Source organism: Heterodontus francisci, unplaced genomic scaffold (genome assembly GCF_036365525.1).
Source record: "Heterodontus francisci isolate sHetFra1 unplaced genomic scaffold, sHetFra1.hap1 HAP1_SCAFFOLD_99, whole genome shotgun sequence".
In the NCBI taxonomy this organism is placed as follows: domain Eukaryota; kingdom Metazoa; phylum Chordata; class Chondrichthyes; order Heterodontiformes; family Heterodontidae; genus Heterodontus; species Heterodontus francisci.
In genome coordinates, this window is record NW_027141580.1 from 2,242,399 (window position 1) to 2,314,487 (window position 72,089).

A 72,089-nucleotide genomic window follows, 5' to 3' on the forward strand; every position below is an offset into this window, starting at 1 on the left:
GGTAAGCACCTGGAGGTGGTCAGTGGTTTGTGGAGCACAGCCTGGAGTGGCTATGAAGGCCAACACTAGAGTGACAGGATCTTTCACAGGTGCTGCAGAAAAAATTGGTTGTCGGGGCTGTTACACAGTTGGCTCTCTACTTGCGCTTCTGTATTTTTTCCTGCCTACTGCTAAGTCTCTTCGACTCGCCACACTTTAGCCCCGCCTTTATGGCTGCCCGCCAGCTCTGGCGATCGCTGGCAACTGACTCGCACAACTTGTGATCAATGTTACTGGACTTCATGTCGCGTTTGCAGACGTCTTTAAAGCAGAGACATGGACGGCCCGTAGGTCTGATACCAGTGGCGAGTTCGCTGGACAATGTGTCTTTGGGGATCCTGCCATCTTCCATGCGGCTCACATGGCCAAGCCATCTCAAGCGCTGCTGACTCAGTAGTGTGTATAAGCTGGGGATATTGACCGCCTCGAGGACTTCTGTGTTGGAGATGCGGTCCTGCCACCTGATGCCAACGATTCTCCGGAGGCAGCGAAGATGGAATGAATTGAGACGTCGCTCTTGGCTGCCATACGTTGTCCAGGCCTCGCTGCCATAGAGCAAGGTACTGAGGACACAGGCTTGATACACTCGGACTTTTGTGTTTCGTGTCAGTGCGCCATTTTCCCACACACTCTTGGCCAGTTTGGACATAGCAGCGGAAGCCTTTCCCATGCACCTATTGATTTCTGCATCGAGAGACAGGTTACTGGTGATAGTTGAGCCTAGGTAGGTGAACACTTGAACCACTTCCAGAGCGTGGTCGCCGATATTGCTGGATGGAGCATTTCTGACGTCCGGTCCAATGATGTTCGTTTTCTTGAGTCTGATGCTGAGGCCAAATTCGTTGCCGGCAGCTTCATACCTGTCGATGAGACTGTGCAGACACTCGTCAGTGTGAGATGTTAATGCAGCATCATCAGCAAAGAGGAGTTCCCTGATGGGGACTTTCCGTACTTTGATCTTCGCTCTTAGTCGGGCAAGGTTGAACAACCTGCCACCTGATCTTGTGTGGAAGAAAATTCCTTCGTCTGAAGACTTGAATGCGTGTGAGAGCAGCAGAAAGAAGAAAATCCCAAACAGTGTAGGTGCGAGAACACAGCCCTGTTTCACGCCACTCAGGTTAGGAAAGAGGTCTGATGAGGCGCCGCTATGCTGAATTGTGCCTTTCATGTTGTCATGGAATGAGGTGATGATACTTAGTCGCTTTGGTGGACACCCAATCTTGTCTAGTAGTCTGAAGAGACCCAGTCTGCTGACGAAGTCAAAGGCTTTGGTGAGATCAATGAAAGCAACGTCGAGGGGCATCTTTTGTTTGTGGCATTTCTCCTGTAGCTGACGAAGGGAGAACAGCATATCAATGATCTATCTCTTTGCTCGAAAGCCACACTGTGCCTCAGGGTAGACACGCTCGGAAAGCTTCTGGAAACTGTTTAAAGCGACTCGAGCGAAGACTTTTCCCACTATGCTAAGGAGGGAGATTCCATGGTAGTTGTTGCAGTCACCGCAGTCACCTTTGTTTTTAGAGAGGGTGATGATATTGGCATTGCGCATGTCCTGTGGTACTGCCCCGTCTTCCCAGGACAGGCAAAGCAGTTCGGAAAGTGCTGACAGTATGGCAACCTTCGCATTCCTGATTATTTCAGGTGTAATGCTGTTCTTCCCAGGGGCTTTTCCGCTGGCTAGAGAATCAATGGCATCATTGAGTTCCGATTTTGTTGGCTGTACGTCCAGCTCATCCATGACTGGCAGAGACTGGGCTGCATTGAGGGCGGTCTCAGTGACAACATTCTCCCTGGAGTACAGTTCTTGGTAGTGCTCAACCCAGCGGTACATTTGCTTGCGTTGGTCAGTGATTGTGTCCTGATTTAGATTTGAGGGGGACGATCTTCTTGATGGTTGGCCGAAAAGCTCTCTTAATGCCATCATACATTCCTCTGATGTTTCTGGTGTCTGAGACCAGCTAAATATGACTGCATAGGTGTTGTCAGTAGTCATTTGTGCAGCGCCTGGCTGTTCATTGTGCAGAGGTTCTTGCTGTTTTATGTGCTACGGATGTTAACTCGCTGGGGGTTTTTTTGTAGTTCAGCAGTGCAATATGCTTAGCGGCTATGACAGGTTCCAGCTCTTCAAAATGTGTTTGAAACCATTCAACATTCCGCTTCGCACGTTTGCCATCGGCGGTTATGGCTGACCCATAATTGGCGTCTCTGATGTGGGCCCACTTGTTCTCTGCATCCCCTGTAGGAGTGTTTTGAAGGAATTTTTCAAGTGAATTTCGAAATTTTTGTAACAGCTGTGGATAAGAAATTCTGCTCGTGTTGATGCGTGGGTGGTCCTTCTGCATGGAGTGATGCAGCTTTTTTTGTTTGATTCTAAAATTGCTGCACACCAGGGAGTGGTCGGAGCCGCAGTCCGCACTGTGGAAGCTGCGTGTGATTTGAACACCTTCTGACGATGAGGTCCAGCTGGTGCCAATGATGTGATCTTGGGTGCCTCCAAGAAACCTGGTAACAGGGTTTAGTGTGAAAGAACGAGTTGGTGGTGCAGAGGTTATGATAGATACACAACACAAGCAGTCTCTGTCCATTCTCATTCATCCTTCCAATGCCATAGCGCCCAAGGCAGGAGGGACATGAGTCATGGCCGGCCCCAACCCTGGCATTAAAGTCCTCCAAAAGGAACAGATATTCGGTTTTGGGGATGCTACTAATGATATTATGGAGTTCCTCATAGAACTGGTCTTTATCTTCAGGTGGGCAGCAAAGATGCTGAGTAGGTGTACTGGACCAGAGGCTGTGAGCAGTCGGATGGACAGTATGCGTCCTGAGCCATTTGAAGGTGGCTCTATCATGCTGAGCAAAGAGTTTCTGATGGCGAAGCCCACTCCATGATGTCTTGGTTCTTCAGGATCCCTGCCCTGCCAGAAGAAGGTGTAGTCGTGATCTGTTAGAGATCCGCTCGCAGGGAGGCGTGTCTCCTGAAGTGCTGCAATGCCCACATTGAGTCTACTGAGCTCGTTGTTAATGATGGCGGTCTTCCGAGAATAGTTGATTTGTGTAAGGTCTTCTGACAGTCCAGGACACATAATTCTGACGTTTCAGCTTGCAAAACGAAGGGCTGGTACCTTCTTTCCTTTTTTCGTGCTGTTTAGTGAGGAGTTGCAATCCGCTTTTAGGGCAATGTCCCTGAGCTCCAAGTACACATTGAAGCAGGTGGACTGTGGCAGGACAGAACCAGTGAGGTGTGATGACCTTTCCCACCGACAAAAGCAACCGGTGGCGCCCACTCTCTACGCCAATTGAGCTGGACTTATATTCCATAACTGCTGCCTTTCGTGTTGTTTCGGTCGCTGTGAGGCGACTGTGGAGTGACCTCTCCATGGTGCATGCCTGGGCGAATGTATGCAAGTTGTGAGTTGCCCAAGCTTGGTATTATCACTGAACTAGTAACCCAGAGACCCAGGGTATTTCTCTGGGGACAAGGGTTCGAATCCCACCACAGCAGAAGGTGGAATTTGAATTCAATTAATAAATCTGGATTTTAAATGTCGTCTAATGATGGCCATGTAACCATTGTCGATTGTTGTAAAAACCCATCTGGTTCACTAATGTCCTTTAGGGAAGGAAATCTGTTGTCATTATTGGTCTGGCCTACATTTGACTCCAGATCCACAGCAATGTGGTAGACTCTTACATGCCCTTGAAATGGCCTAGCAAGCTACTCAGTTCAAGGGCAATTAGGGATGGGCAATAAATGCTGGCCTGGCTGTGATGCCCACATCCCATGAAAAAATGTAAAAAAATTGTTGGGCCTGGGTCATTTTGCTGAGAAACCCCTACCGCAATGTCTTGAGGTTTAGAAATGTGGCCTCCGACAGCGAAAATCGTCTTTTTATTAAGACTAGATTAGATTAGAGATACAGCACTGAAACTTCATTTGTACTAGCTTTGAGTCCATGCCACGGAGTCTCCACCCTGCCACCCACCCCACCCGACCCCACGATTCCGATTGCCTTCAGTTTTGCTAGTGCTTCCTGATGCTGCAATTGCTCAGACGCTACCTTCATGTCAAGGGGAGTAACTCTGACCTCATCTCTTGAATTCAGTTATTCTGTCCAGTCTGGGACTAAGTCTGTAATGAGGAATGCAGTGAAGACGCCTGGTTGGACCAAAGCTGAGCCTCGGCGAGCAGTTTATTGTTTGGTACCTGACACTTTTTTTTTCACTGTCAGTGACACCTTTCATCACTTTGCTAATGATCGAGAGTAGACTGATGGCGTGCTAAATGGCTGTATTGAATTTGTTCTGCTTACTTTGGACAGCGCATACATGGGCAAATTTCATATTTTAGAGTAAATGCCACAGTAGCAGCTGTATTGAAGCAGCTGGACCAGGGGGTAATGCTTGAACTGGAGCAAAAGTCTTCAGTACTACTGGCGGTATGTTGTCGCTTCTGTTAGTCTTTGCCATATCTCGTGTTTTCAGCATTTCATGATTTCACTTGGAATGAATCGAGTTGTTTAAAGACCGACATCTCTGATGCTGGGGAACTTAGGAGGAAGCTGAGATGGAACACCCACTCGGCACTTCTGTCTGAAGATGTTTACAAATTCATCCGCCTTGCCCTTTGCACTGACACGTTGTCTCCGCCAACATTGAGGATGGTACTGCTTATGGAGTCTGTCCCTCTTGTTAGTTGTTTACTTGTGCACCACCATTCCCTGCTGGATGTGGCATGACTTATGGGCTTTGATCTGTTCCGTTTGGTCTTTGATTGTTTATTTTTGTCTATTACTTGTTTCTTGCACTGATTAGCACACATGTGCTGCAGCGTCAGCAGGTTGGCACTCCAACACAAACAGAACTTTGCTATTTACTGACCGTTAAACAGCGTTGACAGCACTGTTATAGTATTCAACTCCACTGCATAACGACTTATTCACACCCTGAGTGCAATTACGTTAACACTTTGTATGTTTTAGTGTTTATCAATTCACTTCCCCAAACTCGGTCCTGCAAATCAATAGATGGATGAGGGGTGAATTATATGATATGTCTATGACATGGGACGAATATTGGACTATTGTGAACTGAATCGTCGACCTTAGTGACTGATTGTGGTTTGACATATAATGTGTTATTCCGATTCAATGTATTTACACATTTAGGCTGGATCAATCACCACCCTTAGCTCAGTGATGTTACACCCTACTCTATGTGTTCTTCTCTTGCGTAGTTTGCAGTGACTGAATGGCCAGCGGTATTTTCAGAGAGAGTATTTTGTGCAGGAGGTTATTCACAGTGGGGAGATTGGACGGCAAGATCTTCATAGGGATGAAATCGGAGTGGTGGCTTCTCACTGGGAAAATATTGTACAGGGCTCTTTTCATATGGGAGCAAATGGACAGTTATGGTGTTTCCAGGGGAGAAATGAACAGTGGGATGCTGACGACGGCGTATTAGACAGGGGTGTTCACATGGAGGAAATTGTTCTGGATGGTGTACACAGTGTGTTAATCGGACCGAGGGATGTTTAGTTAAAGAAAACTGAGTAGGGTTCTGTTCACAAGGAGGAAGTAATACGGTGGTGGGTGCTGTTTACTGGGGCTAAATAGGACAGGTAGAATTGGCAATGAGATAGACCAGTGGATGTACACAGAGAGATGTTGTGCAGGATGTTCTCCACAGCTTGGAATTTGGATAGGGGGTTGTTCCCTTGGGGAATTTGGACAAGGTACTGTTCAGAGGGTGGCTGTTAACGTAAATGAAACTGGATTGGGTTTGTTTACAGTGAGTAAATTGGTTAGGGGTCTGCTGAAAGGGGTGGTATTGCAAGGGGGCTGTTCACTGTGAGGAAAACGCACGTGGGCTTCTCAAAGGGGTGAAATTGGATCGGGGGCTGTTCACAGGATGGAGGCTTGACAGCAGGCTGCTCATAGAGAGGAAATTGGACCACAAGATTATCACTGGGGTGACATTGAACAGGGGACTGTTCCCAGGGGGAAATTGGGCTGGAGGCAGTTCACAGGATGGCCGCTGGGAAGGAGGCTGCTCATAGGGAGGGAAATTGGACGGAGAGATTTTCACAGGGGAGAAGGTGGACTGGGAAATCTTCACTGCTTGGTAATTGAACGGTGGCTGTTCACAGGATGAAATTGGTCAGGCGCTTTTCACATAGGAAAATACAATGTACAGGTGGCTGTTCACAGGAAGAAAATTGGACAGCAGGATTTTCGCAGGGAGGAAATTGTGCAGGAGCCTATTCGCAGGGCAGGAATTGGACAGAGGGTTATCTGCAGGTGGGAAATTGGACAGGGCGTTCTTGAAAGGGAGGAAATTGGACATGATGCTGTTCACAGGCAGCACATTGTAAAGGAAAATGTGCTCAAGGAGCAAGTAAGACAGCTGTTTGTACATAGCTGTGAAATTGGACAAAAGGCTGCACAGAGGGAGGGATTTGGGCACGAAGTTGTTTCCAGGAAAGCGGGGAAATTGGACAGGAGGCTGTTCACAGATAGGAAATTGGAGAGCAGGCTGTTCACGGGGAAAATTCAACCGGTCCTGTCCACAGAAATGCCATCAGACTGGGGCTGATCACAGGGAGGGAATTGGATGGAAGGGGTGGGGTGGGGGGGGGGGGGTGATGCACATTTTGGGGACATTGGATTAAGGAAGCTTTCCATAACACCATAGAAAAAGTTCAGCACAGAAGGAGAGCGTGCAGCCCATCGTGTTTTCGCAGGCTGAATAAACTGACCACCCAGACTAATCCCACTTTGCACGACCTGGTTCATAGCCCTGCAGTTACGGTACCTCAGGCATATGTCCTGGTATCTTTTAAAAGAATTGAAAGTCTCTGCCTCCACTGCAATTCCTGCCAGCGAATTCCAGATACCCACCACTCTTTGGGTGAACAAGCTTCCCCTCATGTCCCCACTCATTATTCTAACAATCACGTTAACTCTGTGCCCCCCGTAACTGACCAGGGAAAACAAGCCCTTCCTGTGCACTCTATCTCGGTCCGTCATAATTTTGTACACCTCAATCAAGCCACACCTCAGCCTCCTCAGTTCCAGGGAAAACAACCCTAGCCTATCCAATCTTTCTCATGGCTGCAACCTTCAAGCCCTGGCAATATTATTGGACATCTCCTCTGTGCTCTCTCCAGAGACATTATGTCCTTTCTGTAATGACCAGAACTGCACGCAATACTCTAGCTGTGGTCGTCCCAACGTTGTATACAGTTCCAGCATCACATCCCTGCTTTGTGCATAAAAGCTCGGCTAATAAAGCAAAACAATCCATATGCCTTCTTCACCACTCTATCCACCTGTCCTGCCACCTTCAGGTACATGTGGACATGCACTCTAAGGTCCCTCACTTCTTCTACCCCTCTCGTGATCCTCCCTTTTTTTGTATACTGCCTCGCTTTTTCTGCCCTCCCAAAATGTAATACCTCGCACTTCTCAGGATTGAATTCCATTTGCCACTATTCCACCCACTCAACCAAAGCACTGAGCCCATGGCCTTCCTCCTGACTATTGACTACACGGCAATTTTTTTGTGATTAGCAAATTTCCCAATCATACCACCCACATTTATGTCCAAATCATTAACATATTCCACAAGCAAGAAGGGACCCAACACTGAGCCCTGTGGAACCACACTGGAAACCGTTTTCCATTCGCAACAACATATCTGTCGACTATTATCCTTTGTTTTCTGTCACTGAGATAATTCAGTATTCAACCTGCCACCTTCCTCTGTATTCCATGGGCTTTCAAATTACTGACCATGCGAGACCTTGTCAAATGTCTTACTAAAATCCATGTAACCACATCCACTGCACCAACTAATGTATCTAGGAGCTTTGCTTTTGTTTTATCTTTGTCCTTTTCCTTGATTATTGTATGATTAACTGTATTATGTTCACTATCTTCATATGGGCACCCTCTGTTACTTCATCCACTTGCCCAGCTTCATGACTGTAGAATAAATCAAGAATTGTACCCCCTCTCGTTGGGCTTGTTACGTGTTAGCTCAAACAAGTTCTATTGAATGCATTTCAAGAATGTTGTCTCCTCTGTGCCCTTCACACTGTTTTGTATCCCAATTGATATTGGGATAGTTGAAATCCTCAACTTCTTTGCCCTAAAGCTTTTTTACACTCAGAAATCTGCCTACATATTTCTTCTTCAATCTTCCTTTCACTATTTGGGTTCTGTAGTAAACTCCCAATAATGTAGCTGCCCCCTTCTTATTTCTGAGCTGCACCTGTATGACCTCGTTTGATGAATCATTTAGCACTTAATTCCTCCTCAAAACTGTTATTGATTCCTTAACTAACAATGCTGCAACAACTCCTTTTTTATCTCCCTGACGAGCACGCCCGAAAACTCTATATCCAGGGATGTTGAGCTACCATTCCTGCGCCTCTTTAAGCCAAGTTTGTGTTAAAGCAACGAATCGTCTTGCCATGTTATATCTGTGTCATCAGCCATCGGCTTTATTTACTATACTCCATGAATTTACATTAATACCCTTTGACACTGCCAAATTCCTGCTTTGCACACTTTTTAACCTTCTGCCTTTCAGATCCCACTCGCAAATTTTGCTAATTTTCTGCGGCCTGTTCCCTGCCCCTCAATTGTCCTAACTAATATTGCGCTCATGTCCCCATCCTCCTGCCAATCTAGTTTAAACCATCCCCAACAACACTCGCAAACCTTATTGCAAGGATATTTGTCCCATTCCTGTTCATATGCAGACAGTCTGGCTTGTAGAGTCCCCACCTTCCCCAGTACCGGTCCCAATGCCCCACAAATCTGAAGTCCCCCCTCCCACACTATTTTTCCAGCCAGGCATTCATCTGGTGTATTTTCATATTGCTGTGCTCACTAGCACATGGCCTTGGGAGTAATTCGAAGTTTATTACCCTTGAGGTCCTGCATGCTAATCCGTAACCAAACTCCCTAAACTCAGCCTGCAGGTCCCTATCCCTCTTACTTACTATATCGTTCATACAAATGTTGACCACAACCTCCGGCTGTGCATCTTCCACCTACGGAATGTTCTGTCGCCACGAGGTGATCTACTTGTCCGTTGCTCCGGGGAGGCAACATACAATCCTGGAATCATGTCTGCTATCCCAAAAACGCCTGTCTGTTCCTCTAAATATAGTATCCCCGATCACTATTGCTCCCCTGTCGTTTTACCTCACTCCCTGCGCAGCTCAGTCACTCAGGATGTTCTGATTGTGACTCCCACTGCACTCTAAAGAGGATCCCTGCTTCCCATCGGGATTCAGAACTGAATACTGGTTAGAAAGTGGGATACCCTCCGGGGACTCCAGCACTGAAATTCTTCTCTTTCTGACAGCTACGCAGTTCCTCTCTGACTGTGTGTTTTACGTACCGTGTCAACTACCTGCTAAAACACGCTTTCCACGAAGTTCTCCGACTCGCAGATGTGCCGCAGTGACATCTGCCGCAACTCGAACTCCAAAGCCCGAAGCTCAAGTTTCATGCAGTCGGAAAGACTTCCAGCAAATGAGTTTTTTCAAGGATACATGGTGCGTCCACGACTTCCCACATACCACAGGAGTACATTCCACTCGGCCGAGCTTCCCTGCCATTATTAATGTTCATAATCAATTATATTACTTCAGAATCAATTGTGGCTACCGCAATAAGTTTAACAACTGATCGGTTTTTGCAACCGGCTTTATCCCTTGCACCATGGAGGATGAAAAGGCACAAAAGAAAGAGACAAAAGATCACCCCATGCCCCCACCCCCACCACATGACAGCGAATTCGCACCCCCCCCACCCCCCCCACCCCCCCCCCACACACAATTCACAGACTTACTCAGTGTAAACAGCACAATTCGAGCTCATACTCAAAGATCAATTATAGGTAGCTATGCTAGGTCTTTATTTAAACACTAACTTTTTCTTTACTCTGGTATTACTCTGGTTTCCTGGTATTAAACTGGACAGGGAGATATTTACAGGGTGAAAATTGGAAAGGCGTCTGTTCAGAGGTGGAAAATTGAACAGGAGGCAGCTTACAGGGGAGAAATTGCAAAGAGGGATTTTCACCTGCCGAGAAATTGGACACGCTGTTGTTCAAAAGGGGAAATTGGACAGGGGCTGCTCACATTGGGGACTTTGGATGGGGGATTTTCACAGGGGGAAGTTGGACGGGGGTTTTTCACAGGTTGGGCTGTCTGCAGGGATGAAATAGTCGGGGGATGATAGCAGGCAGATAATTGAACAGCATGCGAGTCACAGGGAGGAAATTGTACAGGGGACTAATTCGATTAGGGGCTTTCTGCAGGCTGGTAATTTAACAGGGGATGTTAACAGCGATAAATTTAGATGCGGGATGTTCGCAGAGGGGGAAATGTACAGGAGGCTGTTAACAGTGTGGAATTAGATGGAAGCTTTTTCCAGACAGAAAGTTCGATTGGGGTTGCTTACAGTCGGGGATGCAATCGGGATTATTGCTCACGTGATGGTGGGCTGGAGGTGCGAGATAACTGCGGGATGGTGTGGGACTTGCAGACTGGTGCGTGTACAGTGATGTGCTGGGGAGAAAAGCCGAACACAGGGAATAAATGGAGAGGGACCACATTGAATGCTAGCAGAGGAAGAGACAGAGATGCAAGGCAAGTCAGAGAAAGACACAGAGGGAGCAGAGAACGAGAGAGTGGAGAAAGAAAGAGAGCGAGCAGAGGAAGTAAAGGCAGTAACTGAAAGAGGCAGGGAGACAGAGAGAGACAGAGAGTCAGAGAAAGACAGAGAGAGACAGCAGAGAGAGAGAGAGAGAGATGTTAAGAAGGAGAAGGAGAGCAGATAAAAAATAGAAAGCAGAGGAAGACGCCGAGAGAGCCAGAATAAAACAGAGAGAGAGAGAGAGAGAGAGAAAGAAAGGCGCAAAGACAGAGAGACATTAAATATGTGACACCCACGGTCCCATATTCTCAGCAATCCCTTCAATGAATAACGAATTCCCTCCATTAGTTCAACCACTTAGGAAATAACCTGGGCCGGGAACAGTGAGGGGGCAGTAAAGGATTCGAGCTGGACTTGAGAAAGTGAGAGATTCAGACAGAACCTTCTCTCTCTCTCTCTCTCTCTCCCTCAGAGGGTTGCACTACCAGGAGTCCCAAACATATTCACACGCACATAAGCACTAACCATCCTAAATTTCACCTCCATTACCTGAGCAATGTAGGCACAGCTTAGAAGTAAATGAACATCATGGGGCAGGATGTCAGAAATGCTCCATCCATCAATATTGGCGACCACGCTCTGGAAGTGGTTCAAGAGTTCACCTACCTAGGCTCAACTATCACCAGTAACCTGTCTCTAGATGCAGAAATCAACAAGCGCATGGGTAAGGCTTCCACTGCTATGTCTAGACTGGCCAAGAGAGTGTGGGAAAATGGCGCACTGACACGGAACACAAAAGTCCGAGTGTATCAGGCCTGTGTCCTCAGTACCTTGCTCTACGGCAGCGAGGCCTGGACAACGTATGCCAGCCAAGAGCGACGTCTCAATTCATTCCATCTTCGCTGCCTTCGGAGAATACTTGGCATCAGGTGGCAGGACTATATCTCCAACACAGAGGTCCTTGAAGCGGCCAACACCCCCAGCTTATACACACTACTGAGTCAGCGGCGCTTGAGATGGCTTGGCCATGTGAGCCGCATGGAAGATGGCAGGATCCCCAAAGACACATTGTACAGCGAGCTCGCCACTGGTATCAGACCCACCGGCCGTCCATGTCTCCGTTATAAAGACGTCTGCAAACGCGACATGAAATCGTGTGACATTGATCACAAGTCGTGGGAGTCAGTTGCCAGCATTCGCCAGAGCTGGCGGGCAGCCATAAAGACAGGGCTAAATTGTGGCGAGTCGAAGAGACTTAGTAGTTGGCAGGAAAAAAGACAGAGGCGCAAGGGGAGAGCCAACTGTGCAACAGCCCCAACAAACAAATTTCTCTGCAGCACCTGTGGAAGAGCCTGTCACTCCAGAATTGGCCTTTATAGCCACTCCAGGCGCTGCTTCACAAACCACTGACCACCTCCAGGCGCGTATCCATTGTCTCTCGAGATAAGGAGGCCCAAAAGAAAAAAAAAGAAAGAAGTAGGCACAGCTTAGAAGTACACTCGCACTGACCTACTCTCCACCTTTCCCACTTGGGCAATGAAACAGCAGTTAAAAGTGCACAAAGACAAATGAATGGGTATTGCCTGTTCTATCCTTAATATACTCCAGGACCGCCAGTTTAAATTTCAAGTTGCATGCTGACTGCTTCCTCCACCTGTAGGTGTTCTCCCCAGATTTGGGACAGACCAAGGTGAGTCTTTGTGTGGTCAGGAAATGCGTAGTGGAGGAACATCCTGACACGTGCTATGTCACAAAATGCTCCTTCCTGCGCTCTCACTTTCCCCATTCTCAGTCCTCTTTCGGCACTTAGCGCAAACGCAACCAAGGCTGATCGTTCACGGGGAGCATCAAACACCTGCACAGGCACATTATCCAGCACCCACCCGTCGTCAGCAACTGCTATGTTTAGTTTAGTTTAGTTTAGAGATACAGCACTGAAACAGGCCCTTCGGCCCACCAAGTCTGTGCCGACCATCAACCACCCATTTATACTAATCCTACACTAATCCCATATTCCTACCATATCCCCACCTGTCCCTATATTTCCCTACCACCTACCTGCACTAGGGGCAATTTATAATGGCCAATTTACCTATCAACCTGCAAGTCCTTTGTCTTGTGGGAGGTAACCGGAGCACCCGGAGGCAACCCACGCAGACACAGGGAGAACTTTCAAACTCGACACAGGCATGACCCAGAATCGAACCCGGGCCGGTGGAGCTGTGAGGCTGCAGTGCTAACCACTGCGCCACTGTGCCGCCCAGTGAACCAGCTGCTGGTGTTTCCTCCTTTTGGTGGCACCGAGCAGTCTTTATATGGTGTGTGTGTGTGTGTGTCTGTGTGCATGTATATGTGTGTACGCACACGAGTGCATGCGCCTCGAGGCTTCATGCAACGTTACTCTGTCCCTCTATGTGTCCCTTTGAATCTCCCTCCCTCAGTCAGAAGGTGCGTAATCAGCAATCTCATGTACATTTTTCTAAAACGGAACCAATCTGGTGCCTCCTCACAAATGCACATCACTATGCTATGGGCAAACAGTTGACAGACCTCTTAGTAAACTGTTACATGCCTTAGCAGTTGCATTAATAAATACACACATTTGCAATCTTCTCTCAGTTGGATTGTGTCAGACACACGCATCAAAACACTATGTGGTACTGCCTTTATCCCCATCTATGATTGAACTGATGACAATCAGACGGATCTCAAAATGAATAGTTATCTTGTCAGTGAAAAGCTCCAACCAATCGTTACCAATAAATGCTGATGCCTTCCAACCTGCAAACGCACGTACGTTGTGCATTAACCAGTCAAATACTGCTTGAGACCGCGCTACTTTGTGATACAATGTAGTATTGCAGACTCTTGACCATACAAAACAACAATACCTTTCTGTCAATTCTTTTGTAAATATTTATTAATGCAGGGTGTTCCCTGACAATTCCCGGGAGAAGAGTTTACGATTAATAGCGATAGACTGCATACAGAGAGACTTTTGCAGGAATTTCCCTGACAGTTCCTGGGTGGAGAGTGTGTGATTAACAGTTACAGACTATCTCCAGAGAGATCAGGGCTAGTTCTTTTCCAATAGTTCTTCTCATGGACCTCTCTATGCCCACTGAACCCGGGTGAGAACACTACTCCAAGCAAGGGATTTCAGGAGAGAAAGATTTCATCTGATTTTCTTGTCAGTGCAGTCTTTTTCGTGGGAGAGGTCGTTGCATGTCCAATAGAAAGTATCAACTGAGTGATATCAGTCCAAGATTTTGGGAAAAATATAAGGATAACTGATGAAAGATTTGTGTATGTCATAAAAAGCAAACTTGTCGAGCTGTGCCCTTAAGGGAGAGGCCTGGCCTACATTTATCTTCAGTTACCCACTGACTCTTATTGTTCTCTCAGTTAATTAGGTATGGATATTTATAATGGACTCGCCATGACTTTGCTTTGTTTTAGTACTGTGGCAATGGAAGAAACCGGATTCGAGGGATTCAACAATTGAGTACCAGGATAGATGGACACAGACTTTGGAGGTGACGACAACTTCACGAACATGGGAGAGGAGAGGGTGGATGGTGATGGGATGGCTGTTTTCAAGTGCAATGAGAGTAATATGAGGGAGGCTGGGTAACTACTGCAAATTTGAAAGAGAACGGGTACGATTCGGAAGAGAGGGAGTAGTCAACAATATAAGCAGAGCCGAGTCACAATCACTCGCCCTGGTTCCCCAATTCCTATCCAAACCCCTCAGCCAAGCTTGCTCAGATGCAACTTAAACCCAACCAACAGCAAGGTCTCTCTCTCTCTATATATATATAGATATAGAACATAGAACATAGAACAGTACAGCACAGAACAGGCCCTTCGGCCCACGATGTTGTGCCGAACCTTTAACCTACTCTAATATATATATATATATATATATTCCATCTTCTGAAGACTGGAAAGCATGGGAAAGTAGCAATGAGAAGAAGATCCCAAACAGTGTAGCTGCGAGAACACAGCTCTGTTTCATGCCACTCAGGATAGGAAAGCGGTCTGATGAGGGACCACTATTGCTGAATTGTGCCTTTCATATTGTCATGGAATGAGGTGATGATACTTAGTAGCTTTGGTGGGCAGCCGATCTTTGCTAGTTGTCTGAAGAGACCACGTCTGTCGACGGGGTCAAAGGCTTTGGTGAGATCTATGAAAGCAACGTAGAGGGGAATCTGTTGTTCCTGGCATTTCTCCTGTATCTGGCGAAGGAAGAGCAGCATGTCAATGGTGGATCTCTCCGCTCGAAAGCCACGCTGTGACTCAGGGTAGGCACGGTCAGCCAGCTTCTGAAGTCTGTTTAAAGCAACTCGAGCGAAGACTTTCCCCACTATGCTGAGCAGGGAGATTCCATGGTAGTTGCTGCGTATCTATCTATCTATCTATCTATACATAAGAGAGAGAGAGAGAGAGAGAGAGAGAGAGAGAGGCTGAGGGACAGAGAAAGATGCAGTGAATGAGCAGGGGAATGCATGGGAAAGGGGCTCAATAAGATGTTTCCAAAAATATTAAAAAATCATAATTCCAACTGGTGCTAGATATTACCCATCATCTGAAACATTTTTAGATTATACAAACGCACTTAGCTATTTCTGAGCATCTGCAGCATTTTCAGTTCAGCAAGAAGAAACACATATCTTTCAGAGCACATGTGGGAAGCTGTGTATTGAACCAATGAAGTTGAAGGAGGGGCTACGGCTGCTGATTCCCACCATCCCCTGAAGAGGGCGCGAACGCTCTTCTCCGGCTACTCCTGGTCGTCCAAAAGTTACCTCTTTACTGTCACCTTTGTTGTGTGTTATCACATGCATGAAACATCACCCACGCGGCCCCATCCCGTCAACGTTTTTCCAGTCATCCAGCTGTCAGTCACCTCTGGTCTGCTGCTGCACGACATTTTGATACCTGTGGCACCCCAAAGGCATATATTTAGTGCCATGCAACTGTCGGTCACTGTTAGTCTGTTGGGGGAAAATATTACATTCATGGAATGGAAACACTGGGTCTCTCATCTTGGTTACTATCAGTCATTTTGTTTATGTATTAATCGAATAATTGTTGTAACTGGATATTTCATTATGCTCTTGACCTGCTCTCTGAACTTGGATTGAGTTGCCCCATAAATAAATGTGTTTGTGCAACAACTTAAATTCAGCAGCATATATCCGCCTCGTTGAAATATATATTGAGAATTGTTGTAATTCCTTGGACTGATGCAAGTAATTTTATAATATAAGAAATGTATAACATACACCAACCACAGAAGTAAGAAGCTGCCAGATATGGTGAAGAGTAAAATCACAGACCTTCTTCTGTTCTCCATCTCTGGGTCACTGCGATTCTCTCCCTTTCTCTGACCCCTCAGTCCCTTACGGACCCGACTGGCCACTAAAATGTGCCTGACTGTCAGAGCGTTGAGCAACAGAATTAAAGTGAATGGCAGCAATGGGCTTAAAACTTTATCAAACCAGTCAAATCCCTGCCATCCCAGCGAAATATAATAGCTTTTCTTCATCGGACAGAACGAAGGCACGTTGTCAATTATCTCTCCAGGTTCAACTGAAAAGTAGTAGGGGACGTTTTTTGAGCAGAGAAGTATGCAAGTTGTTGCCAGAACCACTGCTGCAGTTTTCTCAGTGCAATATTTTGTTTTCAGTTTCTGGCAACAAATGGCCACAAATCGATCAAATGTGAAAGTGACGGTGAACCAGACAGAACAGTCTCTGGCTGCACGGAACAGGGCAAATACAACACTACACACAGGGAAGATGTCCAAAAAAGATCCCGAGAAGTAATAACGATTGATCCGCCACAGTATGACATCAGTTATAATGACCAATAGATCAGCCATTGCCATGGCCACCAGGTAGCGAGTGCTGCAGGTGCAGAGGCCGCACTTTCCGCGGGACAAGATCACAATCCCCAGTAGATTAACTTTAAGAGAGAGAATGAAAGAGTCGTGAAATTACCGATCAAAAATTATCCTTATCTGAACCAGACTGTAAGTGCTCGATTTTACCACCAAGAACAGATGGGTCTAGAACTGCTGAAAGGGTAAAATTAAAAAATCTCATCACTGCGCCCAACCCTCCTCCAATCTGCCCACCTCTGGGATTAAAAGTGTTGTGACAGAGGAGGGCAGGTAACTCTTCCCAGGAGGGGATGGGAAGGGTAATGATGTTATTATGCCTGGAAGTCTCTGGTTTGGTCTGGGTGAAGGGTTATACCTGCCGTAGACGTGTCCCCATTACAAGACACCCAGGACTGGTGATGGCGATCAGAGCCCCATCTGCGATCAAACCCTGGCAGGGGTTGGACCACCACCCCACATATTGGATGCACCTGTTAACTAACCTCTCACGAATCAAATCTCATGGAGTTCTGGATTATCCCCAAGCGCAGGCCCACACCGAAAATCGGGCAATACCCGGGATCAGACACCCCTCCCAGGATCGGACTTTACGCCATATTAGACACATCCCGATCTCCCATGATTGTACCCTGCATGGACTGGAACTTCTTAGGATTGAAAAAAAAACACAGAATCAGATGCCACTGTAAGATCGGAAAACCCACGTGGATTGGACACCCTAATGTCGGATATTCCTGGAATTGTTTCTCCATCGTGTCCTGGATCAGACACCCTTAACCCCTCTCCATCCACGGAGACAGAGCATGCTCTAGTACAGGAGAGCCCTCACTGGGGTTCGGGATTGAACATTCACCCTTCCACTTCCCCTCACTCTCCCCAGACTCAGACCACTCTCCAGGGTATTAGACTCCTCCCTAGGGTTAGGGATGAGACACAAACCCTCCCCCTCTCCCTGCCGGGAATCAAACCATGCTGCACAATTGGAGCTCCCTGCCCAAGGTCTGGAATCGACAGCCAGCGATAGGAGCAGTCATCACTCTCTCTCTGTTTAGAGACAGAGTTAAGGCAGCTCTGGTATCAGAGATCCCCCAATATACAAGGGTAAACATTTGGAGTGCCCAGTTCCAAAGCCTGCGCCAGAGCTCTACCTGCGCAACTGGAATTCAAGTCGGCTGACTTCAGGTAGGGGAAAGTGTTAAGGATAAAAGAGGCTGTCGGTAGAGTGAAACTCCGAAACTGCTCTCCTCACTTAAGTCAGTAACCACTGTAAATAAGCAAACATAAATTTTAGTTCAACCACAAAATACTGAAACATCTGACAATCTATTAATATAGGAGAATGGTGAAAACACTCTGCAGGTCTGGCAGCGTCAGTGGTGAGAGAAACATAATTAATGTGTCAAGCTGATAGGCTTTTATCCGATTTTTAGAGACAGTTTGAAACAATTATAGAGGCAGACAAAAGTGGGGTTTGGAAGGAGAAAAAACAGAAATCAAGGGTGAACGGCTTTGATCAGGTCGAGGAGAGGAGAGATTCAGTGACAAAAAGGATGATGGTGTAAGGCGAATGGGATAATGTATGAAACAAAATAAGTGTCCAGATGAGGTGTAAATGCTGGCAGCAGAATGACAGAGCAGGAATGGATCATGGAAACTCTGGCAAAGAGAAGAAGGCTGCCGTGGTCCTGAAACGTAATGAAAATGCTGGTTAGGCCCGAGAAGTGGAGAGCAGCCTGCAAGCAGTGTAACAACTGGGGTTCAAATCCCAAGCACCAACCTACACCCAACCCCCACACCCCCTCCTCCCCTACCCGCACTTCCTTTACTCTGTTTTAGCCATTCTCCATGACTAGCACATGCCATCAGAACAAAACCGAGCCGTGCTTGCAATTTGAAGATTTGAATCTTAGTGTTGAGTACGACAGGCAATGAACTATCTAATCGAAAAAAATGGTGATATTCCCCGTTGAGCTCGCGTACAAAACTGTAGGAAGTCGGGGATAGAGGGGTCAATGTGGTAATTTGATGTAGAACTAAAGTGACAAGTGACCTGAACCTCAGTGTCACGCTTGCAGACTGAACGGAGGTGTTCAAAAAGTAGATCACCCAGTCTGTGTTTGCTCATTTCCCAACGAACAGGAGATTCCATCGTGAGCACAGAATACAGTTACTTAATTTTATGAACTTTTACAGCTTGAAGGAGTCTTTGGGGCCTTGGACAGTGCAAAGGAAGGCGGTAAAACGGCAGGTGATACATCCAAAGTGCTTGCTTGGATCGCTGCTCTTGGAAAGCGAGTGGATGTTAGGGGTAATTGAGGGGAGGGCCAGGGTTGCACAATGAGCGGAAGGAAGGGAGAGGAGCTGAATATGTGGTCAGCAGAGGTCGTAGCTGGATGTGGCAGAACCGTTGGAGGGTGTGGCATTGAATTGGGAATCTGGTGTGCTGGAACTTGAGGATTCATGCAACATTATTACGTTTCTTGCAGGAAGGGGCAGAGGGATGACAGTACCACAGAAAATGGGATGCAAACGTCCAGAGTGGAGGCAAGTCCTCGGCTGAGAAATAATGAAGGCATTCCAGAAGCACTGGTGTGTAAGGTAGCATCGCCAGAACTGATGGAACGGTGGTGGACAAACTGGAAAAATGGGACAGGCTGTTTTCAGGAAGCGGAGTGGTTGCTGCAGGAGACAGTGGGGTTGTAGTAGATATTGGTGCACAGTCAGTCCCCTGAAATGGACTTAGGGAAGTCGAAGAAGGGAACTGTCTGAGACATAACATATGAAGATGACGGAGGGCTGGAAATGAGAAGCATAATTGGTTAAATTTTCCAGTTCAAAGTAAAAGAAAGGAAAGGCAGACGCACAGTCATCAAATTATCGAAAGCAATATGTGAAGGAGGGGACCAAGGTAGGATTGGAACAAAGAAATATCCACATATCATACATAAATGCCGCGTAGCAAGGAGGAAGACAGGCTCCCATATGGACACTATTTGAGTGTGGAATATCTGACTTTTAACACCCGAAGCGTCAGGATCAGGAACCTGCGAGAATTTTCATTCCCAGCCCAGAGACAGTGAGATGGAAAGAGGTTCAGGGGGAATGGCGAGTTAATGAAATTAAACACAACAATTCCAAATGGGCTCCTCGGAATGTACCACCAGGAGATGGTGGAGGGAAACGGGCCGAGAAATGGCCGCACGGCGTCATTCAGGCAAGATCCCATCCACTGTGATTTCAAGGGCAGCTCTGATTAACTTTACTTTGGACTAGAAATGAGCAGACTGGCATAAACAGGAATGTAAATATAATCCTGGAGTGCTACTCCGAGCTCAGAGAGAAGATTGTCTCGTGTGTAACCGGACAGAATGGGGCAGAATGAACCCGTGGATGAGGATTTAGAGCCTGAAGTATGATGGGAGACCTCCAAGGGGAGTGTTACGGAAGAGTTATTTTTTTCTCCTCTATATGGAGCAGTGTGCCAATAAGATTCCATGAAAAAAATGTCCCTTTAGGACCGAGAGAAGTGTTAGATTTCAGAAAACAGTGTGCCACAGCTGTATATGTTACCTAGACCACAGCAGGAGAGTGAGAAAGTCACAATGTATAATTTTTCAATTTGACTGTATAAAAACAGCTAAAACCAGTTTAGAATGACACAAGTGAAGCGTCAATACTGACGAAAAGAGCTGTCCATTCCTCTCAGCAAAATTTCGACAGAAAAGCTACAGGCCGTGTAAATTGCCTAATGCTGGAAATGGCAAAATTATTTTTCTTCAAAGATTGACACTCTCTTGACTTATTGTGTTTTATGCAATTCGCAGTAAAGTTTTACCCAAAAGAATGCAGATTTTTAATAAAAATAATTAAGTAAACCTAATGCTGTGCTCATCGTTGAAAGATCTGTGTGACGCCTGCTGCAGCCGAAGTCTCTGAATGCCTATCGATTGAAGGACTGTTTCATCAAATCCGTGTGGAGGCCTCGAGTGGTTTTTGATTATTTTGTATACTAAGATACCTCACCCATCGGGAACATAACCCACAAAAACTAATAACCCAGTTATTTATGTATTGTTGAGCAACAGCTACTGTTTACAATATCATTTTTAAAATAAACCGGTTATCCACTGATGTCGGAGCGCATGTGGGTGAATGGGGTTGGTGTAAACTAAGAAGTGATAAGGTCTTTAGACATAGGTTTGTCGTAATACTGTTTTAAGATTTAGCTTTTAATAAATTTGTTGCTGTCAAAAGATACCTAGCTTGGTCTTTCTTTTTTTTTCTTCTGGGGGTTACTAAACTGTTTAAATGTGGCTGTTTTCCAGTTTGGTGGGAAAACTTAAGATAATATGCTGCGACCTGTGGAATCATAAGACTGAATTTACAGTGCATTGCTTCCGCCTGCGTCGAAACAGCAGGAACTAAAATTTCAAATATCACTGAATAAATTCAACAAAAACCTTCAGGACAACTAAGGTATAAAGTGAGGAGATATTTGCTGATGTGATCAAAAAGGATAATACTTCTGGTTCAGATGGATTGAGCCCACACATGCTAAAAATATAGGGATGATTTACCAGAGGCAGTATTACCTGCTCATTTATAATCGTCAGATTAGGGAATTGTGCCAGAGTAATGACAACTATCTACAGTGAATTTGCATTTAAAATGGAAGATTGGACAAGTCTAAAGTAACTGAAGAACAGTTCGCAGATGTCTGTACGGGGAAAGACACTGGAACCCTAATTCAAGAATGTAATAGAGAAACATCTAGAGATACAAAATAAAATAGACAGTAGTCAGCACATGTCAAAAATATCGTACCTGACTAATCTTATCGAATTTTTTAATATTATCTGCAACAGTACTTAAGAATAATGCAGGATATGTGACATACATTGATTTTATAAAGACCTTCGATAAGGTTCCATACAACAGACTTAAACCGAATCTCACAGCGAGTGGAGTCAGGCGACAAGCAGCAGAATTGACAGCAAGCTGGCTCAAAAAGTAGAAAACAGTGAGCGGTGTGAAGGAATTTACTCAAATTAGCGGAAAGTGGGAAGTGGTGTTCAACAAGGATCACCTTTTACATAAATGATATGGACTCGGGAATAAGAAGCACAATTTCCAAAGCTGCAGACGAATCCAAATTGAGAGTACAGTTAATATAGTAGATGGATGCAACAAAATGCCTCAATACAATGCTGCATCTGAAAATGAATCAACTTGTGCAATGGGCAATTAAGTGGGAAACTAATGTCAATGTAGCTAGCACTAGTGGCTGTTTTTTTTTCCCAGAAGACAAGATGCCCAAGTATTCTTTTGAATATAGGAGTCTGAATGTGTTGGGGGAGGGGGTGCAAATGGGTTCAGGACTAGATTAAAAAATATATATTTAAAGTAGCAATACAGGTTGACAGAATCATAAAACTTGAAAATAAAACAGTCGAAGGTATTTCTGGAAGAATGTAAAAATAAACGCAGAGCTGATCTTAAAATAATGAGGAACGTTGTTTATACAACTTTAAGCGGACTGTGTACAATTCGGGTCTCCACATTACAAAATGGGCATTGAGGAACTGGAGAAGATGCAGTTACTTTAACCAGATTAATTCCAGAACTGAGAAAAGTGTACTATTTATTTTATCATTAACTGTTTACTTATCTTATTATTTGCTGTCCTCGGGCTGTTCTCCGTATTATGAAAACCCGATATGCATGATCCTCAGTTTTTTTCTTTCATTCATTCATGAGATGTAGGCGTCACTGGCTAGGCCAGCAGTTATTGCCCATCCCTAATTGTCCTTGAGAAGGTGGTGGTGAGCTACCTTGATAAACCTTTGCAGTCCATGTGGGGCAGGTACACCGGCAGTGTTGTTCGGAAGGGTTACACATGATTTTGATCGAGTGTATCATTGGAACAATCAGTCACTGTAGATCTGTACAGATCACAATTATCCAATCTGATTTTTTTTAAATCATTGCTTCAGGGGACTGAACTCTCCAGTTACAAGTGTCTCTCCTCGTTGGAATACAACTCAGTGAGCTAAGGGCAGAGATTGGTAGAGGTTAAATGGTCAAAGACTGTGAATCATTGATAGTACATGATCATTTAAAGCTTAATTAGCTACATAAATTCAGTAACCACGGCCCTAAATGCATCCTGCGTAATAGCAAGATATTAAAATTCAGCACTCATGACCCACAGATTCTCAGGACGTTGTAGGGGTAAGGACATTAATCAGCACTCAAAGACATAACCTGTTTATGGTAAATTAAGGAACGTCATTATGCAGAGTATATGAATATAGTAACAACGCTGCCTTGCTGTTTAACTGAGATTATAAAGCAAACATTTGTTTCTGTAAGAGAATTTCAATAGTATACCGAAAAATAGCAATACATTTCAATGCATATCCTTGTTACTCCATATCAGCCAAAAAGAAAACATTCACGTTGCAATTATATTATTAAAACACCAAGATCGTTTCCTGGAATGGAGAGTTCAGTGCACTGAAGCAATGATTTCAAAATAAAACCATGTTGGACAATTGTGCTCTGTACAAAGCTACAGTGACAGATACTGCCAATGATGCGTGGACAGTTAAATGAGGTTTTCTATTCCAGTCACTGGCACACACTTAGTACAATTCCACAGTGACAGATATTCCCAGAAATAAATGATCACTGGGCTCAGGTGTTGTACTCCTGTTAGTGACACACACTCAGTACAATTTTACATAGGCAGATACACTCAATAATACATAGCCAATGGAGTCAGGTGTTCCACTTCAGTTAGTACCCCACATTCACTAAGATTCTGCAGTGAAAGTGTTCTCCCAGTAATACATCATCTCTCAATGCAAATGCATCGGAACAGATAATCCCACTAATACCTTGCCTCAAAGATATAACTGCACTAAGATGTTATTCACTAATCCACGATACTACACGACGTACAGTCACTTCATAATTCACAAAGCCTATGAGTTACAAAAAATGTTTTATTTTAAGATGAGGAAAGAGAGTAAAATCACAGAGATAATTCATCAGATTTCTCATGAAGAACTACTATCACCGATCTGTACAATGGGGACCACTTGATCACCATGTAACATTATTAGTCAAAGAGTAAAACAAATTCAAGGGTTATTATCACTTACCAGGAACGCCAATGATGGCAAGTAACAGGTAATATATCTTCTCTATATGGTACACTGTTTCGCGCATTCTCTGTGAAGTGATCTGCCCCTCTCTGCTGTTGGCAATCTTTCTGCATTAAACTCTAAGGCAATGCATTCCACGAGCCTGCAATTTATACCCTATGGGATCACCCCAGGAATACACAGCTTGCAACACAGTTCAAACTTGCTTTTGAATTTGAACAAACAGATTACAACATCGAGCTCAGTCCATGTCATGAGACAATAGGGAGAGGGACGTGGGAGAGGATGGGCTGGGCGTTGTTGGGGGGTGGTGCCGTGGAGGCGGTGGCGTAGTGCCACTGTCAATGGACTAGTATTCTACAGACCTAGTCTAATACTCTGTGGCCATGTGTTCGAATACCACTTCGGCAGATAGTCAAATTTGAATTCAATGGATAACTCCAGAAATGACAACTAGTTTAATGGTGACAATGGCAACAATTTCAATTGTTGAAATGAAAACATAGGTTTCATTAATGTCTTTTAGTGAAGGAATTTGTATAGGTTACTTGTGAATACAGAGCCAGGGAATTATGATTGACTCTTAAAAATGATCGAGCGGGCCACTCAGTTGGATCAAAGTTTCTACAAAAGCTGCCAAGATGAATAAAACTGAACAGACCACCCAATATTCATCCTGCCACTAGAAATGTCAATGGCAAACCCAGCCGTCCGACCGTGCAATGTCTTCATTACTAGTAACTAGAGGCTTGCACCGGAATTGGGGGAGCTGTCCTCGAGATTACCAAAACAACATCCTGGCAGAAACACACTCACGGATACGGATCTTGCAGACAATTTATTGTTATTATTCAATCATGGGATGTGGGCATCGCTGACTAGGAAAACATTTATTTTCCATTCCGAATTGCGCTTATGAAGGCGGTGGTGAGCCGCCTTCTTGAACCGCTGCAGTCCTTAGGTATACACATACAGTGCTATTAGGATGCGAGTTCCACGATTTTGACCCAGCGACCGTGAAAGAACGCCTATATAGTTGCAAGTCACGATGTTGTTCCTTGGAAGGGAACTTGCAGGTGGTGGCGTTCCCATGCATTTGCCGCCCTTGTGGTAAAGGTCGCGGGCTTGGAATGTGCTGTCTAAGGAGTCTTGCTGCATTGCTGCACTGCATCTTGCGGATGGCACACACTGCTGCCACTGTGCTTCGGTGATGGAGGGAGTGGATTATTTGTGGATGCGGTGCTAATCAAGCTGGCTACTTTGTCCTAGATGGTGTTGACCTTTCTCAAGTGTTCTTGGTGCTTTATCCATCCAGGCAATAGAGGTTATTCCATCAGAGTCATGGCTTGTGCCTTTTAAATCTCGGGCAGGCTTTAGGGAGTCAGGAGCTGAGTTACTCACCACAGGATTCATAGCCTCTGACCTGCTGTTGTAGCCACGGTATTTACATGGTTACTCCAGTTCCGTTTCAGGTGGATGGTAACCCTGATAATGTTGATAGTGGGGGATCCAGCGATCTTAATGTCAGCGAATGTCAAGGGGTGATGTTTCGGTTCTCTCTTGTTGGAAATGGTTATTGACTGGCGCTTTTGTGGCGTCCATGTCACTTGACACTTATCAGCTCAAGCCGAGATATTGTCCCGGCCTTGCTGCATTTCTAAATGGACAGCTTCAGTACCTGAAGACACGAATGGTGATGAATATTGCAATAATCAGGGAACATCCCCACTTGTGACCTTTTGATTGAAGGAAGATCATTGATGAAGCAGCTGAACATGGTTGGGCCTCAGACACTACCAAGAGAACTCCTGCAGTGCTGTCTGGAGCTGAGAAGATTGACCTCCAACAACCACAACCATCTTTCTTTGTGCTTAAACAACTTCAACCACAGCAACGTTTTACCAGGATTCCCATTGACTCCAGTTTTGCGAGGTCCTTTTTATGCCATATCCGGTCAAATACTGTCTTGCCGTCAAGGGCAGTGACTCACACCTTACCTCTTGATTTCAGCTCCTTTATGCATGTGTTGTGAATGAAGCGGGAGTAACGTCCTGTCAATTCAGTTCCATTACCCCAAAGGTCACAGCATATCATTAAATTTTCACACCTACCGGAAATTGGACAGCTTAAGCTTTTATTGACACCCAGAATAAAACACACCAAACCAGGTATCTTCGAACAACTATAAATTGACTGTTCATTACTACACTACATCTTTTTTTTATTATTTATTCATTTATGGGATGTGGGCGTCGCTGGCCAGGCCAGCATTTATTGCCTATCCCTAATTGCCCTTGAAAAGGTGGTCGTGAGTTGCCTTCCTGAAGCGCTGCAGTCCATTTAGGGTAGGTATACCCACAGTGCTGTTTGGAAGGGTGTTCCAGGAATTTGGCCCAGCGACAGTGAATGAACAGCGATATAGTTCCAAGTCAGGATGGTGTGTGACTTGGAGGGGAACTTGTAGGTGATGGTGTTCCCATGCCTTTGCTGCCCTTATCCTTCCAGCTGGTAGAGGTCGCGGGTTTGGAAGGTGCTGTCTAAGGAGACTTGGTGCATTGCTGCAGTGCATCTTGTAGATGATACACACTTCTGCCACTGTGCGTCGGTGGTGGAGGGAGTGAATGTTTGTAGATCGGGTGCCAATCAAGCGGGCTCCTTTGTCGAGCTTCTTGAGTGTTGTTGGAGCTGCACCTATCCAGGAAAGTGGAGAGTATTCCATCACGTTCCTGACTTGTGCCTTGTATTTGGTGGACAGGCATTGGGAAGTGAGGAGGTGAGTTAATCGCCTCTGGATTCTTAGCCTCTGACCTGCTCTTGCAGCCACGGTATTTATATCACTTCTCCAGTTCAGTTTCTGGTCAATGGTAGCCCCTAGGATGTTGATTGTGGGGGATTCAGCGATGGTAATGCCATTGAATGTCAGAGGGAGATTGTTAGATTCTCTCTTGTTGGAGATGGTCATTGCCTGGCACTTGCGTGGCGCGAATGTTACTTGCCACTAATCAGCCCAGGACTGGATATTGTCCAGATAGATATTGCATTTCTACACGGAGAGCTTAAGTGTCTGATGAGTCACGAATGGTTCTGAACATTGTGCAATCATCAGCGAACATCCCCACTTCTAACCTTATGAATGAAGGAAGGTCATTGATGAAGCAGCTGAAGATGGTTGGGCCGAGGTCACTACCCTGATGAACTCCTACAGTGATGCCCTGGAGCTCAGATTATTGACCTCCAACAACCACAACCATCTTCCTCTGCGCTAGGTATGACTCCAGCCAGCGGAGGGTTTTCCCCTGATTCCCATTGACTTTAGCTTTGCTAGGGTTCCTTGATGCCGTACTGGGTCATAAGTTACCTTGATGTCAAGGGCAGTCACTCTCACCTCACCTCTTGAGTTCAGCTCTTTTGTCCATGTTTGAACCAAGGCTGTAATGAGGTCAGGAGCTGAGTGGCCCTGGCGGGACCCAAACTGAGCGCCACTGCTAAGCAAGTGCCACTTGATGGCACTGTTGATGACACCTTCCATCACTTTACTGATGATTGAGTGTAGGCTGATGGGGTGGTAATTGGCCGGGTTGGACTTGTCCTGCTTTATGTGTACAGGACATACCTGGGCAATTTTCCACATTGCAGGGTAGATTCTAGTGTTGCAGCTGCACTGGAACAGCTTGGCTAGGGGTGCGGCAAGTACTGGAGCACAGGTCTTCATTACTATTGCCGGAATATTGTCAGGACCCATTGCTTTTGCAGTATCCAGTTCCCTCCGCCGTTTCTTACTATCACACGGAGTGAATCGAATTGGCTGAAGTCTGGCATCTGTGATGCTGGGGTCTTCAGGAGGAGGCCAAGATGGATCATCAACTCGGCACTTCTGGCTGAAGATTGTTGCAAAAGCTTCAGCCTTATCTTTCGCACTGATGTGCTGGGCTCCCCCGTCATTGAGGATGGGGGTATTTGTGGAGCTACCTTCTCCAGTTGGTTGTTTCATTGTCCACCACCATTCACGGATGGATGTGGTAGGACTGCAGAGCTTAGATCTCATCCGTTGGTTATGGAATCGCTTAGCTCTGTCTATCGCATGCTGCTTATGCTGTTTGGCACGCAGGTAGTCATGTGTTGTAGCTTAACCAGGTTGACACCACATATTGAGGTATGCCTGGTGCTGCTCCTGGCATGCCTTCCTGCACTCTTCATTGAACCAGGGTTTGTCCTCTGACTTGATGGTAATGGTAGAGTGGGGGATATGCCAGACCATGAGGTGATTGACCATGATTGTGGTTGAGTACAATTCTGCTGCTGATGATGGCCCACAGCGACTCATAGATGCCCAGTTTTGCATTGCTAGATCAGTTCGAAATATGTCCCATTTTGCATGGTGGCAGTGCCACACAACACGAAAGACGGTATCCTCAATGTGAAGGCGGGACTTCGGCTCCACAAGGACTGTGTGGTGGTCATTCCTACCAAAACTGTCCTGGACAGATGCATCTGCGGCAGGCAGATTGATGAGGACGAGTTCAAGTATGTTTTCCCCTCTTGTTGGTTCCCTCACCACCTGCCACAAACCCAGTCTGGCAGATATTTTATTCTATTTTATTTTTAGATACAGCACTGAAACAGGCCCTTCGGTCAACCAAGTCTGTGCCGACCATCAACCACCCATTTATGCTAATCCTACATTAATCCCATATTCCTACCACATCTCCACCTTCCCTCAATTCCCCTACCACCTACCTATATTCGGGGCAATTTATAATGGCCAATTTACCTATCAACCTGCAAGTCTTTTGCTGTGGGATGAAACCGGAGCACCGGATGAAAACCCATGCAGTCACAGGGAGAACTTGCAAACTCCTTTAGCAGTTTGTCCTTTCGGACTCGGCCAGCTCGGTCAGTAGTGGTGCGACTGAGCCACTGTTGGGGATAGGCATTGAAGAGCCCCACCAGAGTACATTTGTGCCCTTGCCACCATCAGTGGTTCCTCCAAATGCTGTTCAACATGGAGGGGTACTGACTCAGCAAGTGAGGGAGGGCAGTAGGTGGTAATCAGCAGGAGGTTTCCTTGCCCATGTTTGATCTGATGCCATGAGACTTCATGGGGTCCAGATTTTATGTTGAGGACTCCCAGGGCAACTCCCTCCCTACTGTAAACCTCTGTGCCACCACCTCTGGTGGGTCTGTCCTGCCGGTGGGACCAGCTATACCCGGGGATGGTGATAGCAGTGTCTGGGACTTTGTAAGGTATGATTCCGTGTGTATGACTATGTCAGGCTGTTGCTAGACGAGTTTGCGGGACATCTCTCCCAACTTTGACACAAGTCCCCAGATGTTAGTAAGGAGGAATTTGCAGGGTCGACAGGGCTGGGTTCGCCATTGCCGTTTCCGGTGCCTCGGTCGATGCCGGGTGGTCCGTCTGGTTTCCTTCCTTTTTACTTACTTCATAGCGGTTAGATACAACTGACTGGCTTGCTAGGCCATTTCAGAGGGCATGTAAGAGTTAACCACATTGCTGTGGGTCTGGAGTCACATGTAGGCCAGACCAGGTTAGGACATCAGACTTCCTTCCCAAAAGGACATTAGTGAACCAGATGGGTTATTACAACAATCGACACTGGTTTCTTGGCCATCACTAGACTAGCTGTTAATGCCAGATTTATTAATTGAATTCAAATTCCACCTTCTTCTGTGGAGGGATTTGAACCCATGTCCCCTGATCAATACCCTGTGTCTCTGGGTTACTCGTCCAGTGACTGTTACTAGCTCAGTATCTTAAATAATACTGAGATAAATATATGTCTGAAAGGACATTATAACTTTTTATTCCCCACAAGGCTCATGCCTACATACATACATGCAAAAAAAAAACAATGGTTAGCCGGTTTTACAAACATTTTTTAAAAATCAGAGCTACTTTCTAGGAGCAAAAATACAACTGGGTTGTAAGTGATGGTGGGTTTGATGGTTTGGTGACGTTCACGGTCTTATCTGCTGCAGAGTCAAATAGTCAGAAGCCTCTAGAATACTCCAGGCAAGTTTGATGAACAGTTTGTAATGGATTGGTGTTCATGGTACCTCGGCTGCAGTAGGCGTCACAACGAACAATAAACAAGGAGTATAACAGCAGGTCTATTTAGATTTTGAATTAGCGGTATATCAGCAGAAATTGTACTGAGATTACAGAAATACCAGAAAAACAAAAGGAAACAGGGTATCACTCCAGAGGTGGAGACTGCATAGAAGTAGGAGTAAAAAGGAAAAAAAAATGCAAGTTTGCCTTTCCAGGTGTCTTTTCCTCATCAGGTGGAACACAGCCTGTACGCCAAACTCGAATTTCTGTTGAGTGTGGCAAATGCTTCCTTCCTTCAAGGAGCACGCTTCGCTTGGCTGCCAGTTCCAACCAATTCTTGCCAGTCTTTACACCCAGTCAAGCTGACATAATGCTGCAGATTACGTCTATTTCTAGGTTTTGCATAGAAAACAGGCTTGGAGCTCGCACACGTTGCACTATTGTTCACAAAAGCGTGTAAGGACAATACCAAGAACTGCAGGCCAGGCAACTTAACTTCAGTGTTGGGAAAGCTTTCAGAGAGATAATAGGGGAGGTAATTAATAGTTGATTGGCCAAATGTGGATTAATTATGGAAAACTGTAATGAATTTTTTCAGCACAAATCCAGTCTTACAAAGAATTAGGCATTGCTGGATTTGGTTTTGAGGAAAGAGGTGGTTAAAGTGAGTCACGGGTCAGTAGCAGAACATTTTCAGTGACTTAGCATCAACTGTTTCAGAAATCTATAAATAAAGGACAAGGAACAATCCAGAGAACAGATAGATATACGGGAGAGGGGCAACTTCAATAGTGTGAGAATGGAGCCGGTAGCATCTAACTAACTTGTATCATTTGAGGAGGTGGCAGAGATGCTTGATGAGTATAATGCAGTTGGCATTCGACAAAGCGCCACAGCACAGCCTTGTTAGGAAAGTTAGATCCGATGGAAGGAAAGGGACAGTAGCAACATTGAAGCAAAATTGTGGGGTTCCTCAGAGATCTGTGTTAGGACCTCTGATTTTCTTGATTAAACGTTAATGGCCAAGATTTAGGAATGCAGGGCATAATTTCAATACTTGCGGATGGCACAAGCCTTGGAAGCATTTTCAACTATGAGGAGGATACAGATAAACCAGAAGAGGGCGTAGACAGTTGGAGAAATGGGGAGGGGACAAATGTCAGATGGAATTGTGACATGATTCGCTTTGGTCAGAAGAACTAGATGAAGCAAATTAAATTGAAAGGGTATAATCTGAAGGGAGTGCAGGAGAACAGCGATGTGGGGATATATGTGCACACAACGTTCAAGATTGCAGGGCAGGTTGAGAAAGGTATAAAGCATACGTAATCCAGGGCTTTATGTATTGGGACATACAGTAAAAGAAGAAAGACGTTCTGATAAAATATTATAAGGTACTCATTTGCCATCACCTGGAGTCTTCCGTTCACATTTTAGAAAGGATGTTAATGCTGGAGAGCTTGCAAAAAACATTCACGGCAATGGTTCCAAGGATGCTGAACTTCTGTGATGTGGATTGAATGGAAAATGTGGGTCTGTTCTCCTTAGAGAATGAAAGATTAGGAGGAGATTTGATACTGGTTTTCCAAATCAAGAGGCGCCAGGAGAAAGTAGATAGGGAGAAGCTGTTCCCATTGAAGCATCCAGAATCAGTGGAGACTGATTGAAGGTGATTGACAAAACAAGAAATATGGACAAGAATTAGAATTAGAACATTACAGCGCAGTACAGGCCCTTCGGCCCTCGATGTTGCGCCGACCTGTGAAACCATCTGACCTACACTATTCCATTTTCATCCATATGTCTATCCAATGATCACTTAAATGCCCTTAAAGTTGGCGAGTCCACTACTGCTGCAGGCAGGGCGTTCCACGCCCCTACTACTCTCTGAGTAAAGAAACTACCTCTGACATCTGTCCTATATCTGTCACCCCTCAACTTAAAGCTATGCCCCTCGTGTTTGCCATCACCATCCGAGGAAAAATACTCTCACTATCCACCCTATCTAACCCTCTGATTATCCTATATGTCTCTATTAAGTCACCTCTCCTCCTCCTTCTCTCCAACGAAAACAACCTCAAGTCCTTCAGCCTTTCCTCGTAAGACCTTACCTCCAGACCAGGTAACATCCTAGTAAATCTCCTCTGCACCCTTTCCATAGCTTCCACATCCTTCCTATAATGCGGTGACCAGAACTGCACGCAATAATCCAGGTACGGTCTCACCAGAGTTTTGTACAGCTGCAGCATGACCTCTGGGCCCGGAAACTCGATCCCCCTACTAATAAAAGCTAACATACCATATGCCTTCTTAACAGCCCTATTAACCTGGGTAGAAACCTTCAGGGATATATGTACCTGGACACCAAGATCTCTCTGTTCATCTACACTACCAAGAATCTTCCCATTAGCCCAGTACTCTGCATTCCTATTACTCCTTCCAAAGTGAATCACCTCACACTTTTCCGCATTAAACTCCATTTGCCATCTCTCAGCCCAGCTCTTCAGCCTATCTATGTCCCTCTGTACCCTACAACATCCTTCGGCACTATCCACAACTCCACCGACCTTAGTGTCATCCGCAAAGTTACTAACCCACCCTTCTACATCCTCTTCCAGGTCATTTATAAAAATGACAAACAGCAGTGGCCCCAAAACAGATCCTTGCGGTACACCATTAGTAACTAAACTCCAGGATGAACATTTGCCATCAACCACCACCACCCTCTGTCTTCTTTCAGCTAGCCAATTTCTGATCCAAAGCTCTAAATCACCTTCAACCCCATACTTCCGTATTTTCTGCAATAGCCTACCGTGGAAAACCTTATCAAACGCCTTACTGAAATCCATATACACCACATCCACTGCTTTACCCTCATTCACCTGTTTGGTCACCTTCTCGAAAAACTCAATAAAGTTTGTGAGACACGACCGACCCTTCACAAAACCGTGCTGACTATCGCTAATGAACTTATTCTTTTCAAGATGATTATAAATCCTGTCTCTTATAACATTTTCCAGCATTTTACCCACAACCGAAGTAAGGCTCACAGGTCTATAATTACCAGGGCTGTCTCTACTCCCCTTCTTGAACAAGGGGACAACATTTGCTATCCTCCAGTCTTCCGGCACTATTCCTGTCGATAATGACGACATAAAGATCAAGGACAAAGGTTCTTCAATCTCTTCCCTAGCTTCCCAGAGAATCCTAGGATATATCCCATCTGGCCCAGGGACTTATCTATTTTCACACTTTCCAAAATGGCTAACACCTCCTCCTTGTGAACCTCAATCCCATCTAGCCTAGTAGCCTGAATCTCAGTATTCTCCTCGACAACATTTTCTTTCTCTACTGTAAATACTGACGCAAAATATTCATTTAACACTTCCCCTACCTCCTCTGATTCCACACACAACTTCTTTTATTGCTGATATACCTAAAGAAAGCCTTAGAGTTTTCCCTGATCTTATCCGCCAATGACTTCTCGTGTCCTCTCCTTGCTCTTCTTATCTCTACCTTTCGATCCTTCCTGGCTAGCTTGTAACTCTCAAGCGGCCTAACTGAGCATTCACATCTCATCCCAACATTAGCCTTCTTCTTCCTCTTGACAAGCGCTTCAACTTCTTTAGTAAACCACGGCTCCCTCGCTCGACAACTTCCTCCCTGCTTGACAGGTACACACTTATCAAGGACACGCAGTAGCTGCTCCTTGAATAAGCTCCACATTTCGATTGTTCCACTCCCCTGCAGTTTCCTTCTCCATCCGACACATCCTAAATCTTGCCTAATCGCATCATAATTTCCTTTCCCCCAGCTATAATTCTTTCCCTGCGGGATGTACCTGTCCCTGCCCATCGCTCAGGTAAACCTAACCGAATTGTGATCACTATCACCAAAGTGCTCACCTACATCTAACTCTACCACCTGGCCAGGTTCATAACCCAGTACCAAATCCAATGTAGCATCGCCCCTGGTTGGCCTGTCTACATACTGTGTCAGAAAACCCTCCTGCACACACTGGACAAAAACTGACCCATCTAAAGTACTCCAACTATAGTATTTCCAGTCGATATTTGGAAAGTTAAAGTCCCCCATAACAACTACCATGTTACTCTCGCTCCTGTCGAGAATCATCTTCGCTATCCTTTCCTCTACATCTCTGGAACTATTCGGAGGTCTATAGAAGCCTCCCAACAGGGTGACCTCTCCTCTCCTGTTTCTAACCTCGGCCCATACTACCTCAGTAGACGAGTCCTCAAATGTCCTTTCTGCCGCTGTAATACTCTCCTTGATTAACAATGCCACACCCCCCCCCCCTTTTACCATCTTCTCTGTTCTTACTGAAACATCTAAATCCCGGAACCTGCAACATCCATTCCTGCCCCTGCTCCACCCATGTCTCCGAAATGGCCACAACATCGAGATCCCAGGTACCAACCCATGCTGCAAGCTCACCCACCTTATTCCGTATGCTCCTGGCGTTGAAGTAGACACACTTTAAACCAAGTTCTTGCTTGCCAGTGCCCTCTTGCGTCCTTGTAACCTTGTCCCTGACCTCACTACTCTCAACATCCTGTACACTGGAACTACAATTTAGGTTCCCATTCCCCTGCTGAATTAGTTTAAAGCCCCCCGAAGAGCACTAGCAATGGACAAAAACTGAACAGCCCGGGCCAAAGCACAAACATGAAAAAAAGCAGTGTGCAGGCACATAGCAAAATAAAAAACAAACAAAAGCAATGAGGGAACAAACTAAAATAAAATAAAAAGAAAAAAGAAAAGAAAATAACTAAAAATAAAAATGCGGGCCCGTCATTAGCTTAAATTATTGAACTCAATGTTCAGTCCAGCAGGCTGTCACTGCCGAATCAGCAAGTGAGTTGCTCTTCCTGGAGATTGTGTTGATATTCATTGGAACACTGCAGCAATCCCAGGACTGAGATGTGGGTATGATAGAGGCGGGTGGCGGGGGGGGGGGGGGGGAGGGGGCGGGTGCTGTTGGGGGTGGTGAAGGAGGATGAGTGTTGAACTGGCAAGCAAACTGAAGCTTTGTTCATGCTTTCGGACTGAGTGGAGGTGTTTCGCAAAGTGGTCACCCACTCTTCCTTTGGTCTCCCCAGTGTACAGGAGACCACATTGTGAGCAGGGAATACAGTATACTAAATGAAAGAAGTACAAGGAAATCGCTTCTGCGCCTGAAAGGGTTGTTTGCGGTCTTGGATATTGAGCAGAGAGGAGGTAAAGGCACTGATTTTACTCATAATGAAATTGCATGGTAAAGTGCTGTGGGAAGGGGACGAGGTTTTGACGGTTATGGAGGAGTGCGCCAGGATGCTACAGAAGGAATGATCCCTTCGGAATGCTGACAGGGGAGGGGAGGGGAAGATGCATTTGGTAGTGGCAGCACGCTAGACATGGCGGTGTATAATTCTTTGGATGTTGAGGCTGGTGGGGTGGAAACTGAGGAAAGGGGGAACCCTATCGCGGTTCTGTGAGGGAGGTGAAAGGTCTAAAAGCACAACCCCAAGCTTCCGTTTGCTTGCCATTTCAACCTTCAACCTCCCCTCCCCCCAACTATTGCTCTCTTGCCCACATATCTGTTCTGGGATTGCTGCAGTGTTCCAGTGAACATCAACGCAAGCTCGAGGAACAGCATTTCATTTATTGGTTAGGCGCGCTTTAGCCTGCCGGACTGAACATTGAGTAGAATAATTTCAGAGCATGACGGACCATCCTTTTTTATTTTTAGTATTTTTTTTAATTGATTCTTTTTTTATTTTAGTTTAATTTGTTTCATCGTTCTTTTTTTCCATGTGTCTGCCCACTGTTTTTTTTCATGTTTGTGCTTTGGGCCAGGGCTGTTCTTTTTTCTGTCCATTAACATCCTCTCTTCACTAACGCTTTGTCTTTAACCACACCATTAACGTGCCATTTGCTTTTGCTCCATAACCTTCTGCTTAGTTATTCTCTGTGACCCTGCCCGAACAACACCATCCCTTTTGTTATCTTTTGCCCCACCCATGCTTTATTTGACAAAAACCTATTACATTTCTAACTTTTGCCATTTCTGATGCAAGGTCACTGACCTGAAACGTTAACCCTGCATCTCTCTGCACAGGTGTTGCCAGATATGCTGGGTTTTTCCAGCATTTCTTGTTTTTATTTCAGATTTCCAGCACCTGTAGTATTTTGCTTTGATGGAGAGGCAAAGAGGTGTGCGGAGGGTCTTCCAGAGATTGATGCCTATGTAAATGAAAGTGCGGCTACCAGAGGTGGGGGATTTCAAATTTTCGATGCACAGGAAGGCCTAAATAAAGGAGCACAGATATCTTGGCGTACTTGTGGGCTGGAGGAGACTACAGAGATAGGAAAGTGCGACTGAATGAAAGGATTTGAAGACAAACATGATAACTTTAAAATCGACCTGTTGCTTGGCTGGGAGACATTGTCGGCCAGCGAAGACAGTGCTGATAGGGGAATGAAACTTGATGCGATTTAAAACACGAACAATTGGCTTACGGACTCCTCAAATATACGGAGACAGCAGCCTGGAATGCATTAGATTAGTCAATTCTAGAGGTTACGAAGGCATAAATGAGGGATTCAGTAGCAATTGAGATGCGACAGAGGAAAATTAGGGCGATTTTATGAAGTTCAAAATACGTTGTCTGAGTGATGGCGCAAAGATGAGTTCAGAAGCTCATCTCCGGGTCTAATGTGATACCAACGTCGCAATGGACAGGCTTAATCTTAGACTGTAGCCAGAGAAAGGAATGGGGTCTTAGCTACAGAACAGGGTTTGGAGCAGGGACAAAAAGAATTGCTTCAGTCTTCCCAATATTTAATTGGAGGACGACCCTGCTCATCCAGTACTGCATGCCTGACATTTTAGCAACATTGTATGAATCGAGAGAAGTGCTGGCGTGACAGACTTGACTGCTGTCAGCATAGAGATTACAACTAATGCTGCGCTTTTAGATGATGTCATTGAGGCAGCATGTAGACAAGAAATAGGAGGGGCACAAGGATAAATCCTTGAGCTCACGAGAGGGAACTGCGTGGGAGCATGAAGAGAAGCTTTTCTCATTTCCTTCCTAATTATACCCCTACACAATTCATGTTGCTAAGTCTTCTGCACTACTGGGCCCTCTATACCTCTCAACAGCTTTTATTTTTCACGTTGTCCTCTTATTTAATACCCTGACATCCAGAGAGGACTGGATTTGTTAGTACCACCCGTTTTACTTGAAGGGAATATATTTTCTATGAAACCTCATTATCTCTTCCTTGAATACCTCAAATTGACCTGACACAGTGCCTTCAAGTAGATGCTTCCAGGGCATTTCACCTAAATCCAATCGCAGCTAAACTAAAATAACATGTCATCAATGAAGCAGGTTTACTCCTGTCTATTTTGTCCCTTTCCATAACTAACCTAAATCTAGCTGAATTATGATGACGTCCATCAAAATGTTCACCAACTGATGCCACCTACACCCGTACAGCTTCATTCCCTGAAAAACAGTCCAAAACAGCACCATCCGCAATCTCCCACCCCCGCTCCCCACCTCTCCTGTCGGTCTTTCTACGTATGGGCTGCAATGTTCCCCGACATGCATGTTAAGAATTATGCACCCTCCGTGACTTTCAACTAATTATATTCCATTTAATATTAGTTTTGTTGAAATCTTTATTATTTTTGCACATCTCATATAACTCCCTCACGTGTGATTGTCCTGTTTTGATCTTCATGATCTTCTGTTTAACACATATGGCCTGATTTGATTATCCTTCTTCCATTTCACCTTTCCTCACAGCTTTAATTGTTTCTTTAATAGATAATATATGTTATTATTACTGCGACTGCCTCCTTTTAAAAATAAACCTCTCCATCCTGCCAGAAATGTGTGTGACCTAGAATGTTGAAAAGCTTTTCCTTTCCTTCTTTCAGCTATGTCTCAGTAATAGCAATAACATCATACTCCCACATCTCTGTCTGTGCTCTCATATCTTCTGCCTTTTTGCCTACAATCAAGTAGTTGAATTATATACCGATTAACACTTCCAAACTCACTTGTTTTCTATTTTATAACCTTTCTTTCTGCTGCCTTCCATACACACTGGCTAATTTTCTGCTTTCCAATTCCAACTTTTCATCTCTCCTTTCTGAATCTGCTCTCAGGTTATCTTTCCCTTACACAGCTAGTTTAGACCCTCTCCCAAAGCATGAGCAAAACGTTCTCTGAGGATATTGGTCCTGGGCCTGCTGATATGCAAGTTATTTGAATTGTACAAGCCGTGCATCCCCCAGAGGCTGCTCAATTCATTCTGAATCCAATCCCCCCATCATCACCAACACCCACCAACCACCGCCACCCCAACCCCCCCTGGCACCCCGCCTCATCCCTCCTACCATGCATTCATCAGTACTATTATCCTATTTCTCTATTCACGCGTGCGTGGCCCCGTGAGTAATCAGGAGTTTGCTACTTTTGAGGGTCTGCTTTTATTTTCTCCCTTGGCATCCTAAATTTTGCCGGCAGAATTTCATCCCTCTTTCCACCTAGATCATTGGCACCAATTTGGACCTTGGCATCTAACTCGTAATCCTTGTTAGAAGATTATGCTTCAGCATCTAAATGACATCCTTGACCCTGGCACAAGGGCTGCAACATACCATCCAGGAGTTACATTTGTGACTCCAAAAGTTTCTGCCTGTTCTCCTCGCCCCCTCTACTCTACTTATTGCTTTCCACTCTTCGTCTTGCCCCTCTGTGCAGCTGAGCCAGCGATTGGGGCATGAAATTGGCTCTGCCGGCACACAACAGAGGCGCCATCATGCTCAGTAATCAGAACTGAAAACTGGGTGGAGAGCGATATGCTCTTCTGGCATTCACACATTTCCTCTCTGCCTGCACATTTTAAAGCTGCGGCGTGGCCACTTCCAGGTATGTGCCTCCATATAGTTCTCAGCATGGTGGTGATCCGTAGTGACGAACCGAAGCTCTGTCTCGCAACCCTTCCCTCGCATGCCATCGTCCAAACCATGAAAAGCGTCCTGAAATTCACATATGTGTATTTAAGATAAAGCTGAGGGTATTAATACACCTGAATGTGGATCTGCAGTGCAAGTGATGTTAGTGGTATATCTGGAGGAAACCAGAAAATGCAGTAAATATTCAAGAGGTCAGGGAGCATCTGTGCAGAAAGAAATAGAGTTCACATTTCAGGTCAGTGGCTTGTTTCTGCAGAATATCAGTGCTTTGAGGGATTGGATTATGGGGGAACTCCATCCGAAACACACAGAAATAGTTACTAAGAACCTCAGAGCTACAAATGGTCCTCAGTGGCTTCGTCTGGCCACTGATCTAGAATCAGTTGTCAGCAATCTATAATCTCCCAAATCTATAGATAAAACCTGTGGTCTTCGTCGACCCACCCATTTCAAAATCTCTATGCAGATTACATGAACCCAGCAAAGGATGAAACTAAGCATGAGCACGAATTACTTGATCATGAGATCATGACAGATTTTTGAACCAATTCAGACTTAAGTGCCTGAAGTAAAGACCTGCTCGGGTATGCAACTGAAGTCCGTCTGGGCCCGACAGAATGCATCCAAGCCGAAACCTACCTGGCCAGAGTCCTCTGATGTTTTTCCCACGCCCGCCCCGACACGACTCGACTACCAGAATGAAGTTGATTACATCAAAGAGGTTATGCTCTAGCTTTGAAAAAATGGGCACAGTCACTGGCTCACTGCATACTAGTGTGGAGACGGATGCACTTTCCCCATCGACATCCTGGATGTTCAAATGTTGAAGCTTTTCCCTCCCTACGCAAAAGGCAGCACTGTGTCCGAGTCTGTGTGACCCGAATGCCAGACCCGGTAAAAACACCGGACGCAAACCGAACCCGACACATGTCGTCGAGTTGGTCGGGTTCGGGTCGGGTAGCCATGCTGTAGCATCAGACACTCCAAAGACTAATATGCAAAGGACAATGGGTTATATTTGGCGGTCCAAATGTAAATGGGGGCAGGAAGAGCGTCGGGCTATCCCTGCAGGATAGTACTGAAATAAAACAGCCTCGCACTAGAGAGATTAGAAATTGGCAAATAGTGAATTCCAATGCGGTACAATTACAAAGCAATGTGCAGGGGGGAGGGTATCAGATTCTTGGGCATTAGAACAAGTTCTGGAGCAGAAGGCACCTATTCAAAGGGGACAGGGTACACAGCAACAGGCCAAGGACCAATGCCATCGTGGGGATGGGCACCAGCATACAGAAGTCGAAAACGAGGAATAAGGTGCTTAGCATGAGGATGTTGGACAGTGCTTGAGCATGTGATTAGTTGTAAGTTAGGTAGAGTGGACTGAGAAGTACTACGAGGATTCACAGGAAGTATCGCAATGACTAATGTAAACACACAAAATGTGATGAATCAGGTTGGTGAGCTACAAGTCCAATTAGCAGGATGGGAATATGATGCAGAAGCATTAAGGGAAACATGACTTAACAAATTTGAGGCCTGCGTGCTTAATATATAAACATATGAACAGCTCAGTAAAGATACAGAAGGAAGAAGGGGAGGTGAGGTGGCAGTCCTGTTTAGGGAAGACATTGCAGTATCGGAAAAAAAGGCATGCCGTTGAGTTGGCAAGGACAGAACACATTTGGTTACAGTTGGAAAGGAAAAAGGGTATGATCACGCAGTCTATAGTCCTCCAAATAGTGAGAGAGGGATAGAGGAATAACGATGCAAGGTAATCGCAGCGATGTACAACATATAGAGAGAGGTGATGCTGGGGGAGTTTAATTATTAATTTTGGGATAATGTTAGAGCAAAGGGTAGAGACAGGCAGGACGTTCTGAAATATGTGTAGGAGAGCTTCTTTGATCAATATGCTCTCAGAGCAACGAGAAAGGAAGCGATGCTGGATCTGGTCATCGGACATGAGGTGGGTGAACTGGACTAAATGTCTGATGGGGTGCACTTGGGTAAGACTGATCATCATATCATAAGCTTTCTATTAGAAATGCAGAAAAGCAAGTAACTAAAGGTAGTTAAACATCCAGATTGGAAGTGAGCTAATTTCAATGCAGTGAGCAGGAGTTATGTGGAAAGAAATACTGGCAGGAGATATTAAAATGGAACATTTCTTTATCTTTAAGGAAGAAACAGTTCGAATACAGGCTATTATATTACAACAACGGTGATAGAAAATAATAAAAGTAAAAGACACCTTTGATTTTGGTTCAGTTAAGACAAAATCACTTGGATAGTAAGTCCAGAAAGTTTATTAGAAGTAAAATCATACTTAACAAATTTAAGAAAATAACATTACTGTCATCGCAGGTGATGTAAAGAAGTTCTTAGTCTGTCTGGTTTAATGCCTTAACTGTTCTCTTCACATCACGTGCTTGGATTCTTCGACTCCTGTATTTTGAAGCCAAACAAGATTCCTGTTTTAACAGCTTTCTGACCATCACATCCCGAGCAATTAGGAGTAAGCTGGCCTGGTCATTGGCTCTAACTGTTCCTAGCCTCATTATGTTGGTTATTAATTTCGACTTCTATTTGGCAAAAGACACCTGGTTAACATGAGCAGATAAGTACTCAAACTGTCCAAGATGCCAGACACTTTCGCGGAAATATTGACCCTTCTGCACAGAACGTCATACATTCTTAGAGACACAATCTGATTAATGTTGCCTTTGAAAGCTTTTCAGCCTTGTACTAACAAAGGGTTAGGTGGAGATCGTAGGGCCTCGCTTAACATGGAAGGACTAATCACAACTGATTACAAATGATCTGAATGTTTAACTTACACATAAGCTGATTAATTAATACTGCAGCGACATCAACACAAGCACAACTCTGTCAAGGTTCTAGGATTAATTGTGGCTGGCTTATTTATTTTAATATATTGGTATAATATATAAAATATATCTGCCACATTCGACTACTGTGTTATCAGATTCAATAATAAAGTAATTAATAAATTAAAAAGAATTCAACCACTCAAAACTGTCTACAAGAAGGCGCATTTTATGACGGGGAAGATAGAGATAATGATGAAACAAAGAAAGAGAGTGTATGATGCATGTCAGGTGAATGCTTCAAGAGAGAACCAAGTCAGAAACAAAAGGTTGAGATGCAATATGAAGAAGAAAATCAAACTGGGAAAGTGAAAATGTGGCAGTACAATGGCAGTAAGCATACATAGGGAGCCCAAAAATCTTCTACTGCAATTTAAATAGTAACCGGGCAGTAAGAGGTGGAGTGGGGCCTATTGGAGACAAAAGATTAATTTATATATATTTCATTTGTTTCGTCAGATATCGGCGTCACTGATAAGGTGCACATTTGTTGCCCATCCCGTATTGACGTTGAGAAGATGTTGGTGAGCTGCCTTCTTCAACTGCTGCAGTCCATCTGTTGTGGTCACACCCACAGTGCGGTTAGGTAACGACTTCCAGTATTTCAATTTGCCACAGTGAGGAAACTGCGATACATTTCCAAGAGAGGATGGTATGCTTCTTGGAGGGGAACTTGCTTATGATGTTGTTTCCAAGCTACTGCTGGCTTTGTTCTTCGAGGTAGAAGAGATCATACGTTTTAGAGGTGCTGTCGAAGGAGGCATCACGAGCTGCTGCATTGCGTGCTGAGAAGCGCAGGGCAAGGCCAGAGTACTTAACATGCATTTTATATTGATGTTAACATCGAAGGAGAATCTGAGAAAGCATTGGTGGAAGCGAAGTTAATTGACGCAATGGATAGGTCAAAATTAGGAAGGAGGAAGGACTGGAAAGGCGACCTTTCTTAAAATGGATAAGTCACTTGTTTGGGCTGGCTTGCATGCAAATCTGATAAACAGTGTTGTGGTGGTGATAGCAGAAGGCCTTGCCATAATTTTCCAATTTCTCTCGATAGGGGGAATGTGCCAGAGGATTCGAGAGTGGTAAATGTGACACCCTGATTCAAAAGATGGTGTACGCCCTGTCCTAGCAAATTCAGGCCAGCTAGTGAAACGTCGGTAAGGTTTTAGAAAGAATAATCTGGGGAAAGCAACAGGCACTTGGAAAAGTTTGAGTAAATTAAGGATAGCCAGCACAGATTCATAAAAAAGGCAGATCATACTTGACTAATCAAATTGAATTGTTTGATGAAGTAACAGAGAATGTAAATAAAGGGAATATGGTGATGTTGTCTATATGGATTTTAAGAAACCTTTTGTTAAAGGGTCACATAAATGGTTGGGCAATAGAATTGAGGCACATAGAATAGAAGGCTCAATGCCAAATTGGATAAAAAATGGCTTAAGGACAGAAAAAAACAATGAATAATGTAAAATGGTTATAATTCAGACCGGAGAATGGTAGCCTTAAGAGGACCGTGGATGACTGTTCTTTTTCTACTTTATATCAGTAATTTGAATCTTGGAACACAGAGTACAATTTCACTAAAAATGCTGATGATACCAAACTTGGAGAGTCATAGAGTTTTCCAGCACAGAAACAGGACCTTTGGCAATGCCATTTTCCAGTACTTGGTCCGTAGCCTTGTATGCTATGGTATTTTAAGTGCTCATCTAAATACTTCCTCAATGTTGTGAGGGTTCTGGCATCTGCCACCCTTCCAGGCGGTGTGTTCCAGATTCCAACCACCCAATGGGTGATTTTTTCCCTCACCTCATCTCTAAACTGCCTGCCCCTTACCTTAAATCTACCCCCACCTCCTACACCCCGGTTACTGACCCCTCTGCGTAGGGACAAAAGTTCCTTCCTATCTATCCTATCAATGCCTCTCATAATTTTGTATACCTCAATCAGGTCCCCCCTCAGCCTTCTCCGCTCCAAGGAAAACAACCGTAGCATATCCAGTCTCCCTTCATAACTGAAATGCTCCAGCCCAGGCAACATCCTTGTGAATCTCCTCTACACCCACAGCAATGCAATCACATCATTGTTTTAGTGTGGTGACCAGAACTGTACACAGTGCTCCAGCTGTGGCCTAACCAGCGTTCTATACAGTTCTATCATAACCTCCCTGCTCTTATATTCTATACCTCGGCAATAAAGGAAAGTATTCCATATGCCTTCCTAACCACCTTACCAACGTATGCTGCTACCTTCAATGATCTATTGATAAGTACCCCAAGGTCCCACTGGCACTTTGTACTCCCTAGAGTCCTACCATCCATTGTATATTCCCTTGCCTTGCTAGTCCTACCAAAGTGCATCTTACCAGCCCAACTATATCCTCCTGTCATCTAAGGTTTTCCTCCTCACTATTTATGACACCGACAATTTTAGTGTCATTTGCCAACTTACTGATCATACCTACTATATTCACGTCTAAATCATTAATGTACACTATAAACAGTAAGGACCGCAGCACCGATCCCTGTGGTACCCCACTGGTCACAGCCCCCTATTCGCAAAAACATCACCCGCTGCCTCCTGCCACTATGCCAATTTTGGATCTAATTTGCCAAATTACTCTGGATCCAATTGAGAGGTGTCAATCGCTCAGGATGAAACGAGCAGCCTGCAACATCACATAGATAGGCTAGCAGAATGGGGTGACAAGTTGAAAATAACATTTAATAGAGAATTGTGATGTGATCCATATCGCAGAAGCGATGGTACATAATCATATACACTTAATGTCGCAGTTCTAAAGGGTGTGCACGAATTGAGGGACCCCAAAGGTGCATACACATAGATAATTGAAGGTAGTAAGGCATATTGAGAGAGTGATTACCAAGGAAATTGGGATAAAATCAAAAAATGCTGGAACCACTCAGCAGGTCTGGCAGCATCTGTGGAAAGAGAAGCAGAGTTAACGTTTCGGGTCAGTGACTCTTCTTTGGAATATGGGATATGGGCCTCACAAATAGACGCATTGATGACAAAAGTAGGGCGGTTATGCTGAACCTTTACACAGCTGTAGTTGGGCCCCAGCGAGAGTATTGCATCCAGTTCTGGTCAGCTCATTTCGTAAAGAACCTGAGGGTCCCTGAGGAGGTACAGAGGAGATTTACAAAAATTGTTCCATTGATGGTGGATTTTATTTACAAAGTTAGATTGGAGAGGCTGGGGCTGTTCCTCTTGAGCAAAGGTGATTGGGGGGCGGTGGGGGGGGGGGGGGAATTTGATAATGGTGTGCAAGATTATGATAAACTTAGATAAGGTAGTCATGTACATGGACTGTTAGTTACTTCAAACGGTGGTCTGTCATGTATCTGGATTCTTAATTACACTGTAAGCGTAATACAGTGATATAGCTAGCAGATTATTGCACTATGCGGAATGATTTATGATTGGATAGGCTATGTTTGTTTTCTTTGGGATGGACGAGGCTTAGGGGAGACCTAAAAAATGAAGTATGGAAAATCATGCAGTGTTTAGATAGAGTGGCCATGAAGGTCCCAGTGTCCTCGCTTGAACGGTTGATAACCAGGGTACATGGATTTTGTGTACGAGATCGGAGGGTTAGAAGCTGGCTGAATTCTGTTATTCACTGCTGACAGATTTTATTTGAAGGTCCTTAACCTACAAGGCTACAGACTCAGAGCTTGATAGTGAGATTAGGCTGGATGACTGTTTGCCTGTCTGCGAGCGCACTATTGGCAGAATGATTTCCTTCGTGATGCAAATTCCTATGATTCAGTGATATTATGATTCAAAGTGAGATCAGTGATATATCAGCATGTGTGGTTACTGAAGAAGGAATTTTCCTCCACACAAGATCAGGGGGCAGGTTGTTCAACCTTGCCCGTCTAAGAGCGAAGTCCAAAGTACGGAAAGTCCTCATCAGAGAACTCCTCTTTGCTGACGATGCTGCTTTAACATCTCACACTGAAGAATGCCTGCAGAGTCTCATCGACAGGTTTGCGTCTGCCTGCAATGAATTTGGCCTAACCATCAGCCTCAAGAAAACGAATATCATGGGGCAGGATGTCAGAAATGCTCCATCCATCAATATTGGCGACCACGCTCTGGAAGTGGTTCAAGAGTTCACCTACCTAGGCTCAACTATCACCAGTAACCTGTCTCTAGATGCAGAAATCAACAAGCGCATGGGTAAGGCTTCCACTGCTATGTCCAGACTGGCCAAGAGAGTGTGGGAAAATGGCGCACTGACACGGAACACAAAAGTCCGAGTGTATCAGGCCTGTGTCCTCAGTACCTTGCTCTACGGCAGCGAGGCCTGGACAACGTATGCCAGCCAAGAGCGACGTCTCAATTCATTCCATCTTCGCTGCCTTCGGAGAATACTTGGCATCAGGTGGCAGGACTATATCTCCAACACAGAAGTCCTTGAAGCGGCCAACACCCCCAGCTTATACACACTACTGAGTCAGCGGCGCTTGAGATGGCTTGGCCATGTGAGCCGCATGGAAGATGGCAGGATCCCCAAAGACACATTGTACAGCGAGCTCGCCACTGGTATCAGACCCACCGGCCGTCCATGTCTCCGTTATAAAGACGTCTGCAAACGCGACATGAAATCGTGTGACATTGATCACAAGTCGTGGGAGTCAGTTGCCAGCATTCGCCAGAGCTGGCGGGCAGCCATAAAGACAGGGCTAAATTGTGGCGAGTCGAAGAGACTTAGTAGTTGGCAGGAAAAAAGACAGAGGCGCAAGGGGAGAGCCAACTGTGCAACAGCCCCAACAAACAAATTTCTCTGCAGCACCTGTGGAAGAGCCTGTCACTCCAGAATTGGCCTTTATAGCCACTCCAGGCGCTGCTTCACAAACCACTGACCACCTCCAGGCGCGTATCCATTGTCTCTCGAGATAAGGAGGCCCAAAAGAAAAGAAAGGTTACTATAGAACTGTCAATGATTTCAATGGAAGTATATTCTCAGTACAAATTAGTGATATATCTTGATGGAGGGTTACAGCAAAGGCAATAGGTATGTTATGTGTGCATCGTGACAGTAAAAGTGAGGCATTGTAATATCTAGGTGCTTAGTTACAGTACAAGTGATGTAACCGATGTATTTGGAATTGAATTTACAGCGCAAAAGAGGTGATTTATGTATTTGTATGTGTGTCTACATTAATAATGACGACAATGTTATATGTGGATGGGTACTTGCAGTGCAAAAGAGGCCAGTGATATAGATGGATAGCTAGTTATAGTGCAGGTGCAGTAATTACTATTATGGATAGGTATTTTTTTTGATGTCCCTGATCTATCTGGATTGTTGTATCAATACAATTGAGTTCCCTGATGTATCTGGATGGTACAGTGCCATTGTGTTGAGTGATATATCTGGATGGATTGTTACAATCAAGCAGTGCACAGTGAACACAATCATACATCTGGATCGGTGCAACGGTGCAAGTGAGGTCAGTGACATATCTGGATGGGGTGTTAAGGTAAAAATGAGAAGAGTGATATATCTCGATGATTAGATACAGTAGAGGATAGCAGGGTGAAGACAATCACACATTTGTATGGTTAGTCACAGTGCAAGTGAAGCGAGTGATATATCTGGATCGGTACTTAAAGTGCAACTGAGTTCACTGATATCGCTGGTAGGTAGTAACTGTACAGGTGAGGGCCGTAATATATCTGGATGGGTACTTTAAATACAAGCAAGGACCGTGATATATCTCGCTGGGTGTTGCAGTTCAGGTGAGAGTTGTGATAGCTATCGATGGGAAGTTACAGTTCAATTGAGATCAGTACTGGATCTCCATGGCTAGTTACAGAACTAATGAGGATAGTGACAACTCTGAATTATAACTTCGACTTCCAGTGCGGTGAATGATAAATATGGAATTCCATTTTCGTCCAAATGTGATTCATGATCTATTGGCATTGTTAGTTGCATTCAGAGCGAGGACCATGATATACACGGAGAGTTACTTCCAGCAAAAGGGGAGTCAATTATCAACCTGATGCTGCATTACACTCGAAGCGAGGTCACTGATGTATCCATATGGGAGGTTACAGTATTAGTGAGGTTGGTCAAGTATCGGGGTGTGTATTTAAAGTAACATGGTGGCCTTTGTTATATCTGCATATATAGTTCTTTTCAATGTGGTGCCAGTGGTAGACTGCAACGACCAATCCAGTGATAAGAGATGTCAGTGGAGTTAGAACAGTGATATAAAAGCACAAAACTGCGGATGCTGGAAATCTGAAAATAAAATCAAAAAGTGCTGGAAATACTCATTAGCTCTGGCAGCATCCGTAGAGAGAGAATCAGAGTTAACCTTTCAGATCTGTAACCTTTCATCAGAAGTGGCAAACGTCAGAAATGTAATAGATAATACAACAGTGATATATTTGGATCGCTATTTGAAATGCATTTGATGTCAGTGATGTTTCTGGCTTGCAGTAACAACACAAGGTGAGTCATTGAGCATGATGTAGGGATAGTTACAGTAAACGAGAGGTCACTGATATCTCTGAATGGATAGTTACAGCACAAATGATGGCAATGTTATATTTGGTTGTGAGTTACATTAAAAAGGGAGGTCGGTGAGCTTACTGCAGGGAGTGTTACAGTAAAAAATGAGGTTACTGATCTATCTGGATGACACGTTACAGTACAAATGAGGATAGTAATACATCTGGGACGGTAGTTGCATTAAAGGTGCTGTTAGGGTGGATATTTGCAGGACAACTGAGCGTAGTAAGGCAACTGGATATTTTGGCGCGAGGAAATTGATGTCAGCGATGCAGCTGAATGGGTATTTTCAGTACAACTGATGTCAGTGATATATCTAGACGGGTAGTTAGTGTACAAGTGAGATGAGTGAGCATCTAAACGACCTGTACTACAGAGTCTTCAAATAGGTGGCTGTGAGGACAGTGGATGTATTGGTGATCATAACGCAAAATCCTATGTTCTGGAGCGGTTTCTAAATATTGTAAGGTAGGAAATGCAACCCCACTATTTGAGAAAGGAGGGGGGAAGCGAAAACGGGGATCTACAGACCTATTAGCCTGACATCAGTAGCAGACAAAATGCTAGAATCTATTGCAAAGGGTGTGAACACTGCAGAGTAAGAAAATAATTGTAGCTTTCGGCAGAATCAACATGGATTTATTCAATGGAAATCATGTTTGACAAAGATGTTTGAGTTTTTTTTGACGATGTAAGTAACAGAATGAATTGCATGATAGGGTGTACTTGGATCTTCAGAAGGCGATCAATAACTTGCAACAGAAGAGATTAGTAATCAAGCTTAGATTGGATTAATATACTGGCATGGTTTGGGAATTGGTTAACGGACAGAAAGCAGACAGTAGGAATTAGCAAATCATTCTCCGTTTGGCATGCTCTGACCGGGGGGAGGGGGGTGGGGGTATGTGTGGGGGCGTGGGTGGGGGAGGTAGGACTGCAAGGATCATTGATGGGCCAAAGTTACTCAAAGTTTATGTCAATAACTTGGATATGGCAAACAAATGTAATATTCCCATGCTTACTGATGACGCAAACCCAGATGGGAATGTGTGCTGTGAGGATGATGCAAAGGGAGCTCATGGGGATAGACAGGCTAAGTGAGTAGACAAGAATATGGAAGATGGAATATAACGTGGAAAAATGTGGAAGTTATCCACTTTGGTAGGAAAGGCAGAAATGCAGATTATTTCTTAAATAGTGAGAGATTGGGAAGTGTTGATGTCCAAAGGGGACTGGGTGGCTTTGTTTATAAGTCATTTAACGCTAACATACAAGTGCAGCAAGAAATCAGGAAGACAACGCTGTGGATGCGACTCAGTCGTATTGTCACAAACTGTGGATTCTTGGTTCTGGAGATTGTTAAAATGATCTGCCAATGCGAGAATTTCAGACCTCGCGTTAGGACCTGATTGTCGTCTGCTGAGTGGGAAGATAGCGTAACGTTGTTTCAGGTGCATAGGCAGAAAGTAACCCTACATGGAAAGCCTCCAGGCCGTGCTCTTCGCTGCTTCCTGATGCTCTTCTTCTTTGTTCGTCCGTCATCGTTTCGTCACCTCTTTTAGTTTGACCGGCAGCGAGTGTTTTACTGTGTTTTCTTGCTGTTGGTTTATTTTGCCAAGTATGTAGGATTTGTTAGCATTGTGCATGTCATCCAGTAGCTTGACTACATGTTGGTCACTCCTGTCGAACCAACATTGGTGTATCACGAATCCAAAGAACTAAGATGCCAAGCTCTGAGTGAAATCCATTAACTTCTTTCAAACATTTCCAATGGTTTCGTTTTCTTTTGGGATCCCAGCAAGTTCTATGACTATTTGTTGTTCCAGTTCCTGTCTCTTAGCCTAGTCACTTAACATATTTATGTCAAGGTTTCTTTGTGGGTTGGCTCTGTGTTGTCGTGCGATGCTGTTATCTTCGAGGATATAATGATTCTGACAAACCGATGGTCTGACCACTAGTCAGCACCTGTAAGACAGCAGGAACAGTGCACGATTTTGTGGTTTCTCTGTCGCACAATAATGTATTCGCTGACATGCCAATCTTTCAATCTAGCCTGCATACGTTCTTTTCAATGTAGAAGCTTTTTGTGTTTGTGATGTTGAGTTACATTTCGCTGCACCTGGAGAGAGAAAAAGCTAGCTGTTGGAGGTTACTCTGCTAATGCCGTTTTGGCCAAATGTCGTGTGCTGCTGGGGGACTGGCCAAGGCAAGGTCCTCTGCCCCTTTTTCTCCATCTTGCAGAGATAAGCATCATCAGGGAAGAGGGTATGTGAGATGATTTCCCGTTGCTTCCTCAGACCAGAGCTGGAATTGAAACGCATGCTAATCATACCCTTTTGAACCACACGCTAGAAATCTCCTCTGTATCAGTACTCCCCTTCATATAATATAATCGTTACCAACACGGACATTGAAATCAACAATGCAGTCCCCTGTTGATGCTGCTGAGATTGTCGTATAATGATTCTTTGACCTCGTCTATGTCTGTCATTTTTGTTGCAGAGGTGCTAATGAGTGTTGTGCACCATTGGTATTGGGTCGAGCATACGTGCCACTTCAGATCAAATGGTAAGCCCACACCTGACTGTAGAGGTTAACCTCATCGAGTAGTACGTGTAGCTGGTACCGACTTCCTAAAGATGAGACTCCTATGCAGCATAATAAATATTGTCGCTGTCCAGCGTTCTGCCAATAAGACTGTTCCACGATCTGACCTTGTAAACTGTTCTAAACATGTTCTGACATTTGAGGAGATGAATATCACTCAGTAGTTAATTGTCCATGAATTTGTTTTCCCATTACCGCTTTGGGTTAAGATGTTGCGGGGAACAGCGGGGCTGGTGGTCTGAAGTGCATTTGATTCAATGCAAGAAGTATAACAGGTAAGGCAGATTAACCTAGAGCTTGGTTTAGTACTTGGAACTATGATGTTGTTGCTATTACAGAGACTTGGTTGAGGGAAGGACAGGATTGGCAGCTAAATGTTCCAGGATTTAGAAGCTTCAGGCGGCATAGAGGGGGATGTAAAAGGGGTGGGGGAGTTGCATTACTGGTTAAGGAGAATATCACATCTGTACTGCGGAAGGACACCTCGGAGGGGTCACGCAGCGAGGCAATATGGGTGGAGCTCAGGAATAGGAAGGGTGCAGTCACGATGTTGGGCGTTTACTACAGGCCTCCCAACAGCCAGCGCGAGGTAGAGGAGCAGATATGTAGACAGATTTTGGAAAGATGTAAAGGTAACAGGGTGATAGTGGTGAATGATTTTAACTTCCCCTATATTGTCTGGGATTCACTTAGTGCTAGGGGTTTGGATGGGGCAGAATTTGTGAGGAGCATCTAGGAGGCTTCTTGAAGCAATACGTAGATAGTCCAACTAGGGATGGGGCCCAACTGTACCTGGTATTGGGGAATGAGCGTGGCCAGGTGGTCGAAGTTTGAGTAGGGGAGCATTTCGGGAACAGTGGCCATAATCCCATAAGTTTGAAGGTACTTGTAGATAAGGATAAGAGTACTCCTCGGGTGAAGATGCTAAACTGGGGAAAGGCGATTTTATAACAATATTAGGTAGGAATTGAAGAATTTAGATTGGGGGCGGTTGTTTGAGGGTAAATCAACATCTGACATGTGGGAGTCTTTCAAACGTCAGTTGATTAGAATCCAAGACCAGCATGTTCCTGTGAGGAAGAAGGACACGTTTGGCGAATTTCGGGAACCTTGGATAACGCAGGATATTGTGAGCCTCGTCAAAAAGAAAAAGTAAGCATTTGTAAAGGCTGGAAGGCTAGGAACAGACGAATCCCTTGAGGAATATAAAGACAGTAGGAAGGAACTTAAGCAAGGAGTCAGGAGGGCTAAAAGGGGTTATGAAAAGTCATCGGCAAACAGGATTAAGGGCAATCCCAAGGCTTTTTATACGTATATAAAGAGCAAGAGGGTAACCAGGGAAAGGGTTCGCCCACTCAAGGACAGAGAAGGTAATCTATGCGTGGAGACAGAGGAAATCGGCGAGGTACTAAATGAGAACTTTGCATCAGCATTCACCAAGGAGAAGAACTTGGTGGATGATCAGCCTCGGGAAGGGAGTGTAGATAGTGACAGTCATCTCATTATCAAAAAGGAGGAGGTGTTGGGTGTCTTGCAATGCATTAAGGTAGATAAGTCCCCAGGGCCTGATGGGATCTACCCGAGAATACTGAGGGAGGCAAGGGAAGAAATTGCTGGGGCCTTGACAGAAATATTTGCATCCTCATTGGCTGCAGGTGAGGTCCCAATGGACTGGAGAAGAGCCAATTTTGTTCCATTATTTAAAAAGGGTGGCAGGATAATCCAGGAAATTATAGGCCAGGTGAGCCTTACGTCAGCAGTATGGAAATTATTAGAGAGGATTTTTCGGGACAGGATTTACTCCCATTTGGAAACAAATGGACTTATCAGCGAGAGGCAGCATGGTTTTGTGAAGGGGAGGTCGTGTCTCACTAATTTGATTAAGTTTTTTGAGGAAGTGACAAAGATGATTGATGAAGGAAGGGCAGTGGATGTTATCTATATAGACTTTAGTAAAGCCTTTGACAAGGTCCCTCATGGCAGACTGATACAAAATGTGAAGTCACATGGGCTCAGAGTGGAGCTGGCAAAATGTATACAGAACTGGCTCGGTCCTGGAAGACAGAGGGTAGCAGTGGAAGGGTGCTTTTCTGAATGGAGGGATGTGACTAGTGGTGTTCTGCAGGGATCAGTGCTGGGACCTTTGCTGTTTGTAGTATATATAAATGATATGGAGGAAAATGTAGGTGGTCTGATCAGTAAGTTTGTGGACGACACAAAGGTTGGTGGAGTTGTGGATAATGATGAGGATTGTCAGAGGATACAGCAGGATACAGATCGGTTGGAGACTTGGGCAGAGAAATGGCAGATGGAGTTTAATTCGGACAAATGTGAGGTAATGCATTTTGGAAGGTCTAATGCAGGTGGAAGTATACAGTAAATGGCAGAACCCTTAGGAGTATTGACAGGCAGAGAGATCTGGGCGTACAGGTCCACAAGTCACTGAAGGTGGCAACGCAAGTGGATAAAGTAGTCAAGAATGCATATGGCATGCTTGCCTTCATCGGTCGGGGCATAGAATATAAAAATAAACAAGTCATGCTGCAGCTGTACAGAACTTTAGTTCGGCCACACTTAGAATATTGTGTTCAATTCTGGTCGCCACACTACCAGAGGGACGTGGTGGCTTTGGAAAGGGTACAGAAGAGGTTTACCAGGATGTTGCCTGGTCTGGAGGGCATTAGCTATGAGGAGAGGTTGGAAAAGCTCGGATTGTTTTCACTGGAACGACGGAGGTGGCGGGGCGACATGATCGAGGTTTACAATGTTATAAGCGGCATGGACAGAGTGGATAGTCAGAACCTTTTTCCCAGGGTGGAAGAGTCAGTTACTGGGGGACATAGGTTTAAGGTGTGAGGGGCAAAGTTTAGAGGGAATGTGCGAGGCAAGTTCTTTACACAGAGATTCTGGGGTGCGTCTTCTATCGCCAGTAATGTTCTGCATCTGGGTTATCTGCTAGCTGGGGAATTGCCAGAGCCTGGTGAACGTCTCCAATCAGAGGGAGGGTTCTGATTTTGGTATAATGTCTCCCTACCTGGCGAGTTTTCGACTTCCAGAGAGCTTGCTTCCTATTATTGGGAATGGTCCAAGTGCAGGCTGATCTCCAACCAATGAGAATTATGAGTCTCTGGCGAGGGTCTCCTTTTTCTGTAAGCTTCGCCCGGTGGGTACCTCCCACCCTTGAAGTTGTCCACATCCAGAGCGTCCTGTCAGTGATCTGAGTCTGGAAGCTCTCCTATTCCGGTGAGTTGTTGGATCTGCGAGGTCTGCTGTCGCAGATAATAGACTCTATCCGGGAGTTGTCTGAATATAGGGGGCAGTAGCTGTTCCTAGGAATGCTCCAACACCGGGGCTAGGACAATTCTCCGGATTCAGACCACTGCCTGCGTTATGAGACGCTATGAACCTGGACCACTCTCAAGAATAGGAGACACATAACCCACTTTGGGACCACTCCCTACAATGGAAAATGTTCTCCCCTAACTCGAAGTGCATTCTGGGGGAGGGGACATTCCCCTGGGACTCGGAACACTCCCCACGATTGGAGATCCCCTCTAGTCTTGGAAGACTCCTCGAGATAGGAGAACCTCGGTCTAGAAGTGGCCTCTCACTGGGATAGGAAACCCTTGCCCCAGAAATGAAACACTTCTTGGGATAGGAGACCCTCAGTCTCGGAGTACTACTCACGGTAGTTAAAACACCAAGACTCAAAACAATCCCCAGGATATCAGACCCCCGGACTCTGAGAGCAGTTGGCATTGGAGACACCCTCGACTCAGCCCATTCCCGGGATTGGAGCCAACTCCATGTATGGACCCCTCCCTGGGATAGAAGACACTCACACGAGACACGGACCCAAACCACTAGTCAGGATGTAAGAACCTCTTGACCCAGAACACTCAAAAGGATAGGTGGAACACATTGTCTTAGATCTCTCTCCGGGGCAGGGTACCCTCTCCCAGGACTCGAATCACGGCCCAGGTCAGAAGCAACCCCAGACCTGGACCATTCCCCAGAATAGATGGCCCGCTGGATCGGACCATTCCCAAGGAGAAGAGAGCTCCCGGGATCAGACCATTACATCGCAATCCTACTCTCCCTGACTTTGACCAATCTCTGGGGCAGGAGACGTGCTCAATGCGGACCGCACTCCTAAGTTGAGGACCACCCTCAACTCAGACAGTTTGCTTGGAGTGGAGGTTGGCCCCCCTGACTCGGAACACTCTCCAATTTAAGGGAATAAAATCGGACGCCTCCACGGAATAGGATAACCCTATAGGAATAGGTCCAAAACCTATGCTAGCAGATATCGCCCATGCTCAGACCACCAGAATCCCCCGGAATCGAACTGTCAGCTGAGGTAGAAGTCCTCCCAGATTCGGATCACTCACTGGATAGGAGAACCTCCCCAGCGTGAAATCTCCCAATGATTCATTCCGCTCTGTGGTATTTGAGACCCCCTGCACTCAGACCACTCCACGTGATAGGTCACCCTCTCCTGTGACACGCACAGCTGTAACATATTGGAGAACAACCCTGGATCGGACTGCTGCCCCGGTTAGAAGTTACTACCTGGACTCGGACCACTTCCCTTGATAAACAACCCTCTCCCCAGACCCGGTCCACTAGCCGGGATAGAAGATATCCCCCTACTCCCGCACACCGGGTTTGGAATACTCTCCAGCATACACTGGGACTACAACCCTGAATTAGAGTAATGTGCACAAGGGTCACTACCAGGGATATGATAGCCCGTCAAACTCTGATAACTCCCAGAGGTAGGAAACTGCCAGGCTCAAATGACTTCTTGAGCTAGGACTAACACTGTGACATGGAACACACTGTGAGATCGGATCACGCGTAGGGATATGAGACCCCGTAATTTTCGGCCCACTACTAGAATTAGGAGATTGCCTCCACAGTCATACTGTTCCCAGCAATAGGTGACCTACCACTGCAGACGAAGCCCACTCCCCCAGATCGGTGGCCCTATGAATGTGTACCATTACGCAGGATAGAAGAATCCTGGCTCGATGTTACTTTTCTGAATGGAAAACCCCTGTATTTGCACCACTTCTCTGGATATCAGCTGGCCTCAGACGAATCCTCGGGATAAGGTGCATCCCGGACCTGGAACATTCCCCAAGTTTAGGGACTGAGCCCAAATTTGAGCCAGTCCTCAGAATAAGAGACTTCCTGTTCTCGAACCACCCTTGGGATTGCAGACGCTCAGGATACAAATAACACCTCGGAGGACGAGAAATTCCCTACTCAGGACAACTGCTCGGCCAGGAGGCCATGGACGCAGACCACTCCCTTGATGAGGAAATCTCCTTCGGAATTAAGCCACTCCAGGATTTAAGAAACACTCCACATGAAGACCACTCTTTAGGAAATGAAACAACCCAATTCAGAACATTCACCTTAAAAGCAGGAGTCCCTCACCTGGACATGGACCATGCTAGTGATAGTAGAATCCCTACAAGTGGAGCAGTCCGCAGGATAATAGAGCCACCGGACTCAGAACAATCCCCTTTATAGGAGACTTTCCCCCTCCAGTTAGGACGCCCCCATGGTCGAGACCACTCGCTGGGACAGTGAACACTCCAGACTCAGATCATTTCCCAGGATGATAGATTGTCCCACTGGACCCGGAGCACTTCCAGCGATAGGAGGCCCGAACTTGGCCTTTGAATGCTCCTCCAAATAGTAGACAGTCCCCCTGGATTCGGAACAATCCCTGTAACAGGACTATCACCACTCTGTGTGCATTTACTGGGTGCGAAGAGCTACCCTGGACTGAGAGTACTCCCCAGGGAAAAGTGGCACAACATGGATTCGGACAACTCCCAGTGTAGTACACTCTCTGTCGACACACTGACCACTCCCCGAGGCAGGGGACCCCTCATCGGGATTGGAAACGATCCTGGACATACACTATTTCCTGGGGTAGGTTCCACAGCCCAGACTCAGACCAGTCATCATGATAAGAAAAATACCTGAATGCGGACTAGTCCTCCAGATAGGAGACACCAAATGACTCAATACAGTCCTGTAATAGGATACCCCCTACTCAGGTTACACAGTAGCAAGGACACTGTGCCAAGACAACACCCTGGGATAGTAGATGCTCCCGTGGACTCTGTCCAATCCCTGGAATAGTGGATCATAACTCCAGATCATGATTAGTCGACCCCCTCCATTGTCTGGGCAACTATCTTGGATATGAGACAGCCAAATATAGACCATATCCTAGGATAGGAGATGGCGTATTTCGGGACAGTCCCTGCAATACAAGACTCACCACAGGGAATCAGACCTCTCCATAGTATCGGCTACTCACACGGACTCAGATAACAGTTCATGGGATAGGAGATGCACCACAGACTCGGATCACTCCCTGCATTAGTTCACCAATCTCCTTCAGGGAAGGAAAGCTGCTGTCCTGACCTGGTCTGGCCTGCATGTGACTCCAGACTCACAGCAATGGGGTTCACTCTAACATGCGCTCTGAAATGGCCCAGCAAGACACTCAATTGTACCTAACAGCGCCGAAGTAAAAAAAAAGAATGAAACCGGACGAACCACCCGGCATCCGACCTCGGCACCGGAAACTACAACGGCAAACCCAGCCATGTGGGCCCTGCAAATTCCTCCTTACTAACATCTGGGGGCTTGTGCCAAAGTTGGGGGAGCTGTCCTCCAGACCAGTCAAGCAACTAACTGGAGGAGGTGGCTCCACAAATATCCCCATCCTCAATGATGGGACAGCCCAGCACATCAGTGCGAAAGATAAGGCTGAAGCATTTGCAACAGTCTTCCGCCAGAAGTGCTGAGTTGATGATCCATCTCGGCCTCCTCCTGAAGTCCCCGGCAACACAGATGCCAAACTTCAGCCAAGTCGAATCACTCCACGTGATATCAAGAAACCACTGAAGGCACTGGATACTGCAAAAGCTATGGGGCCTGACTACATTCCGGCAATATTACTGAAGACCTGTGCTCCAGAACTTGCTGCTCCCCTAGCCAAGCTGTTCCAGTACAGGTTCAACACTGGCATCTACCCTGCAATGTGGAAAATTGCCCAGGTATGTCCTGTACACACAAAGCAGGACAAATCATACCCGGCCAACTGCCGCCCCATTAGCCTACTCTCAATCATCAGTAAAGTGATGGAAGGTGTCATCAACAGTGCCATCAAGCGACACTTGCTGAGCAACAACCTGCTCAATGATGCGCAGTTTGGGTTCCGCCAGGGCCACTCAGCTCCTGACCTCATTACAGCCTTGGATCAAACATGGACAAAAGAGCTGAACTCAAGAGGTGAGGTTAGAGTGACTGCCCTTGACATCAAGGAAGCATTTGACCGAGTGTGGCATCAAGGAGCCCGAGCAAAACTGAGGTCAATGGAAATCAGGGCGAAAACCCTCCGCTGGCTGGAGTCATACCGAGCGCAAAGGAAGATGGTTGTGGTTATTGGAGGTCAATCATCTGAGCTCCAGGACATCGCTGCAGGAGTTCATCAGGGTAGTGTCCTGGGCCAACCATCGTCAGCTGCTTCATCAATGACCTTCCTTCAATCATAACGTCAGAAGTTGGGATGTTCGCTGATGATTGCACAATGTTCAGCACCAATCGCGACTCCTCAGATACTGAAGCAGTCTGTGTAGAAATGCAACAAGACCTGGACAATATCCAGGCTTGGGCTGATAAGTGGCAAGTAGCATTCGCGCTACACAAGTGCCAGGCAATGACCATCTCCAACAAGAGAGAATCTAACCATCTCCCCTTGACATACAACGGCATTACGATCGCTGAATCCCCCACTATCAATAACCTAGGGGCTACCATTGACAAGAAACTGAACTGGAGTTACCATATAAATACCGAGGCTGCAAGAGCAGGTCAGAGGCTAGGAATCCTGAGGTGAGTAACTCATCTCCTGACTTCCCAAAGCATGCCCACAATCTACAAGGCACAAGTCAGGAGTGTGATGGAATACTCTCCACTTGCCTGGATGAGTGCAGCTCCAACAACACTCCAGAAGCTCGACGCCGTCCAGGACAAAGCAGCGGGCTTGATTGGCACCCCATCTACAAACATTCACTCCCTTCACCACCGATGCACAGTGGCAGCAGTGTGTACCATCTATAAGATGCACTGCAGCAATGCACCAAGGCTCCTTAGACAGCACCTTCCAAACCCGCGACCTCTCCCAACTAGAAGGACAAGGGCAGCAAATACATGGGAACACCACCACCTGCAAGTTCCCCTCCAAGTCACACACCAGCCTGACTTGGAACTATATCGCCGTTCCTTCACTGTCGCTGGGTCAAAATCCTGGAACTCCCTTCCGAACAGCACTGTGGGTGTATCCACCCCACATGGACTGCAGCGGTTCAAGAAGGCAGCTCACCATCACCTTCTCAAGGGCGATTAGGGATGGGCAATAAATGCTGGTCCAGCCAGCGACGCCCACAACCCGTGTATGAATAAAAAAGAAACAATAAAATTAAACAGCCTGACATGGTCATACTCACAGAATCATACCTTGCAGGCAATGTCCCAGACACTGCGATCTCTATCCCAGAGTCTGTCCTGTCCCACCAGCAGGACAGACCCACCAGAGGTGTCGGCACAATGGTCTACAGTGGGGAGCGAGTTTCCCTGGGAGTCTTCAACATCGACTCTGGACCCCATAAAGTCTCTTGGCAGCAGGTCAGTCGTGAGCATGGTAACATCCTACTCATTACCTCCTACTGCCCTCCCTCAGCTGTTGAGTCAGTACTCCTCCATGTTGAACACCACTTGGAGGAAGCACTGAGGGTGGCAAGGGCACAAAATGTACTCTGGGTGGGGGACTTCAATGTCCATCACCAAGGGTGGCTCGGTAGCACCACTACTGACCGAGCTGGCCGAGTCCTAAAGGACATACCTGCTCGACTGGGTCTGCGTCAGGTGTTGAGAGAACCAACAACAGGGAAAAAAATGTTTGACATTGTTCTCACCCATCTGTATGCCGCATATGCTTCTGTCCATGACTGTATTGGTGGGAATGACCATCGCACAGTCCTTGTGGAGACGAAGTCCCGCCTTCACATTGAGTGTACTGTCCATCGTGTTGTGTGGCACTATCGCAGTGCTAAATGGGGTAGATTTCGAACAGGTATGGCAATGCAAAACTGGGCCTCCATGAGGTGCTGTGGGCCGTCAGCAGCAGCAGAATTGTACTCAACCACAACCTGAAAGCTCATGGCCCGGCATATCCCCCGCTCTACCATTACCATCAAACCAGGAGACCAACCCTAGTTCAATGAAGAGTGCAGGAGGGCATGCCAGGAGCAGCACCAGGCATACCTCAAAATGAGGTGTCAACCTGGTGAAGCTACAGCCCAGAACTACTTGCATGTCAAAATGCGAAGGCAGCATTCAATAGAAAGAGCTAAGCAATCCCACAACCAACGGATCAGATCTGAGCTCCGCGGTCCTGCCACATCCAACCGTGAATGGTGGTGGACAATTAGACAACTAACTGGAGGAAGTGGCTCCACAAATATCCCCATCCACAATGATGGGGGAGCCCAGCACATCAGTGCAAAATATAAGGCTGAAGCATTTGCAACAATCTTCAACCAGAAGTGACGGGTTGATGACCCATCTCGGCCCCCTCCTGAAGTCCCCAGCGTTACAGATGCCAGACTTCAGCCAATTCGATTTACTCCACGTGGTATCAAGAAACGACTGAAGGCACTGGATACTGCAAAGGCTATTGTTACTGACAATATTCCGGAAATAATACCGAAGACCTGTGCTCCAGAACTTGCTGCACCCCTCGCCAAGCTGTTCATGTATAGCTCCAACACTGGCATCTACCAGGCAATGTGGAAACTTGCCCAGGTATGTCCTGTACACAAAAAGCAGAACAAGTCCAGCCCGGCCAAATACCGCCCTATCAGTCTACTCTCAATCATCAGCAAAGTGATGGAAGGTGTCATCAACAGTGCCATCAAGAAGCACTTGCTGGGCAATAACCTGCTCAGTGATACCCAGTTTGGGTTCCGACGGAGCCACTCAGATCCTGACCTCATTACAGCCCTGGTTCAAACATGAACAAAAGAGCTGAACTCAAGTGGTGAGGTGAGAGTGACTGCCCTTGACATCAAGGCAGCATTTGACCAAGTATGGCATCAAAGAGCCTTCGCAAAACTGGAGTCAATGGGAATCAGAGGGGAAACTCTCTGCTAGTTAGGGTCATACCTAGCGCAAAGGAAGATGGTTGTGGATGTTGTCGTTCAATCATCTGAGCTCCAGGACATCACTGCAGGAGTTCCTCAGGGAGTATCCTCGGCCCAACCACCTTCAGCTGCTTCATCAATGACCTTCCTTCAATTATAACGTCAGAAGTTGGGATGTTCGCTGATGATTGCACAATGTTCAGCACCAATCGCGACTCCTCAGATACTGAAGCAGTCTGTGTAGAAATGCAACAAGACCTGGACAATATCCAGGCTTGGGCTGATAAGTGGCAAGTAGCATTCGCGCTACACAAGTGCCAGGCAATGACCATCTCCAACAAGAGAGAATCTAACCATCTCCCCTTGACATACAACGGCATTACGATCGCTGAATCCCCCACTATCAATAACCTAGGGGCTACCATTGACAAGAAACTGAACTGGAGTTACCATATAAATACCGAGGCTGCAAGAGCAGGTCAGAGGCTAGGAATCCTGAGGTGAGTAACTCATCTCCTGACTTCCCAAAGCATGCCCACAATCTACAAGGCACAAGTCAGGAGTGTGATGGAATACTCTCCACTTGCCTGGATGAGTGCAGCTCCAACAACACTCCAGAAGCTCGACGCCGTCCAGGACAAAGCAGCGGGCTTGATTGGCACCCCATCTACAAACATTCACTCCCTTCACCACCGATGCACAGTGGCAGCAGTGTGTACCATCTGTAAGATGCACTGCAGCAATGCACCAAGGCTCCTTAGACAGCACCTTCCAAACCCGCGACCTCTCCCAACTAGAAGGACAAGGGCAACAAATACATGGGAACACCACCACCTGCAAGTTCCCCTCCAAGTCACACACCATCCTGACTTGGAACTATATCGCCGTTCCTTCACTGTCGCTGGGTCAAAATCCTGGAACTCCCTTCCGAACAGCACTGTGGGTGTATCCACCCCACATGGACTGCAGTGGTTCAAGAAGGCAGCTCACCATCACCTTCTCAAGGGCGATTAGGGATGGGCAATAAATGCTGGTCCAGCCAGCGACGCCCACAACCCATGTATGAATAAAAAAGAAACAATAAAATTAAACAGCCTGACATGGTCATACTCACAGATTCATACCTTGCAGGCAATGTCCCAGACACTGCGATCTCTATCCCAGAGTCTGTCCTGTCCCACCAGCAGGACAGACCCACCAGAGGTGTCGGCACAATGGTCTACAGTGGGGAGCGAGTTTCCCTGGGAGTCTTCAACATCGACTCTGGACCCCATAAAGTCTCTTGGCAGCAGGTCAGTCGTGAGCATGGTAACATCCTACTCATTACCTCCTACTGCCCTCCCTCAGCTGTTGAGTCAGTACTCCTCCATGTTGAACACAACTTGGAGGAAGCACTGAGGGTGGCAAGGGCACAAAATGTACTCTGGGTGGGGGACTTCAATGTCCATCACCAAGGGTGGCTCGGTAGCACCACTACTGACCGAGCTGGCCGAGTCCTAAAGGACATACCTGCTCGACTGGGTCTGCGTCAGGTGTTGAGAGAACCAACAACAGGGAAAAAAATGTTTGACATTGTTCTCACCCATCTGTATGCCGCATATGCTTCTGTCCATGACTGTATTGGTGGGAATGACCATCGCACAGTCCTTGTGGAGACGAAGTCCCGCCTTCACATTGAGGGTACTGTCCATCGTGTTGTGTGGCACTATCGCAGTGCTAAATGGGGTAGATTTCGAACAGGTATGGCAATGCAAAACTGGGCATCCATGAGGTGCTGTGGGCCGTCAGCAGCAGCAGAATTGTACTCAACCACAACCTGAAAGCTCATGGCCCGGCATATCCCCCGCTCTACCATTACCATCAAACCAGGAGACCAACCCTAGTTCAATGAAGAGTGCAGGAGGGCATGCCAGGAGCAGCACCAGGCATACCTCAAAATGAGGTGTCAACCTGGTGAAGCTACAGCCCAGAACTACTTGCATGTCAAAATGCGAAGGCAGCATTCAATAGAAAGAGCTAAGCAATCCCACAACCAACGGATCAGATCTGAGCTCCGCGGTCCTGCCACATCCAACCGTGAATGGTGGTGGACAATTAGACAACTAACTGGAGGAAGTGGCTCCACAAATATCCCCATCCACAATGATGGGGGAGCCCAGCACATCAGTGCAAAATATAAGGCTGAAACATTTGCAACAATCTTCATCCAGAAGTGACGGGTTGATGACCCATCTCGGCCCCCTCCTGAAGTCCCCAGCGTTACAGATGCCAGACTTCAGCCAATTCGATTTACTCCACGTGGTATCAAGAAACGACTGAAGGCACTGGATACTGCAAAGGCTATTGTTACTGACAATATTCCGGAAATAATACCGAAGACCTGTGCTCCAGAACTTGCTGCACCCCTCGCCAAGCTGTTCATGTATAGCTCCAACACTGGCATCTACCAGGCAATGTGGAAACTTGCCCAGGTATGTCCTGTACACAAAAAGCAGAACAAGTCCAGCCCGGCCAAATACCGCCCTATCAGTCTACTCTCAATCATCAGCAAAGTGATGGAAGGTGTCATCAACAGTGCCATCAAGAAGCACTTGCTGGGCAATAACCTGCTCAGTGATACCCAGTTTGGGTTCCGACGGAGCCACTCAGATCCTGACCTCATTACAGCCCTGGTTCAAACATGAACAAAAGAGCTGAACTCAAGTGGTGAGGTGAGAGTGACTGCCCTTGACATCAAGGCAGCATTTGACCAAGTATGGCATCAAAGAGCCTTCGCAAAACTGGAGTCAATGGGAATCAGAGGGGAAACTCTCTGCTAGTTAGGGTCATACCTAGCGCAAAGGAAGATGGTTGTGGATGTTGTCGTTCAATCATCTGAGCTCCAGGACATCACTGCAGGAGTTCCTCAGGGAGTATCCTCGGCCCAACCACCTTCAGCTGCTTCATCAATGACCTTCCTTCAATTATAACGTCAGAAGTGGGGATGTTCGCTGATGATTGCACAATGTTCAGCACCATTCGCGACTCAAATACTGAAGCAGTCCGTGTTGAAATGCAGCAAGTCCTGGACAGTATCCAGGCTTGGGCTGATAAGTGGCAAGTAACATTTGCGCCACACAAGTGCCAGGCAATGACCATCTCCAACAATAGAGAATCTAACCATCTCCCCTTGACATTCAACGACATTACCATCGTTGAATTCCCCACTACCAACATTCTAGAGGCTACCATTGGCTAGAAACTGATATGGACTAGACATATAAATGCCGTGGCTACAAGAGCAGGTCACAGGCTAGGAATCCTGCGGCGAGTAACTCACCTCCTGACTCTCCAAAGCCTACCCGCCATCTACAAGGCACAAGTGAGGAGTGTGATGGAATATGCTTCACTTGCCTGGATAGGTGCAGCTCCAGCAACACTCAAGAAGCTCGAACCCATCCAGGACAAAGCAGCCCGCTTGATTGGCACACCATCCATAAACATTCACTACTTCCACGACCGATGCACATTGGCAGCAGTGTGTACCATCTACAAGATGCACTGCAGCAATGGACCAATGCTTCGTAGACAGCACCTTCCAAACCCGCGACCTCTCCCACCTCGAAGGGCAAGAGCAGCAGATTCATGGGAGCATCACCACCTGCAGGTTCCCGTCCATATCACTCACCATCCAGACTTGGACTTACATCGCCGTTCCTTCACTGTCGTTGGGTCGAAACCCTGGAACTCCCTTCCTAACAGTACTGCGGGTGTACCGACATCACATGGACTGCAGCGGTTCAAGAAGGCAGCTCACCACGATCATCTCAAGGGCAATTAAGGATAGGCAATAATTGCTGGCATAGCCAGAGACGCTCACTTTCCATGAATGAATAAAAAAATGTTGATTCGCCCAATTTCAGTTCATCTTCTGTGGCAAGTGGTTCCCCGAACTCCGTACTGTCCCCAGGGATAAGGGACGACCCGCAGACCCGGACCCCATCCCGGGCTAGCTGCCCCCTTAGACTCGGACCTCTGGTCAGTATAGGAGAAATCCCCAGACTCTGACAACTCTCCGTGGATAAGAGAAAACCCCTGGACTCAGACTATGCCTTGCGACAGGAGCCTATTTGGTCTGGGACCACTCCCAAGGGTACAAAATGCATGAGATTCGGACAACTCCCCCGAAATAAGGGAGACCCCTCAAATTCGGACCACACCCCTGGATAGGATAACCCCTGGATTCGGAACAATGCTCAGTGTAGCAGAAAATACCAGAGTAGGCCCACTTTCTCGGGATAAGAATGGACCCGTACCACGTTCCGTGTTAGAAGGTAATTCCAGGCTTGAACCACTCACCACGATGGGAGCCTCACTGCTTAGGAACATTCCCACAATAGAAGTCCCTCACTCACTCACCCCGGGCTCGGATAATTCCCCGTGTTAGGAGAACTTATCTGATAAGTGCCATGCTCCAGGAAAGGAGAACAACCCGGATTCAGACCACTCCGTTGGCATAAGGGACACTCCTATACTCCGAACACATGCTGGGATAGGCCCACCCCCTCACCCCCATCCACCCCTCCCCCACCCCACCCCTCACTCCCCCGTACTCTGACCAGTGTTCATTATAGGAGAATACCCTGGATCCGGGATTCTCTACTGGATAAGATACCTCACGCAAATGCAGACCACCCCTCGGCAGAGAAGAACTTGGCTTTTGTCTCGGTTCACTCCCTGGGAGACGACACACATAAAGATTCTGCTCGCTCCTCGGGACAGCAGACTCTCCACATCGGACTTGCACTACTCTCCATAATGAAGAATCCCACATATGTGGTCTATCTCTTGTAATAGGGGACCATACCCCTTGCACAAATGCCATACTCCGGATTGCAGACATCAGCAGACACGGACCATTCCCATAGTATATAAGACCCTCCCACCTGGACACGATTCACTCCCTTGGGATGGAAACCATTGCACCCCAGACACGGAACACTGTATGGATTTCCAGACGCCCCCAGGAGTCGGATCACTCCCCAGGACAGGACAACCTCTCCCCACATTTGGACCACTGCAGGCAAGACGAAACACCACCCTAAATTCGACCCACTCCCTAAATTAGGAAACCTTCTGAACACAGGCCACTCCCTGGATAGGAGACAGCCTATTCTCAGATCGCGCCCCGGGATTTGGGAATCACCCCCTGAACTCAGACCATTCCCTGCAGAAGGATACCCTCTCCTGGACTCAGAACACTACCAGGATAGCACCCGTACACGAAGTACTCCACAGGATGGGGCATCACCACATAATACAAACCACTCCTCAGAATATTATACCCTCGCACCCGACTTTTAACATTCTGCATGAGAGGAAACAACCTCGTAGTCAGACCCCCACCAAAATCCTGGATATACACTGAGGCTGGAACCATTCCACGGGTATATGAATCTTCCCTCGACTCGAACGTTCCCGGCAATATGAGACCTCGTCAGACGTGGTTCAGAGACCCAAACCCAAGTCGTGGACCACCCCCTGGGATAGGAGACCTGCAGATGTGGATTATTCCACGGGGAAGTGAGAAACATCTGGATGCAGTCCACTTCTCAGAATAGGCCTGCCTCGCTCGCGGACTCGGATCACACCCCAGGTAGGGGGCTTTCCAATCGCACACCATGCCACGGAGCAGGAGACGATCTAGACTCAGAATACTGGCTCGCATATGAGAGCCCCTGGGCTCCCAACACTTCCCAGGATAGGAGACCGTCCGGCACTCAGAAATCTGTGTGGGATAGAAGCGTCCCAATGGAATCAGACGATTCCCAGTAAATGACTCGAAACATTCCTCAGGAGAGGCATCTAACATTTCAGGTTAGGACTCTGCACTGGGATCAGAGAATCCCACAGACTGCAATCGGTTCTCGTGGATACGAAATGACCTCAGACAAGGACCACTCCCTGGGGATAAGAGACACCCCCAAATTTAGACGACATCCCAGGATAGGAGACCCAGTGGGGTCTGACCATTGTTCAGGATAGGAGATAGCCCCAGACACGTACGAGTCCCTGCAGATAATTCTAACTCCTCCAGCCCAGTCTCTGACAACTCCACGCAATATGAGGCCCCATCTGGATGCAGGCCACTCCCGTAAGTTGAGACCACATCCCAGACTAGGCCACTCCCCAGTATAGGACACACCTCTGGATTCTAAACACCCCCTATGACAGGAGAGCCCCCAACCTCGGACCCGGACCAATCCCTGGGACTTCACCCAGTCCCAAGGATAGGAGACAGGGATGCTCTAATACAAAAACAAGAAATGCTGGATTCACTCAGCAGGTCTGGCAGCATCTGTGGAAAGAGAAGCAGAGTTAACGTTTCGGGTCAGTGACCCTTCTTCGGAACTGACAAATATTAGAAAAGTCACAGATTATAAACAAGTGAGGTGGGGGTTGGGCAAGAGATAACCCCGAAACGTTAACTCTGCTTCTCTTTCCACAGATGCTGCCAGACCTGCTAAGTGAATCCAGCATTTCTTGTTTTTGTTTCAGATTTCCAGCATCCGCAGTATTTTGCTTTTATTTTAGGGATGCTCTAATGCCGTCCACTCCATGAAATGGGGATTTATTCTCAATGGACTGTTGCACACCTCATCAGACATTAACAACACCGCAGGTTCCAGTCACTGGAATAACAGACTATACCGCCCATACCTGCATGATTTCCCCAGGACTGCCTCAGTCTTAGACCATTTCACCAGGAAACGAAACTCTCATCTCTGCACTCAGACTACTAATTGGAATAGGAGACTATAGCACTCCAGGCAAGAACGACTTGCCGGAATTGCATTGTCCCCAGAATCAGACCGCAACCTGGTATAAGAGAGCCTCCTCCAGACATGGTCCTCTCACTGTAACAGGTAGCAAACCCACCGCACAGACAAGCACCAGTCTCTGAGATTGCAGAGCTCCCAGACTCGGAATATTGATAAGGATAAAAAGGCTCTCCCCCCAAATTTGGACCACTCCCCAGAATGGGAGGCACTTCTTCGGATCGGTGACCATTCGTATGGGGACTTGTGCCAGTCCATGGCAAAGGAATATCCTCAGACTTCGGCTACTGCCCGGACTGGGTGATCCCTCATCAAATTTACATGACTCCCTCAGATAGGAAATCCCACCCATTGTATACTTCTCACCGAGGTAGGAGGATCTCCCCTCAGACTTTGATCACTGTCCACTATAGGAGACACATCCGTGACAGCCCACTTCCCGTGATTGGATACCCCTTCAGAGTCGACCACTGCCCAGAATGAGACCCCCGAAATTAGATCACTGAACTGAAAGAGAAACACTCCCCTGACCCACTCAACACTCCCAAATTTAAGAAACCCTGCAGAATAAGTGCAGTCCCCAGCATAAAAGACCCTCCTCCAGGACTTGAAGCAATCTTTGTGATGGAAGGCATCCTCCTCCCTCACCCCAGAAGCAGTCCATTCCAGAATAGCAGAAACGCAAGAACTCTGGGCCCCTCTCGAAGGTTGAGAAACCCCTGAGACGAGGACCACTCATGGGAATGGAAACATTCCCTCAGAATAGAAACCACACCGACGATTAGGAGAATCACACAGATTCAACAATTCCCTACAAAAGGAGAGGAGCCCACGCTCAAATCATATCCTGATGATAAGGGACACCTCCCAAATTCGGACCACATCCAGGGATAGAATACCCCGTGGATTCTCGCCAAAGCATGGGTAAGAATAACAGCAGGCATTTACCATTACCCAGGATTAGAGATACCCTGGTCTCAGATCATTCCTTGAAATAGGAGACACTCCATATTGGACCTGGACCACGCCACGGGATAATCCCTGGACACAGACCAACCAAATGGATAGTAGAGTCTGTATCCAATGCAGTCCAATCCATGGAATAGGAATCCATAACCCGCATACATGGCACAGTCCCCGTGCATGAAGACGTTGCCAGACTCAAGCTATTGCCTGGTAAACGAGAAGCTAGCACTTGAACTCGGTGCACTCCCTGGAATAGGACATCACGAACATGGACCACTCTCCAGATTTGCAGACCTCCCAGGAATCAGACTACTCAAGGCCCAACTCATTCCACTTCTCGGAGTAAGAATATATGCATAGTTGGAGACAGACCACGCCCCAGGAATGCAGAACCCTCGAAACAGAGCATTCCCCAGGATCGGAGATCCGCCCCTGGGCTTTGACCACTCCTCTGGATCGGAAATATCCCCAGATTAAGCGACCACTTCATGGCCTTGGAACACTGCCCGGGCGAGGAGGAAGCCCACTCTCAGATCACTCACATGGGCTTGGGACTCCCCAGACTCAAACCAGTCCCTGTGAAAGGAGATCCTCCCCTGGACCTGGATCACAGACATGATAGGAGACCCTCTCCCATACTGGAGCACTCTAGAGGATAGGAGAATATTATGGCAGAATTGTACACTTCCGCAATCGATAGCAGCCATGCCCAGATTCTGCATGCAACCCACGAAATGCGACAGCCCACGATTTCAGAACCCACCAGACTTGGCACATTCACTGGAATTCGTTGAACATACCCATCCACATACAGACTTTGCCCCAAGCTTACAGACGCCCGCAGGATTCAGACTAGTGCCTGAGGTAAAAGACGCTCGGACCGGACCTGGACCACACCGAAGGCAAGAGGTGTCCTGGACTCGGACCCCTCCCCTGGACTTGAATCAGACTGTGGCCTAAGAAACCCTCCAGACTTGGAATACTCTCCCGCAAAGGAGATCCCGCCTTAGCCTTGGACCACTCCCCAGGTCAGATAGACCCAGACTCAGCCCAATCTCAGGGATATGATACACCTCCTCGGATTCGGACTATTCCCCAGGATAGGAGACTCACCACTTGGACTCAGACCTCTCCCCAGATTAGGGGGCCCCCATGCACTCAGAACACTCATTGTATTGGACACAATTTGTGGCTTAGGACCACTCCTAGGGCTACGGCATTGACCTTGGACCCAGCCTATTCCCTGGGATAAGAGACCCCGTACAGACTCGGACCACTCTCTGGGATAGGAGCACCTCCACTGAAATCGGACCGCTTTCCAGCATAGGAAAGCACACCACAGAGTCGCAGCACTCGCACGATTAGCAAACCCTTCATGTCACTCCCGGGATTAGCTGACCTCTTCCCTTACTCAGCCCACTCCACTGGATGGGGGATAGCTCACTCTCAGAACTTTACAGGGTTTGAGACACTCCACACGGACTCAGAGCACATCTGTGAAAGACAACCCCACCTGAGATCAGGAAAGCTCCCAGGATAAATGATCTTCTTTATTGTGTGCATTCCACAGGATAGGAGACCCCTCAAAACCTGGAGCACTCCCCAGGATAATAGACCCTCACCCAAGACTTGGGGCTTTGCCATGTTAGGAGATACCATTCAATTCAGCCACACCCAAGATAGGAGACCATCCAGGCTCCCACCACTCCCCAATATAGTCTACTGACCAGGACTGGAACAATTCCCATAGGATGGGAGAATTCTCTTGACACGGACCACTTCCTGGGGAGAAGGTTAACACCATGACGCCTCATATCGTCGCTGTATATGAGACTTGTTCAGAATTGGACCAGATCCTTGGCTTGGAGACCCAGACACCAATCATGCAGCACATCCCATTCCAGCAGAGTACCCGACGCGTGGTAGGAGGCTCCCGGGTCTCGTACCACAACACAGTGTAGGTCACAACCCAGACTCAGGCAACTGCCTGAGAAAGGAATACCTCCTGACTAAGTCCACAACCCGGGGTTGGAGAACACTTGGATTCCCCAATCCGCCCAGAATAAGAGGTAGTCCATCCCTCAGGACGTTTTATGGGATAGAAGAGGCCGACCAGACGCAGTCAACTCAAAGGACTAGGGGAGCTCCCTGGACTCTGACTCTGAGCCCATACTCGGACCTCTCTGCAGGGATATGATACACCCTCCAGACTCGGCTGACATGTCGGAAAAGGAATCCCACGCATAATGACCTCTGCTCATGGTAGGAAAACCCATGTACTCGCACCAGTCCCTCGGGACAAGGGATCATCCCCAGAAACGGCCGCTTAACTGGAATAAAAAGCTGGATATGGGCCACTCCTCAGGAAAGGGGAATTCCCCCAGATTCGGAACACTCCCCAGTATAGGAGTCCATCCACGCTCAGACCCGAGACACTCCCCGGGAGTGGAGACAGTTCCATACTCAAACTGCTGCCTAGGATACGGGACATTACCTAGGTTTGGACTATTCCCCATTAGATATGACATCATACGCATCCCACTCCTTGGAATAGGTTACACTCTCCCCGGACGTGTGTCATTTACAAACGTAGGACATACCCCACATACCACAGTCTACATCAGACCAGTGGGAATCATTCAAAGAGGAAATAGTGAGAGTTCAGATCCAACATGTACTCATTAAGGTGAAGGGTAAGACCAACAGGTGCAGGGAACCCTGGAGGTCAAGAGATATAGAGGATTGGAACAGTAAAAAAAGGACACTTGTGGCAGATTCATTGAGCTGAAAGCAGCAGCGGCACGAGAAGAGCATAGAAAGTTTGAGTGTGTGTTGGGGGGTACTTAAAAAGTAATTAGGAGAGCGAAGAGGGGACATGAAAAAAAACAATGGCAGGCAAGACGAAGGAAAATCCTATCGTGTCCTGTAAGTATATTAAGGACAAGAGGATGACCAGGGGAAGTGTAGGGCCCATTAGGGACCAAAGTGACAATCTGTGGAGCCGGAGAATATTGGTAAAGTTTTAAATGATTACTTTTAGTCTGTGTTCACTCTGGAGAAAGACGATTTAGGTGCAGAGATCAGGGACGTGGATTGTGATACACTTGAATATCTTAACATGGAAAGGGAGTACGTATTAGCTGATTTAGCGGTCTTAAAAAT